Source organism: Meles meles, chromosome 1 (genome assembly GCF_922984935.1).
Source record: "Meles meles chromosome 1, mMelMel3.1 paternal haplotype, whole genome shotgun sequence".
Lineage (NCBI taxonomy): Eukaryota > Metazoa > Chordata > Mammalia > Carnivora > Mustelidae > Meles > Meles meles.
The window spans coordinates 77165308-77236315 of NC_060066.1; the positions used below are offsets into that span (position 1 = coordinate 77165308).

The 71008-nt window shown below is 46.2% G+C and overlaps 1 long non-coding RNA gene across 1 annotated transcript; it reads right to left on the reverse strand.

Moving 5' to 3' along the window:
• Window positions 1–39028: 39028 nt before the first annotated feature.
• LOC123926180 lies at window positions 39029–53721 on the reverse strand. The gene is made up of 3 exons (XR_006815168.1): window positions 53664–53721; window positions 48857–48957; window positions 39029–39067 (listed from the first exon to the last, which is right to left on the reverse strand). It is a non-coding gene; the product is annotated as an uncharacterized LOC123926180 (long non-coding RNA).
• Window positions 53722–71008: the final 17287 nt, after the last annotated feature.

Below are 71008 nucleotides of genomic sequence, written 5' to 3' on the forward strand. Positions count from 1 at the left end.
ATCATTAGACAACCCTGGTTTGGAACGGGAGCTCTGAAATTCACTAGCTGTGTGATCTTGGGGCAAGTTGTTTCCCCTGTCTGAACCTCAGTCAGACATGACACACTGGGTTATTGGGACGATTAAGGGATCGATACAAGACACTTCAAACCGTCCCTTGCTTGGCATAGAATCCCTTAATCAAATCCATTCTCAGTAGCAGTAGTCTCAGCCATTGGATATTTTTATTTTTATTTGTGTTACGCTTAACACTGGAAAATATTCTCTCACACTCATACGGCTCCAGGGAATATGGAGCATCAGGCTAAAGGATGGGGTGGATCTCAAGTCAAAGGAGCCATGGGTATGGCTGAAGGGGTAAGCACAGGAGCTTCTGTGCTCTGGTTGTGAGTGTTGGTGGCTGCTGGGCAAGGGAATCAGACCTGCAGGGGACCCGAGAACTTGGAGTCTGGCCAGTGCACCCTTGCTCCCTTCTTGGGCTTCCTGGGTTTCAGGGGAGCCTTTGGCCCTTGAGGGTATTTGGAGGCTGTGCCCGGAACAGCAGGAGCAGGAGCAGGAGGCCCCCCGGAGACAGGCTGGACCTTGGGCCCAGAGTTGGCCAGCTTCTGCCTGAGGCAATGGTTTTGGGCCTGGAGCCTTTGGAACTCCCTCTCTGCCCACAGGACAGCCTTCTGGCTCTCCTCACTCCTCTTCTCCACCAGGAGGCGCTCCCACTCATGCAAGGAGGAGATTTGCTGCCATTCTCGGTGCAGGTCGGCGGCCATGTTCCTATAGAGGCCCAAGTGCCAGTGGGCAGCATCCGCCTTCCTGCGCACCTTGGCAAGCTCGTTCTTCACTTGCAGGCAGCGTGCCTTCTCCTCCATCATCTTCCTCTCCAGGTGTCTGAGGTGCTCTTCGCACAGCTGCGGCTCTGCCTCAAGCTTCAGGCGAAACTTTGGAATCTCACCGTCCAGGAGGGTGTTCCGAAGGTGAACAGGTACTTGCTCAGCTTGGTGGCTTGTTGGGTTTCTTGGGAGCTCTTCATTCCTCTGACGTGCCTTCTTCAGTGCCCTGGACGGCTTGAATTGGTTCACGGGGCTCCCGCCTGAGGGCACGTGGTCAGGGGAGGAGGAGCCAGTCTCCACCTGCATCCTTGAGCCCCCACCTTCCAGATGATCTCCAAGCAGCTCTAGCACATGCATCCCCTTCAGGAGGATCTGGCTGAGGGTGTGCTGTTGGCTCTGGCCCTCAGCGCTGGCCTGCCGCCGCACTCCTCCTTCAGGAAGCTCTGACCTGCATGCCTGCCCTGCCTCATCCTGCACTCTCTGTCCACAGCTGCCAATCTCCTGAACCAGCGGGTCTGCACTTGCCTGCAGATCACGGCTGTCCTTGAAGCCTTCTGGTGTTTTCCTCACCAGGGCTTCTCCATCTTCCTGGGCTGCTCCACAGATGGGATTTTCAGGAGGCAGCTGGTGAGGGCTCTTCAACAGCCTTTCCCGAACTCCCTTCAGCAGTTGCGTGGTGTTTCCCACTGACCAATACCCGGCATCTTGATTCAGGGCAGCCAGAGCAAGAAGCTGGAACGGGAGAGGACTGGCCTTCGGCTCGGATGATGCGACAGCTCCACGGGTTGTGCGTCCGGTTCGGTCTTCTCCATGCCTTTTCCAGAGACTTCCTCGTTCTGGGCACACTGCCCCTTTCTTCTTCGGAAGCTGAGTGCACTCTTTCCCAGGAACACCACCACTGCAGTGCACACCAGGATCTCCCAGCGAAACCCAGAGACTCGTGGCACATGTGGCCAACGTTCGTCTATCACCAACCCAGCAGCCCACAGCTGCTCCAGGACAGCCCACAGCAGCTCCAGAACTGTGTGGGGAGGCATTTGGATGGCCACCAGCTGGCTCCAAAGAGCCTTATGGCTTGGTCTCCGATCACCAGTGTCTTCTGGGCCACTAGGAAGTGCTTGGAACCCCTACGAGGGTTCCGTCTCCAACGCAAACCAGTGCCTGGCAACAGGAGCTGAAGGGAGGAGGGGTGGGGGAGGTGCACCTGAGTCTCCAAGGCGCATCAGTGCCTGCAACCGGAGCTGACAGCAGGTGGGGTAGGGGAGGGGAATCGCTCTATTGTACACCTGAAACAAAGACAACCCTATCGATCAATTTCTCGGAAGTACAATTTCAACATTAAAAAAAATATATTTAAAAAGCAAACTAGGTATCCAAAGGAGAAAACGAACAAATATCCAAACACTGAGAAAGTGACCTTCTAGATGATCAAAGTTCAAAGATCAAATCCCAATGCATTGAAGTGAAGAAAAATGAACATACAACATATGAAAATGTGTGGGACACAGCACAATCAATGGACAGCACCATGTAGAGCAATCACTGCCTATGTTAGAAAGGAGGAGGAGCATCTGGGAGGCTCAGTCAGTTAGTCCAACTCTTGATTTTGACTCGGGTCATGATTAAACTCGAGGTTGTGAGACTGAACCTGCATTGTGCTGGTGCTGGGCATGGAGGCTGTTTAATAATCTCTCTCTCTCTCTCTCTCTCTCTCTCTGTACCCCTTCCCTGTCTCTCTCTCTCTCTCTCTCTCTCTCTCTCTCTGTCTCAAAACAATAAGCTCTCCACGTCCGAACCTAGAAAAAGACGAGAAAATAAAACTAAAGAAGAAAACCAAAGGAATCCTTCCACCCAGTTTCAAGATCTACAGTTATAGTAATCAAAAATGTGTGGTGTTGGTGAAGGGATAGACAAATGGAACAGTATAAAGATAGATAAGTGGAACAGGATCAAACCCAGAAAGAGACCAACCACCAACATGTCAATGGGATTCTGACAAAGGGGAAAAGCAATTCAATGGAGGAGTGACAGCGTTTTGAAGAAATGGTGCTAGAGCAAGTGGACTTCCAGAGACAAAGAAGAAGAAGGAGAAGAAGAAGAGGGAGGGGCAGAGAGGAGGAGGAGGTGGAGGTGGAGGACGAGGAGGACGAGGACCACAATCGAAGGCTCATCCTCTGTACAAAACTGAACTCGTGGCGCCTGGGTGACTCAGTCGCTGAGGCAGCCAGCTCTTAATTTCGGCTCTTGTCATGCTCTCAGGGTCCCGGGACAAAATCAGGCTCCAAGCTCACTGGGGAGTCTGCTTAAGGACGCTCTTTTCGCTTCTCCCTCCACCCCACGCCCCACTCATGCGCATGCTCACTCTCTCAAAAAGAAAAAAAAATTTGTTAAATTAACTCAAAATTAATCACCGCCTTCTATGTAAAATGATAAATCTTCTAGGGAAAAAAATGTCGAGAATGGACAGCTAGGGAAAGAATCCTCCGACTGGACATCAAATCATGTTCCGTTCAAGAAGAGTTGATTCATTAGACATGATCCAACAATCAGAATTGGAAGTCTGTAATGTGTGAAACACCTTGTGAAGAAGACCCAAAAGGGGAGCTACAAACTGGGAGAAAATAGGTGCAAACCACATACCTGATAAAGGACTCCTGTCGGAAGGAGAGAACCTCAAAAGTAGACCCCCAAAGAAGCAAGCCATCCAGTCTGAAAAGAACAAAAACAAAAAAAATGGGCAAAAGACCGAAACACTTTACCAAAGAGTATACAGATGGAAATCCCATAAAAAGTTACCATCGGGGCAATTCAAATTCAAACTCCAATGAGCTCTCACTGCACACCTATCAGCATGATGCAAACCAAATGCACCCGAGAGGGAGAGAGAGACCCCACTCCCCAATGCAAGGCAGGATGTGGAACGACTGGATCGCTCCTGCATCGCTGTTGGGAATGGAAGTTGATAGAGCTCCCTCTTGAAAACAGTTCACAGTTCCTTTTCTTTTTCAAGGCCTGGATTTAAATTCCAGGGAACAAGCAGTAGAATATGCTTTTCGGGTGCACAGTAGAGTGACCCAACCCTCCACACAGTTTCTCTGAAAACTAGATTTGAACCACCCTAGGACCCCAGTCATTGCACTCTTGGCATTTCTCTGCGAGAAATCCAAACTTACGTTTGCTCAAAAACCTGTACAGGAACGGATCTGTGTCCTGATGGAAGCAGTGGGGCTGCCAAGGGGGTAGAAGTGACTGCAGTGGTTGGATATTGACACTGGACAGCCTTGTAAGAGATGTTCTCGTCTTGCTTCTTTGAAGGCCCCTTCCCATTCATGGTGGTCCTGGGGACAAGGAGAAAAGGAATGTCAACGATTTCAAGAAGTTGAAAGGATTTCAAGAAGTTGAAACCAAGCATTAGAACACCATCTCTTCTACATGAATTCATTCTCATATTCACCCCCAGTCTCCCAAAGCAGACAGGAGGGGTCTGGTCCAACAGGGGTTGCGGGCAGTGGCCCTTCCACAGGCCATCTCCCCTCCAGCCTAGAAGTCCAACGACCAGGTCCCAGGCTTTCAACTCATCTCATTCTCTAGGGGCCTGCTCTAGGAGCCCCAGGGAACTTCTGGGCTCTTTCCCTGCCTTCTAGGAGGCTCTGTGGGGCTGGGTCGAGTGCTCTCAGCCGACTTGGACCACACTGCCAGGTGTCTCCCCCTGCATTTGCCACCCTTCGACACAGGAGGATCAAGTGGGAGGATGTCCTCTCAGAGAGATCCATGGCGATCAGAATAGATGCCCTCTCTCTTCCATTGTTTACCCTCATCTCTCAGGCGTTTCGACCATCTCTTGATTTCCCTGGAATTTCAACCCCAGGAGACGGGGGGTGGGTCAGAAGCCAAACATTTGGCTTCCCACTCCTGTCTTTCTTGAAGGTTTTCCCCGAACCAATGGGCCTAAAACAACATTCATAACCTGATATGGTTTCTGTGGGCCAGCCATCCAGGTGCAACTAGCCAGGTCCCTGTGGCTCAGGATCTCTCACAAGGCTGCAGTCCAGAGGGCCTCTGGATCTTCAGTCATCTGCGGGCTTGTTGGGGGTAAGTCTGCTTTTGAGCTCACTCAGCTGGCTGTGAGCAGCCAGAGGCCCTCCATGGCTGGAAGCAAGAAATAGTCATTCCTTGCCCCATGGGCCTCTCCAGCATAAAGCTCCCAAGGAGCAGCTGGCTTCCCTGGGAACAGATGAGGGAGGGAGGGACGGAGGGCGGGCAAGCCCAAGAGGAGACCAGTCTCTTTGTAAACTCACCTCCGAAGGGACATCCTATCACTTTGGCCACATTCTGTCCTTTACAAGGGAGTCAGTAGTTCTGACTCGAATCAAGAGGTAGAGTATGGAACACAAAACGATGTGTACCCAAGATGGGAATCGTTGGAGACCCTTAAAGGCTGCCCTCCCTACTTGGCTGGGACTTGACCTCAGCTAGCCACCACTATAATCTCGGCATCCTTATATTATTATATATTATGTTAGATTATATGATATGCACTATTATCTTTGCATAGAATCATCACATCCTAGGACGTGAACGAGGGGAACATTTTACCAAGCCCTTCTGGGATCCTTCAGCAGCTTGCCTAGAAGTTCCTTGCCCAAGGGTGCCTGTCAGTTCAGTGTCTGGCTCCTGATTTCGGTTCAGGGCTGATCACGTGATCTGGGAAATCCAGACCAGCGTCTGCTTCAGCACTTGAGTCCCAAGCCTGTCGAGGAATCTCTCTTACTCGGCCCCTCCCCCGCCTGCATGTGTGTGCGTTCCTTTGTGTGTGTGTGTGTGTATGTGTGCGCCGTCACCCTTTCTGTCTCTCCAAAGAAGAAGAACAAGAAGAAGAAGAAGAAGAACAAGAAGAAGAAGAAGAAGAAGAAGAAGAAGAAGAAGAAGAAGAAGAAGAAAAGTAGTAGGCATAGTCGTAGAAGTTATTGGCACAGCAGGTGATCATTAGACAACCCTGGTTTGGAACGGGAGCTCTGAAATTCACTAGCTGTGTGATCTTGGGGCAAGTTGTTTCCCCTGTCTGAACCTCAGTCAGACATGACACACTGGGTTATTGGGACGATTAAGGGATCGATACAAGACACTTCAAACCGTCCCTTGCTTGGCATAGAATCCCTTAATCAAATCCATTCTCAGTAGCAGGAGTCTCAGCCATTGGATATTTTTATTTTTATTTGTGTTATGCTTAACACTGAAAAATATTCTCTCACACTCATACGGCTCCAGGGAATATGGAGCATCAGGCTAAAGAATGGGGTGGATCTCAAGTCAAAGGAGCCATGGGTATGGCTGAAGGGGTAAGCACAGGAGCTTTGGTGCTCTGGTTGTGAGTGTTGGTGGCTGCTGGGCAAGGGAATCAGACCTGCAGGGGACCCGAGAACTTGGAGTCTGGCCAGTGCACCCTTGCTCCCTTCTTGGGCTTCCTGGGTTTCAGGGGAGCCTTTGGCGCTTGAGGGTATTTGGAGGCTGTGCCGGGAACAGCAGGAGCAGGAGCAGGAGGCCCCCCGGAGACAGGCTGGACCTAGGGCCCAGAGTTGGCCAGCTTCTGCCTGAGGCAATGGTTTTGGGCCTGGAGCCTTTGGAACTCCCTCTCTGCCCACAGGACAGCCTTCTGGCTCTCCTCACTTCTCTTCTCCACCAGGAGGCGTTCCCGCTCATGCAAGGAGGAGATTTTCTGCCATTCTCGGTGCAGGTCGGCGGCCATGTTCCTATAGAGGCCCAAGTGCCAGTGGGCAGTATCCGCCTTCCTGCGCACCTTGGCAAGCTCGTTCTTCACTTGCAGGCAGCGTGCCATCTCCTCCATCATCTTCCTCTCCAGGTGTCTGAGGTGCTCTTCGCACAGCTTCGGCTCTGCCTCAAGCTTCAGGCGCAACTTCGGAATCTCACCGTCCAGGAGGGTGATCCGAAGGTGAACAGGTACTTGCTCAGCTTGGTGGCTTGTTGGGTTTCTTGGGAGCTCTTCTTTCCTCTGACGTGCCTTCTTCAGTGACCTGGACGGCTTTAATTGGTTCACGGGGCTCCCGCCTGAGGGCACGTGGTCAGGGGAGGAGGAGCCATCTCCACCTGCCTCCTTGAGCCCCCACCTTCCAGATGATCTCCAAGCAGCTCTAGCACATGCATCCCCTTCAGGAGGATCTGGCTGAGGGTGTGCTGCTGGCACTGGCCCTCAGCGCTGGCCTGCCGCCGCACTCCTCCTTCAGGAAGCTCTGGCCTGCCTGCCTGCCCTGCCTCGTCCTGCACTCTCTGTCCACAGCTGCCAATCTCCTGAACCAGCGGGTCTGCACTTGCCTGCAGATCACGGCTGTCCTTGAAGCCTTCTGGTGTTTTCCTCAGCAGGGCTTCTCCATCTTCCTGGGCTGCTCCACAGATGGGATTTTCATGAGGCAGCTGGTGAGGGCTCTTCAACAGCCTTTCTCGAACTCCCTTCAGCAGTTGCGTGGTGTTTCCCACTGACCAATACCCGGCATCTTGATTCAGGGCAGCCAGAGCAAGAAGCTGGAACGGGAGAGGACTGGCCTTCGGCTCGGATGATGCGACAGCTCCACGGGCTTGTGCATCCGGTTCGGTCTTCTCCATGCCTTTTCCAGAGACTTCCTCGTTCTGGGCACACTGCCCCTTTCTTCTTCGGAAGCTGAGTGCACTCTTTCCCAGGAACACCACCACTGCAGTGCACACCGGGATCTCCCAGCGAAACCCAGAGACTCGTGGCACATGTGGCCAACGTTCGTCTATCACCAACCCAGCAGCCCACAGCTGCTCCAGGACAGCCCACAGCGGCTCCACAACTGTGTGGGGAGGCATTTGAATGGCCCCCAGCTGGCTCCAAAGAGCCTTGTGGCTTGGTCTCCGATCACCAGTGTCTTCTGGGCCACTAGGAAGTGCTTGGAAGCCCTACGAGGGTTCCGTCTCCAACGCAAACCAGTGCCTGGCAACAGGAGCTGAAGGGAGGAGGGGTGGGGGAGGTGCACCTGAGTCTCCAAGGCACATCAGTGCCTGCAACCGCAGCTGACAGCAGGTGGGGTAGGGGAGGGGAATCGCTATCTTATACACCTGAAACAAAGACAACCCTATCGATCAATTTCTCGGAAGTACAATTTCAACATTCAAAAAATATATATTTAAAAAGCAAACTAGGTATCCAAAGGAGAAAGATAACAAATATCCAAACACTGAGAAAGTAACCTTCTAGATGATCAAAGATCAAAGATCAAATCTCAATGCATTGAAGTGAAGGAAAATGAACATACAACATATGAAAATGTGTGGGACACAGCTCAATCAATGGACAGCACCATGCAGAGCAATCACTGCCTATGTTAGAAAGGAGGAGGAGCATCTGGGAGGCTCAGTCAGTTAGTCCAACTCTTGATTTTGACTCGGGTCATGATCAAACTCGGGGTTGTGAGACTGAACCTGCATTGTGCTGGTGCTGGGCATGGAGGCTGCTTAATAATCCGTCTCTATCTCTCTCTCTCTGTACCCCTTCCCTGTCTCTCTCTCTCTCTCTCTCTCTGTCTCTCTGTCTCTCCCTGTCTCAAAACAATAAGCTCTCCACGTCAGAACCTAGAAAAAGATGAGAAAATAAAACTAAAGAAGAAAACCAAAGGAATCCTTCCACCCAGTTTCAAGATCTACAGCTATAGTAATCAAAAATGTGTGGTGTTGGTGAAGGGATAGACAAATGGAACAGTATAAAGATATAAAAGTGGAACAGGATCAAACCCAGAAAGAGACCAACCACCAACATGTCAATGGGATTCTGACAAAGGGGAAAAGCAATTCAATGGAGGAGTGACAGCGTTTTGAAGAAATGGTGCTAGAGCAAGTGGACTTCCAGAGACAAAGAAGAAGAAGGAGAAGAAGAAGAGGGAGGGGCAGAGAGGAGGAGGAGGTGGAGGTGGAGGACGAGGAGGACGAGGACCACAATCGAAGGCTCATCCTCTGTACAAAACTGAACTCGTGGCGCCTGGGTGACTCAGTCGCTGAGGCAGCCAGCTCTTAATTTCGGCTCTTGTCATGCTCTCAGGGTCCCGGGACAAAATCAGGCTCCAAGCTCACTGGGGAGTCTGCTTAAGGACGCTCTTTTCGCTTCTCCCTCCACCCCACGCCCCACTCATGCGCATGCTCACTCTCTCAAAAAGAAAAAAAAAATTTGTTAAATTAACTCAAAATTAATCACCGCCTTCTATGTAAAATGATAAATCTTCTAGGGAAAAAAATGTCCAGAATGGACAGCTAGGTAAAGAATCCTCTGACTGGACATCAAATCATGTTCCGTTCAAGAAGAGTTGATTCATTAGACATGATCCAACAATCAGAATTGGAAGTCTGTAATGTGTGAAACACCTTGTGAAGAAGACCCAAAAGGGAAGCTACAAACTGGGAGAAAATAGGTGCAAACCACATACCTGATAAAGGACTCCTGTCGGAAGGAGAGAACCTCAAAAGTGGACCCCCAAAGAAGCAAGCCATCCAGTCTGAAAAGAACAAAAACAAAAAAATGGGCAAAAGACCGAAACACTTTACCAAAGAGTATACAGATGGAAATCCCATATAATGTTACCATCGGGGCAATTCAAATTCAAACTCCAATGAGCTCTCACTGCACACCTATCACCATGATGCAAACCAAATGCACCCGAGAGGGAGAGAGAGACCCCACTCCCCAATGCAAGGCAGGATGTGGAACGACTGGATCGCTCCTGCATCGCTGTTGGGAATGGAAGATGATAGAGCTCCCTCTTGAAAACAGTTCACAGTTCCTTTTCTTTTTCAAGGCCTGGAGTTAAATTCCAGGGAACAAGCAGTAGAATATGCTTTTCGGGTGCACAGTATAGTGACCCAACCCTCCACACAGTTCCTCTGAAAACTAGACTTGCAACCACCCTAGGACCCCAGTCATTGCACTCTTGGCATTTCTCTGAGAGAAATCCAAACTTACGTTTGCTCAAAAACCTGTACAGGAACGGATCTGTGTCCTGATGGAAGCAGTGGGGCTGCCAAGGGGGTAGAAGTGACTGCAGTGGTTGGATATTGACACTGGACAGCCTTGTAAGAGATGTTCTCGTCTTGCTTCTTTGAAGGCCCCTTCCCATTCATGGTGGTCCTGGGGACAAGGAGAAAAGGAATGTCAACGACTTCAAGAAGTTGAAACGATTTCAAGAAGTTGAAACCAAGCATTAGAACACCATCTCTTCTACATGAATTCATTGTCATATTCACCCCCAGTCTCCCAAAGCAGACAGGAGGGGTCTGGTCCAACAGGGGTTGCGGGCAGTGGCCCTTCCACAGGCCATCTCCCCTCCAGTCTAAAAGTCCAATGACCAGGTCCCAGGCTTTCAACTCATCTCATTCTCTCGGGGCCTTCTCTAGGGGCCCCACGGAACTTCTGGGCTCTTTCTCTGCCTTCTAGGAGGCTCTGTGGGGCTGGGTCGAGTGCTCTCAGCCGACTTGGACCACACTGCCAGGTGTCTCCCCCTGCATTTGCCACCCTTCGACACAGGAGGATCAAGTGGGAGGATGTCCTCTCACAGAGATCCATGGCGATCAGCATAGATGTCCTCTCTCTTCCATTGTTTGCCCTCATCTCTCAGGCGTTTCTACCATCTCTTGATTTCCCTGGAATTTCAACCCCAGGAGAGGGGGGGTGGGTCAGAAGCCAAACATTTGGCGTCACACTCCTGTCTTTCTTGAAGGTTTTCCCTGAACCAATGGGCCTAAAACAACATTCATAACCTGATATGGTTTCTGTGGGCCAGCCATCCAGGTGCAACTAGCCAGGTCCCTGTGGCTCAGGATCTCTCACAAGGCTGCAGTCAAGAGGGCCTCTGGATCTTCAGTCATCTGCGGGCTTGTTGGGGGTAAGTCTGCTTTTGAGCTCACTCAGCTGGCTGTGAGCCGCCAGAGGCCCTCCATGGCTGGGAGCAAGAAATAGTCATTCCTTGCCCCGTGGGCCTCTCCAGCATAAAGCTCCCAAGGAGCAGCTGGCTTCCCTGGGAACAGATGAGGGAGGGAGGGACAGAGGGCGGGCAAGCCCTAGAGGAGACCAGTCTCTTTGTAAACTAACCTCCGAAGTGACATCCTATCACTTTGGCCACATTCTGTCCTTTACAAGGGAGTCAGTAGTTCTGACTCGAATCAAGAGGTAGAGTATGGAACACAAAACGATGTGTACCCAAGATGGGAATCGTTGGAGACCCTTAAAGGCTGCCCTCCCTACTTGGCTGGGACTTGACCTCAGCCAGCCACCACTATAATCTCTGCATCCTTATATTATTATATATTACGTTAGATTATATTATATGCACTATTATCTTTGCATAGAATCATCACATCCTAGGACGTGAACGAGGGGAACATTTTACCAAGCCCTTCTGGTATCCTTCAGCAGCTTGCCTAGAAGTTCCTTGCCCAAGGGTGCCTGTCAGTTCAGTGTCTGGCTCCTGATTTCGGTTCAGGGCTGATCACGTGATCTGGGAAATCCAGACCAGCGTCTGCTTCAGCACTTGAGTCCCAAGCCTGTCGAGGAATCTCTCTAACTCGGCCCCTCCCCCGCCTGCATGTGTGTGCGTTCCTTTGTGTGTGTGTGTGTGTGTGTGTGTGTGTGTGTGTGTATGTGTGCGCCGTCACCCTTTCTGTCTCTCCAAAGAAGAAGAACAAGAAGAAGAAGAAGAAGAACAAGAAGAAGAAGAAGAAGAAGAAGAAGAAGAAGAAGAAGAAGAAGAAGAAGAAGAAGAAGAAGAAGAAAAGTAGTAGGCATAGTCGTAGAAGTTATTGGCACAGCAGGTGATCATTAGACAACCCTGGTTTGGAACGGGAGCTCTGAAATTCACTAGCTGTGTGATCTTGGGGCAAGTTGTTTCCCCAGTCTGAACCTCAGTCAGACATGACACACTGGGTTATTGGGACGATTAAGGGATCGATACAAGACACTTCAAACCGTCCCTTGCTTGGCATAGAATCCCTTAATCAAATCCATTCTCAGTAGCAGGAGTCTCAGCCATTGGATATTTTTATTTTTATTTGTGTTATGCTTAACACTGAAAAATATTCTCTCACACTCATACGGCTCCAGGGAATATGGAGCATCAGGCTAAAGAATGGGGTGGATCTCAAGTCAAAGGAGCCATGGGTATGGCTGAAGGGGTAAGCACAGGAGCTTTTGTGCTCTGGTTGTGAGTGTTGGTGGCTGCTGGGCAAGGGAATCAGACCTGCAGGGGACCCGAGAACTTGGAGTCTGGCCAGTGCACCCTTGCTCCCTTCTTGGGCTTCCTGGGTTTCAGGGGAGCCTTTGGCGCTTGAGGGTATTTGGAGGCTGTGCCCGGAACAGCAGGAGCAGGAGCAGGAGGCCCCCCAGAGACAGGCTGGACCTTGGGCCCAGAGTTGGCCAGCTTCTGCCTGAGGCAATGGTTTTGGGCCTGGAGCCTTTGGAACTCCCTCTCTGCCCACAGGACAGCCTTCTGGCTCTCCTCACTTCTCTTCTCCACCAGGAGGCGTTCCCGCTCATGCAAGGAGGAGATTTTCTGCCATTCTCGGTGCAGGTCGGCGGCCATGTTCCTATAGAGGCCCAAGTGCCAGTGGGCAGCATCCGCCTTCCTGCGCACCTTGGCAAGCTCGTTCTTCACTTGCAGGCAGCGTGCCTTCTCCTCCATCATCTTCCTCTCCAGGTGTCTGAGGTGCTCTTCGCACAGCTTCGGCTCTGCCTCAAGCGTCAGGCGCAACTTCGGAATCTCACCGTCCAGGAGGGTGTTCCGAAGGTGAACAGGTACTTGCTCAGCTTGGTGGCTTGTTGGGTTTCTTGGGAGCTCTTCTTTCCTCTGACGTGCCTTCTTCAGTGCCCTGGACGGCTTTAATTGGTTCACGGGGCTCTCGCCTGAGGGCACGTGGTCAGGGGAGGAGGAGCCATCTCCACCTGCCTCCTTGAGCCCCCACCTTCCAGATGATCTCCAAGCAGCTCTAGCACATGCATCCCCTTCAGGAGGATCTGGCTGAGGGTGTGCTGCTGGCGCTGGCCCTCAGCGCTGGCCTGCCGCCGCACTCCTCCTTCAGGAAGCTCTGGCCTGCCTGCCTGCCCTGCCTCGTCCTGCACTCTCTGTCCACAGCTGCCAATCTCCTGAACCAGCGGGTCTGCACTTGCCTGCAGATCACGGCTGTCCTTGAAGCCTTCTGGTGTTTTCCTCACCAGGGCTTCTCCATCTTCCTGGGCTGCTCCACAGATGGGATTTTCAGGAGGCAGCTGGTGAGGGCTCTTCAACAGCCTTTCCCGAACTCCCTTCAGCAGTTGCGTGGTGTTTCCCACTGACCAATACCCGGCATCTTGATTCAGGGCAGCCAGAGCAAGAAGCTGGAACGGGAGAGGACTGGCCTTCGGCTCGGATGATGCGACAGCTCCACGGGCTTGTGCGTCCGGTTCGGTCTTCTCCATGCCTTTTCCAGAGACTTCCTCGTTCTGGGCACACTGCCCCTTTCTTCTTCGGAAGCTGAGTGCACTCTTTCCCAGGAACACCACCACTGCAGTGCACACCAGGATCTCCCAGCGAAACCCAGAGACTCGTGGCACATGTGGCCAACGTTCGTCTATCACCAACCCAGCAGCCCACAGCTGCTCCAGGACAGCCCACAGCGGCTCCACAACTGTGTGGGGAGGCATTTGGATGGCCCCCAGCTGGCTCCAAAGAGCCTTGTGGCTTGGTCTCCGATCACCAGTGTCTTCTGGGCCACTAGGAAGTGCTTGGAACCCCTACGAGGGTTCCGTCTCCAAGGCAAACCAGTGCCTGGCAACAGGAGCTGAAGGGAGGAGGGGTGGGGGAGGTGCACCTGAGTCTCCAAGGCACATCAGTGCCTGCAACCGCAGCTGACAGCAGGTGGGGTAGGGGAGGGGAATCGCTATCTTATACACCTGAAACAAAGACAACCCTATCGATCAATTTCTCGAAAGTACAATTTCAACATTAAAAAAAATATATATTTAAAAAGCAAACTAGGTATCCAAAGGAGAAAGATAACAAATATCCAAACACTGAGAAAGTCACATTCTAGATGATCAAAGATCAAAGATCAAATCTCAATGCATTGAAGTGAAGGAAAATGAACATACAACATATGAAAATGTGTGGGACACAGCTCAATCAATGGACAGCACCATGCAGAGCAATCACTGCCTATGTTAGAAAGGAGGAGGAGCATCTGGGAGGCTCAGTCAGTTAGTCCAACTCTTGATTTTGACTCGGGTCATGATCAAACTCGGGGTTGTGAGACTGAACCTGCATTGTGCTGCTGCTGGTCATGGAGGCTGCTTAATAATCCGTCTCTATCTCTCTCTCTCTGTACCCCTTCCCTGTCTCTCTCTCTCTCTCTCTCTCTCTCTCTCTTTGTCTGTCTCTCCCTGTCTCAAAACAATAAGCTCTCCACGTCAGAACCTAGAAAAAGATGAGAAAATAAAACTAAAGAAGAAAACCAAAGGAATCCTTCCACCCAATTTCAAGATCTACAGCTATAGTAATCAAAAATGTGTGGTGTTGGTGAAGGGATAGACAAATGGAACAGTATAAAGATAGATAAGTGGAACAGGATCAAACCCAGAAAGAGACCAACCACCAACATGTCAATGGGATTCTGACAAAGGGGAAAAGCAATTCAATGGAGGAGTGACAGCGTTTTGAAGAAATGGTGCTAGAGCAAGTGGACTTCCAGAGACAAAGAAGAAGAAGGAGAAGAAGAAGAGGGAGGGGCAGAGAGGAGGAGGAGGTGGAGGTGGAGGACGAGGAGGACGAGGACCACAATCGAAGGCTCATCCTCTGTACAAAACTGAACTCGTGGCGCCTGGGTGACTCAGTCGCTGAGGCAGCCAGCTCTTAATTTCGGCTCTTGTCATGCTCTCAGGGTCCCGGGACAAAATCAGGCTCCAAGCTCACTGGGGAGTCTGCTTAAGGATGCTCTTTTCGCTTCTCCCTCCACCCCACGCCCCACTCATGCGCATGCTCACTCTCTCAAAAAGAAAAAAAAATTTGTTAAATTAACTCAAAATTAATCACCGCCTTCTATGTAAAATGATAAATCTTCTAGGGAAAAAAATGTCCAGAATGGACAGCTAGGTAAAGAATCCTCCGACTGGACATCAAATCATGTTCCGTTCAAGAAGAGTTGATTCATTAGACATGATCCAACAATCAGAATTGGAAGTCTGTAATGTGTGAAACACCTTGTGAAGAAGACCCAAAAGGGAAGCTACAAACTGGGAGAAAACAGGTGCAAACCACATACCTGATAAAGGACTCCTGTCGGAAGGAGAGAACCTCAAAAGTTGACCCCCAAAGAAGCAAGCCATCCAGTCTGAAAAGAACAAGAACAAAAAAAATGGGCAAAAGACCGAAACACTTTACCAAAGAGTATACAGATGGAAATCCCATAAAAAGTTACCATCGGGGCAATTCAAATTCAAACTCCAATGAGCTCTCACTGCACACCTATCAGCATGATGCAAACCAAATGCACCCGAGAGGGAGAGAGAGACCCCACTCCCCAATGCAAGGCAGGATGTGGCACCACTGGATCGCTCCTGCATCGCTGTTGGGAATGGAAGATAATAGAGCTCCCTCTTGAAAACAGTTCACAGTTCCTTTTCTTTTTCAAGGCCTGGATTTAAATTCCAGGGAACAAGCAGTAGAATATGCTTTTCGGGTGCACAGTAGAGTGACCAACCCTCCACACAGTTTCTCTGAAAACTAGACTTGCAACCACCCTAGGAACCCAGTCATTGCACTCTTGGCATTTCTCTGAGAGAAATCCAAACTTACGTTTGCTCAAAAACCTGTACAGGAACGGATCTGTGTCCTGATGGAAGCAGTGGGGCTGCCAAGGGGGTAGAAGTGACTGCAGTGGTTGGATATTGACACTGGACAGCCTTGTAAGAGATGTTCTCGTCTTGCTTCTTTGAAGGCCCCTTCCCATTCATGGTGGTCCTGGGGACAAGGAGAAAAGGAATGTCAACGACTTCAAGAAGTTGAAACGATTTCAAGAAGTTGAAACCAAGCATTAGAACACCATCTCTTCTACATGAATTCATTCTCATATTCACCCCCAGGCTCCCAAAGCAGACAGGAGGGGTCTGGTCCAACAGGGGTTGCGGGCAGTGGCCCTTCCACAGGCCATCTCCCCTCCAGTCTAGAAGTCCAACGACCAGGTCCCAGGCTTTCAACTCATCTCATTCTCTCGGGGCCTTCTCTAGGGGCCCCAGGGAACTTCTGGGCTCTTTCTCTGCCTTCTAGGAGGCTCTGTGGGGCTGGGTCGAGTGCTCTCAGCCGACTTGGACCACACTGCCAGGTGTCTCCCCCTGCATTTGCCACCCTTCGACACAGGAGGATCAAGTGGGAGGATGTCCTCTCAGAGAGATCCATGGCGATCAGCATAGATGTCCTCTCTCTTCCATTGTTTGCCCTCATCTCTCAGGCGTTTCTACCATCTCTTGATTTCCCTGGAATTTCAACCCCAGGAGAGGGGGGGTGGGTCAGAAGCCAAACATTTGGCGTCACACTCCTGTCTTTCTTGAAGGTTTTCCCCGAACCAATGGGCCTAAAACAACATTCATAACCTGATATGGTTTCTGTGGGCCAGCCATCCAGGTGCAACTAGCCAGGTCCCTGTGGCTCAGGATCTCTCACAAGGCTGCAGTCCAGAGGGCCTCTGGATCTTCAGTCATCTGCGGGCTTGTTGGGGGTAAGTCTGCTTTTGAGCTCACTCAGCTGGCTGTGAGCCGCCAGAGGCCCTCCATGGCTGGAAGCAAGAAATAGTCATTCCTTGCCCCGTGGGCCTCTCCAGCATAAAGCTCCCAAGGAGCAGCTGGCTTCCCTGGGAACAGATGAGGGAGGGAGGGACAGAGGGCGGGCAAGCCCTAGAGGAGACCAGTCTCTTTGTAAACTAACCTCCGAAGTGACATCCTATCACTTTGGCCACATTCTGTCCTTTACAAGGGAGTCAGTAGTTCTGACTCGAATCAAGAGGTAGAGTATGGAACACAAAACGATGTGTACCCAAGATGGGAATCGTTGGAGACCCTTAAAGGCTGCCCTCCCTACTTGGCTGGGACTTGACCTCAGCTAGCCACCACTATAATCTCTGCATCCTTATATTATTATATATTATGTTAGATTATATTATATGCACTATTATCTTTGCATAGAATCATCACATCCTAGGACATGAACGAGGGGAACATTTTACCAAGCCCTTCTGGGATCCTTCAGCAGCTTGCCTAGAAGTGCCTTGCCCAAGGGTGCCTGTCAGTTCAGTGTCTGGCTCCTGATTTCGGTTCAGGGCTGATCACGTGATCTGGGAAATCCAGACCAGCGTCTGGTTCAGCACTTGAGTCCCAAGCCTGTCGAGGAATCTCTCTAACTCGGCCCCTCCCCCGCCTGCATGTGTGTGCGTTCCTTTGTGTGTGTGTGTGTGTGTGTGTGTGTGTGTGTGTGTGTGTGTATGTGTGCGCCGTCACCCTTTCTGTCTCTCCAAAGAAGAAGAACAAGAAGAAGAAGAAGAAGAACAAGAAGAAGAAGAAGAAGAAGAAGAAGAAGAAGAAGAAGAAGAAGAAGAAGAAGAAAAGTAGTAGGCATAGTCGTAGAAGTTATTGGCACAGCAGGTGATCATTAGACAACCCTGGTTTGGAACGGGAGCTCTGAAATTCACTAGCTGTGTGATCTTGGGGCAAGTTGTTTCCCCTGTCTGAACCTCAGTCAGACATGACACACTGGGTTATTGGGACGATTAAGGGATCGATACAAGACACTTCAAACCGTCCCTTGCTTGGCATAGAATCCCTTAATCAAATCCATTCTCAGTAGCAGGAGTCTCAGCCATTGGATATTTTTATTTTTATTTGTGTTATGCTTAACACTGAAAAATATTCTCTCACACTCATACGGCTCCAGGGAATATGGAGCATCAGGCTAAAGAATGGGGTGGATCTCAAGTCAAAGGAGCCATGGGTATGGCTGAAGGGGTAAGCACAGGAGCTTTTGTGCTCTGGTTGTGAGTGTTGGTGGCTGCTGGGCAAGGGAATCAGACCTGCAGGGGACCCGAGAACTTGGAGTCTGGCCAGTGCACCCTTGCTCCCTTCTTGGGCTTCCTGGGTTTCAGGGGAGCCTTTGGCGCTTGAGGGTATTTGGAGGCTGTGCCCGGAACAGCAGGAGCAGGAGCAGGAGGCCCCCCGGAGACAGGCTGGACCTTGGGCCCAGAGTTGGCCAGCTTCTGCCTGAGGCAATGGTTTTGGGCCTGGAGCCTTTGGAACTCCCTCTCTGCCCACAGGACAGCCTTCTGGCTCTCCTCACTTCTCTTCTCCACCAGGAGGCGTTCCCGCTCATGCAAGGAGGAGATTTTCTGCCATTCTCGGTGCAGGTCGGCGGCCATGTTCCTATAGAGGCCCAAGTGCCAGTGGGCAGCATCCGCCTTCCTGCGCACCTTGGCAAGCTCGTTCTTCACTTGCAGGCAGCGTGCCTTCTCCTCCATCATCTTCCTCTCCAGGTGTCTGAGGTGCTCTTCGCACAGCTTCGGCTCTGCCTCAAGCGTCAGGCGCAACTTCGGAATCTCACCGTCCAGGAGGGTGTTCCGAAGGTGAACAGGTACTTGCTCAGCTTGGTGGCTTGTTGGGTTTCTTGGGAGCTCTTCTTTCCTCTGACGTGCCTTCTTCAGTGCCCTGGACGGCTTTAATTGGTTCACGGGGCTCTCGCCTGAGGGCACGTGGTCAGGGGAGGAGGAGCCATCTCCACCTGCCTCCTTGAGCCCCCACCTTCCAGATGATCTCCAAGCAGCTCTAGCACATGCATCCCCTTCAGGAGGATCTGGCTGAGGGTGTGCTGCTGGCGCTGGCCCTCAGCGCTGGCCTGCCGCCGCACTCCTCCTTCAGGAAGCTCTGGCCTGCCTGCCTGCCCTGCCTCGTCCTGCACTCTCTGTCCACAGCTGCCAATCTCCTGAACCAGCGGGTCTGCACTTGCCTGCAGATCACGGCTGTCCTTGAAGCCTTCTGGTGTTTTCCTCACCAGGGCTTCTCCATCTTCCTGGGCTGCTCCACAGATGGGATTTTCAGGAGGCAGCTGGTGAGGGCTCTTCAACAGCCTTTCCCGAACTCCCTTCAGCAGTTGCGTGGTGTTTCCCACTGACCAATACCCGGCATCTTGATTCAGGGCAGCCAGAGCAAGAAGCTGGAACGGGAGAGGACTGGCCTTCGGCTCGGATGATGCGACAGCTCCACGGGCTTGTGCGTCCGGTTCGGTCTTCTCCATGCCTTTTCCAGAGACTTCCTCGTTCTGGGCACACTGCCCCTTTCTTCTTCGGAAGCTGAGTGCACTCTTTCCCAGGAACACCACCACTGCAGTGCACACCAGGATCTCCCAGCGAAACCCAGAGACTCGTGGCACATGTGGCCAACGTTCGTCTATCACCAACCCAGCAGCCCACAGCTGCTCCAGGACAGCCCACAGCGGCTCCACAACTGTGTGGGGAGGCATTTGGATGGCCCCCAGCTGGCTCCAAAGAGCCTTGTGGCTTGGTCTCCGATCACCAGTGTCTTCTGGGCCACTAGGAAGTGCTTGGAACCCCTACAAGGGTTCCGTCTCCAACGCAAACCAGTGCCTGGCAACAGGAGCTGAAGGGAGGAGGGGTGGGGGAGGTGCACCTGAGTCTCCAAGGCACATCAGTGCCTGCAACCGCAGCTGACAGCAGGTGGGGTAGGGGAGGGGAATCGCTATCTTATACACCTGAAACAAAGACAACCCTATCGATCAATTTCTCGAAAGTACAATTTCAACATTAAAAAAAATATATATTTAAAAAGCAAACTAGGTATCCAAAGGAGAAAGATAACAAATATCCAAACACTGAGAAAGTCACATTCTAGATGATCAAAGATCAAAGATCAAATCTCAATGCATTGAAGTGAAGGAAAATGAACATACAACATATGAAAATGTGTGGGACACAGCTCAATCAATGGACAGCACCATGCAGAGCAATCACTGCCTATGTTAGAAAGGAGGAGGAGCATCTGGGAGGCTCAGTCAGTTAGTCCAACTCTTGATTTTGACTCGGGTCATGATCAAACTCGGGGTTGTGAGACTGAACCTGCATTGTGCTGCTGCTGGTCATGGAGGCTGCTTAATAATCCGTCTCTATCTCTCTCTCTCTGTACCCCTTCCCTGTCTCTCTCTCTCTCTCTCTCTCTCTCTCTCTCTTTGTCTCTCTCTCCCTGTCTCAAAACAATAAGCTCTCCACGTCAGAACCTAGAAAAAGATGAGAAAATAAAACTAAAGAAGAAAACCAAAGGAATCCTTCCACCCAATTTCAAGATCTACAGCTATAGTAATCAAAAATGTGTGGTGTTGGTGAAGGGATAGACAAATGGAACAGTATAAAGATAGATAAGTGGAACAGGATCAAACCCAGAAAGAGACCAACCATCAACATGTCAATGGGATTCTGACAAAGGGGAAAAGCAATTCAATGGAGGAGTGACAGCGTTTTGAATAAATGGTGCTAGAGCAAGTGGACTTCCAGAGACAAAGAAGAAGAAGGAGAAGAAGAAGAGGGAGGGGCAGAGAGGAGGAGGAGGTGGAGGTGGAGGACGAGGAGGACGAGGACCACAATCGAAGGCTCATCCTCTGTACAAAACTGAACTCGTGGCGCCTGGGTGACTCAGTCGCTGAGGCAGCCAGCTCTTAATTTCGGCTCTTGTCATGCTCTCAGGGTCCCGGGACAAAATCAGGCTCCAAGCTCACTGGGGAGTCTGCTTAAGGACGCTCTTTTCGCTTCTCCCTCCACCCCACGCCCCACTCATGCGCATGCTCACTCTCTCAAAAAGAAAAAAAATTTTGTTAAATTAACTCAAAATTAATCACCGCCTTCTATGTAAAATGATAAATCTTATAGGGAAAAAATGTCCAGAATGGACAGCTAGGTAAAGAATCCTCCGACTGGACATCAAATCATGTTCCGTTCAAGAAGAGTTGATTCATTAGACATGATCCAACAATCAGAATTGGAAGTCTGTAATGTGTGAAACACCTTGTGAAGAAGACCCAAAAGGGAAGCTACAAACTGGGAGAAAATAGGTGCAAACCACATACCTGATAAAGGACTCCTGTCGGAAGGAGAGAACCTCAAAAGTGGACCCCCAAAGAAGCAAGCCATCCAGTCTGAAAAGAACAAAAACAAAAAAAATGGGCAAAAGACCGAAACACTTTACCAAAGAGTATACAGATGGAAATCCCATAAAAAGTTACCATCGGGGCAATTCAAATTCAAACTCCAATGAGCTGTCACTGCACACCTATCACCATGATGCAAACCAAATGCACCCGAGAGGGAGAGAGAGACCCCACTCCCCAATGCAAGGCAGGATGTGGAACGACTGGATCGCTCCTGCATCGCTGTTGGGAATGGAAGATGATAGAGCTCCCTCTTGAAAACAGTTCACAGTTCCTTTTCTTTTTCAAGGCCTGGATTTAAATTCCAGGGAACAAGCAGTAGAATATGCTTTTCGGGTGCACAGTAGAGTGACCCAACCCTCCACACAGTTCCTCTGAAAACTAGACTTGCAACCACCCTAGGACCCCAGTCATTGCACTCTTGGCATTTCTCTGCGAGAAATCCAAACTTACGTTTGCTCAAAAACCTGTACAGGAACGGATCTGTGTCCTGATGGAAGCAGTGGGGCTGCCAAGGGGGTAGAAGTGACTGCAGTGGTTGGATATTGACACTGGACAGCCTTGTAAGAGATGTTCTCGTCTTGCTTCTTTGAAGGCCCCTTCCCATTCATGGTGGTCCTGGGGACAAGGAGAAAAGGAATGTCAACGATTTCAAGAAGTTGAAAGGATTTCAAGAAGTTGAAACCAAGCATTAGAACACCATCTCTTCTACATGAATTCATTCTCATATTCACCCCCAGTCTCCCAAAGCAGACAGGAGGGGTCTGGTCCAACAGGGGTTGCGGGCAGTGGCCCTTCCACAGGCCATCTCCCCTCCAGTCTAGAAGTCCAACGACCAGGTCCCAGGCTTTCAACTCATCTCATTCTCTCGGGGCCTTCTCTAGGGGCCCCAGGGAACTTCTGGGCTCTTTCTCTGCCTTCTAGGAGGCTCTGTGGGGCTGGGTCGAGTGCTCTCAGCCAACTTGGACCAAACTGCCAGGTGTCTCCTCCTGCATTTGCCACCCTTCGACACAGGAGGATCAAGTGGGAGGATGTCCTCTCAGAGAGATCCATGGCGATCAGAATAGATGTCCTCTCTCTTCCATTGTTTACCCTCATCTCTCAGGCGTTTCGACCATCTCTTGATTTCCCTGGAATTTCAACCCCAGGAGAGGGGGGGTGGGTCAGAAGCCAAACATTTGGCTTCCCACTCCTGTCTTTCTTGAAGGTTTTCCCCGAACCAATGGGCCTAAAACAACATTCATAACCTGATATGGTTTCTGTGGGCCAGCCATCCAGGTGCAACTAGCCAGGTCCCTGTGGCTCAGGATCTCTCACAAGGCTGCAGTCCAGAGGGCCTCTGGATCTTCAGTCATCTGCGGGCTTGTTGGGGGTAAGTCTGCTTTTGAGCTCACTCAGCTGGCTGTGAGCAGCCAGAGGCCCTCCATGGCTGGAAGCAAGAAATAGTCATTCCTTGCCCCATGGGCCTCTCCAGCATAAAGCTCCCAAGGAGCAGCTGGCTTCCCTGGGAACAGATGAGGGAGGGAGGGACGGAGGGCGGGCAAGCCCAAGAGGAGACCAGTCTCTTTGTCAACTCACCTCCGAAGGGACATCCTATCACTTTGGCCACATTCTGTCCTTTACAAGGGAGTCAGTAGTTCTGACTCGAATCAAGAGGTAGAGTATGGAACACAAAACGATGTGTACCCAAGATGGGAATCGTTGGAGACCCTTAAAGGCTGCCTCCCTACTTGGCTGGGACTTGACCTCAGCTAGCCACCACTATAATCTCGGCATCCTTATATTATTATATATTATGTTAGATTATATTATATGCACTATTATCTTTGCATAGAATCATCACATCCTAGGACGTGAACGAGGGGAACATTTTACCAAGCCCTTCTGGGATCCTTCAGCAGCTTCCCTAGAAGTTCCTTGCCCAAGGGTGCCTGTCAGTTCAGTGTCTGGCTCCTGATTTCGGTTCAGGGCTGATCAAGTGATCTGGGAAATCCAGACCAGCGACTGGTTCAGCACTTGAGTCCGAAGCCTGTCGAGGAATCTCTCTAACTCGGCCCCTCCCCCGCCTGCATGTGTGTGCGTTCCTTTGTGTGTGTGTGTGTGTATGTGTGCGCCGTCACCCTTTCTGTCTCTCTCTCTCTCTCGAAGAAGAAGAAGAAGAAGAAGAAGAAGAAGAAGAAGAAGAAGAAGAAGAACAGTAGTAGGCATAGTAGTAGAAGTTATTGGCACAGCAGGTGATCATTAGACAACCCTGGTTTGGAACGGGAGCTCTGAAATTCACTAGCTGTGTGATCTTGGGGCAAGTTGTTTCCCCTGTCTGAACCTCAGTCAGACATGACACACTGGGTTATTGGGACGATTAAGGGATCGATACAAGACACTTCAAACCGTCCCTTGCTTGGCATGCAATCCCTTAATCAAAACCATTCTCAGTAGCAGGAGTCTCAGCCATTGGATATTTTTATTTTTATTTCTGTTACGCTGAACACTGAAAAATATTCTCTCACACTCATACGGCTCCAGGGAATATGGAGCATCAGGCTAAAGGATGGGGTGGATCTCAAGTCAAAGGAGCCATGGGTATGGCTGAAGGGGTAAGCACAGGAGCTTTTGTGCTCTGGTTGTGAGTGTTGGTGGCTGCTGGGCAAGGGAATCAGACCTGCAGGGGACCCGAGAACTTGGAGTCTGGCCAGTGCACCCTTGCTCCCTTCTTGGGCTTCCTGGGTTTCAGGGGAGCCTTTGGCCCTTGAGGGTATTTGGAGGCTGTGCCCGGAACAGCAGGAGCAGGAGCAGGAGGCCCCCCGGAGACAGGCTGGACCTTGGGCCCAGAGTTGGCCAGCTTCTGCCTGAGGCAATGGTTTTGGGCCTGGAGCCTTTGGAACTCCCTCTCTGCCCACAGGACAGCCTTCTGGCTCTCCTCATTCCTCTTCTCAACCAGGAGGCGCTCCCGCTCATGCAAGGAGGCGATTTGCTGCCATTCTTGGTGCAGGTCGGCGGCCATGTTCCTATAGAGGCCCAAGTGCCAGTGGGCAGCATCCGCCTTCCTGCGCACCTTGGCAAGCTCGTTCTTCACTTGCAGGCAGCGTGCCTTCTCCTCCATCATCTTCCTCTCCAGGTGTCTGAGGTGCTCTTCGCACAGCTTCGGCTCTGCCTCAAGCTTCAGGCGCAACTTCGGAATCTCACCGTCCAGGAGGGTGTTCCGAAGGTGAACAGGTCCTTGCTCAGCTTGGTGGCTTGTTGGGTTTCTTGGGAGCTCTTCATTCCTCTGACGTGCCTTCTTCAGTGACCTGGACGGCTTTAATTGGTTCACGGGGCTCCCGCCTGAGGGCACGTGGTCAGGGGAGGAGGAGCCAGTCTCCACCTGCCTCCTTGAGCCCCCACCTTCCAGATGATCTCCAAGCAGCTCTAGCACATGCATCCCCTTCAGGAGGATCTGGCTGAGGGTGTGCTGTTGGCTCTGGCCCTCAGCGCTGGCCTGCCGCCGCACTCCTCCTTCAGGAAGCTCTGGCCTGCCTGCCTGCCCTGCCTCGTCCTGCACTCTCTGTCCACAGCTGCCAATCTCCTGAACCAGCGGGTCTGCACTTGCCTGCAGATCATGGCTGTCCTTGAAGCCTTCTGGTGTTTTCCTCACCAGGGCTTCTCCATCTTCCTGGGCTGCTCCACAGATGGGATTTTCAGGAGGCAGCTGGTGAGGGCTCTTCAACAGCCTTTCCCGAACTCCCTTCAGCAGTTGCGTGGTGTTTCCCACTGACCAACACCCGGCATCTTGATTCAGGGCAGCCAGAGCAAGAAGCTGGAACGGGAGAGGACTGGCCTTCGGCTCGGATGATGCGACAGCTCCACGGGCTTGTGCGTCCGGTTCGGTCTTCTCCATGCCTTTTCCAGAGACTTCCTCGTTCTGGGCACACTGCCACTTTCTTCTTCGGAAGCTGAGTGCACTCTTTCCCAGGAACACCACCACTGCAGTGCACACCAGGATCTCCCAGCGAAACCCAGAGACTCGTGGCACATGTGGCCAACGTTCATCTATCACCAACCCAGCAGCCCACAGCTGCTCCAGGACAGCCCACAGCGGCTCCAGAACTGTGTGGGAAGGCATTTGGATGGCCACCAGCTGGCTCCAAAGAGCCTTGTGGCTTGGTCTCCGATCACCAGTGTCTTCTGGGCCACTAGGAAGTGCTTGGAACCCCTACGAGGGTTCCGTCTCCAACGCAAACCAGTGCCTGGCAACAGGAGCTGAAGGGAGCAGGGGTGGGGGAGGTGCACCTGAGTCTCCAAGGCACATCAGTGCCTGCAACCGGAGCTGACAGCAGGTGGGGTAGGGGAGGGGAATCGCTCTATTGTACACCTGAAACAAAGACAACCCTATCGATCAATTTCTCGGAAGTACAATTTCAACATTAAAAAAAATATATTTAAAAAGCAAACTAGGTATCCAAAGGAGAAAACGAACAAATATCCAAACACTGAGAATGTAACCTTCTAGATGATCAAAGATCAAAGATCAAATCTCAATGCATTGAAGTGAAGGAAAATGAACATACAACATATGAAAATGTGTGGGACACAGCACAATCAATGGACAGCATCATGTAGAGCAATCACTGCCTATGTTAGAAAGGAGGAGGAGCATCTGGGAGGCTCAGTCAGTTAGTCCAACTCTTGATTTTGACTCGGGTCATGATTAAACTCGAGGTTGTGAGACTGAACCTGCATTGTGCTGGTGCTGGGCATGGAGGCTGTTTAATAATCTCTCTCTCTCTCTCTCTCTCTCTCTCTCTGTACCCCTTCCCTGTCTCTCTCTCACTCTCTCTCTCTCTCTCTGTCTCAAAACAATAAGCTCTCCACGTCAGAACCTAGAAAAAGATGAGAAAATAAAACTAAAGAAGAAAACCAAAGGAATCCTTCCACCCAGTTTCAAGATCTACAGCTATAGTAATCAAATATGTGTGGTGTTGGTGAAGGGATAGACAAATGGAACAGTGTAAAGATAGATAAGTGGAACAGGATCTAACCCAGAAAGAGACCAACCATCAACATGTCAATGGGATTCTGACAAAGGGGAAAAGCAATTCAATGGAGGAGTGACAGCGTTTTGAAGAAATGGTGCTAGAGCAAGTGGACTTCCAGAGACAAAGAAGAAGAAGGAGAAGAAGAAGAGGGAGGGGCAGAGAGGAGGAGGAGGTGGAGGTGGAGGACGAGGAGGACGAGGACCACAATCGAAGGCTCATCCTCTGTACAAAACTGAACTCGTGGCGCCTGGGTGACTCAGTCGCTGAGGCAGCCAGCTCTTAATTTCGGCTCTTGTCATGCTCTCAGGGTCCCGGGACAAAATCAGGCTCCAAGCTCACTGGGGAGTCTGCTTAAGGACGCTCTTTTCGCTTCTCCCTCCACACCACGCCCCACTCATGCGCATGCTCACTCTCTCAAAAAGAAAAAAAAAATTTGTTAAATTAACTCAAAATTAATCATCGCCTTCTATGTAAAATGATAAATCTTCTAGGGAAAAAAATGTCCAGAATGGACAGCTAGGGAAAGAATCCTCCGACTGGACATCAAATCATGTTCCGTTCAAGAAGAGGTGATTCATTAGACATGATCCAACAATCAGAATTGGAAGTCTGTAATGTGTGAAACACCTTGTGAAGAAGACCCAAAAGGGAAGCTACAAACTGGGAGAAAATAGGTGCAAACCACATACCTGATAAAGGACTCCTGTCGGAAGGAGAGAACCTCAAAAGTGGACCCCCAAAGAAGCAAGCCATCCAGTCTGAAAAGAACAAAAACAAAAAAAATGGGCAAAAGACCGAAACCCTTTACCAAAGAGTATACAGATGGAAATCCCATAAAAAGTCACCATCGGGGCAATTCAAATTCAAACTCCAATGAGCTCTCACTGCACACCTATCACCATGATGCAAACCAAATGCACCCGAGAGGGAGAGAGAGACCCCACTCCCCAATGCAAGGCAGGATGTGGAACGACTGGATCGCTCCTGCATCGCTGTTGGGAATGGAAGATGATAGAGCTCCCTCTTGAAAACAGTTCACAGTTCCTTTTCTTTTTCAAGGCCTGGAGTTAAATTCCAGGGAACAAGCAGTAGAATATGCTTTTCGGGTGCACAGGATAGTGACCCAGCCCTCCACACAGTTTCTCTGAAAACTAGACTTGCAACCACCCTAGGACCCCAGTCATTGCACTCTTGGCATTTCTCTGAGAGAAATCCAAACTTACGTTTGCTCAAAAACCTGTACAGGAACGGATCTGTGTCCTGATGGAAGCAGTGGGGCTGCCAAGGGGGTAGAAGTGACTGCAGTGGTTGGATATTGACACTGGACAGCCTTGTAAGAGATGTTCTCGTCTTGCTTCTTTGAAGGCCCCTTCCCATTCATGGTGGTCCTGGGGACAAGGAGAAAAGGAATGTCAACGATTTCAAGAAGTTGAAAGGATTTCAAGAAGTTGAAACCAAGCATTAGAACACCATCTCTTCTACATGAATTCATTCTCATATTCACCCCCAGTCTCCCAAAGCAGACAGGAGGGGTCTGGTCCAACAGGGGTTGCGGGCAGTGGCCCTTCCACAGGCCATCTCCCCTCCAGTCTAGAAGTCCAACGACCAGGTCCCAGGCTTTCAACTCATCTCATTCTCTCGGGGCCTTCTCTAGGGGCCCCAGGGAACTTCTGGGCTCTTTCTCTGCCTTCTAGGAGGCTCTGTGGGGCTGGGTCGAGTGCTCTCAGCCGACTTGGACCAAACTGCCAGGTGTCTCCTCCTGCATTTGCCACCCTTCGACACAGGAGGATCAAGTGGGAGGATGTCCTCTCAGAGAGATCCATGGCGATCAGAATAGATGTCCTCTCTCTTCCATTGTTTACCCTCATCTCTCAGGCATTTCTACCATCTCTTGATTTCCCTGGAATTTCAACCCCAGGAGAGGGGGGGTGGGTCAGAAGCCAAACATTTGGCTTCCCACTCCTGTCTTTCTTGAAGGTTTTCCCCGAACCAATGGGCCTAAAACAACATTCATAACCTGATATGGTTTCTGTGGGCCAGCCATCCAGGTGCAACTAGCCAGGTCCCTGTGGCTCAGATCTCTCACAAGGCTGCAGTCCAGAGGGCCTCTGGATCTTCAGTCATCTGCGGGCTTGTTGGGGGTAAGTCTGCTTTTGAGCTCACTCAGCTGGCTGTGAGCAGCCAGAGGCCCTCCATTGCTGGAAGCAAGAAATAGTCATTCCTTGCCCCATGGGCCTCTCCAGCATAAAGCTCCCAAGGAGCAGCTGGCTTCCCTGGGAACAGATGAGGGAGGGAGGGACGGAGGGCGGGCAAGCCCAAGAGGAGACCAGTCTCTTTGTCAACTCACCTCCGAAGGGACATCCTATCACTTTGGCCACATTCTGTCCTTTACAAGGGAGTCAGTAGTTCTGACTCGAATCAAGAGGTAGAGTATGGAACACAAAACGATGTGTACCCAAGATGGGAATCGTTGGAGACCCTTAAAGGCTGCCTCCCTACTTGGCTGGGACTTGACCTCAGCTAGCCACCACTATAATCTCGGCATCCTTATATTATTATATATTATGTTAGATTATATTATATGCACTATTATCTTTGCATAGAATCATCACATCCTAGGACGTGAACGAGGGGAACATTTTACCAAGCCTTTCTGGGATCCTTCAGCAGCTTCCCTAGAAGTTCCTTGCCCAAGGGTGCCTGTCAGTTCAGTGTCTGGCTCCTGATTTCGGTTCAGGGCTGATCACGTGATCTGGGAAATCCAGACCAGCGACTGGTTCAGCACTTGAGTCCGAAGCCTGTCGAGGAATCTCTCTAACTCGGCCCCTCCCCCGCCTGCATGTGTGTGCGTTCCTTTGTGTGTGTGTGTGTGTATGTGTGCGCCGTCACCCTTTCTGTGTCTCTCTCTCTCTCTCTCTCGAAGAAGAAGAAGAAGAAGAAGAAGAAGAAGAACAGTAGTAGGCATAGTAGTAGAAGTTATTGGCACAGCAGGTGATCATTAGACAACCCTGGTTTGGAACGGGAGCTCTGAAATTCACTAGCTGTGTGATCTTGGGGCAAGTTGTTTCCCCTGTCTGAACCTCAGTCAGACATGACACACTGGGTTATTGGGACGATTAAGGGATCGATACAAGACACTTCAAACCGTCCCTTGCTTGGCATGCAATCCCTTAATCAAAACCATTCTCAGTAGCAGGAGTCTCAGCCATTGGATATTTTTATTTTTATTTCTGTTACGCTGAACACTGAAAAATATTCTCTCACACTCATACGGCTCCAGGGATTATGGAGCATCAGGCTAAAGGATGGGGTGGATCTCAAGTCAAAGGAGCCATGGGTATGGCTGAAGGGGTAAGCACAGGAGCTTCTGTGCTCTGGTTGTGAGTGTTGGTGGCTGCTGGGCAAGGGAATCAGACCTGCAGGGACCCGAGAACTTGGAGTCTGGCCAGTGCACCCTTGCTCCCTTCTTGGGCTTCCTGGGTTTCAGGGGAGCCTTTGGCCCTTGAGGGTATTTGGAGGCTGTGCCCGGAACAGCAGGAGCAGGAGCAGGAGGCCCCCCGGAGACAGGCTGGACCTTGGGCCCAGAGTTGGCCAGCTTCTGCCTGAGGCAATGGTTTTGGGCCTGGAGCCTTTGGAACTCCCTCTCTGCCCACAGGACAGCCTTCTGGCTCTCCTCATTCCTCTTCTCCACCAGGAGGCGCTCCCGCTCATGCAAGGAGGCGATTTTCTGCCATTCTCGGTGCAGGTCGGCTGCCATGTTCCTATAGAGGCCCAAGTGCCAGTGGGCAGCATCCGCCTTCCTGCGCACCTTGGCAAGCTCGTTCTTCACTTGCAGGCAGCGTGCCTTCTCCTCCATCATCTTCCTCTCCAGGTGTCTGAGGTGCTCTTCGCACAGCTTCGGCTCTGCCTCAAGCTTCAGGCGCAACTTCGGAATCTCACCGTCCAGGAGGGTGTTCCGAAGGTGAACAGGTCCTTGCTCAGCTTGGTGGCTTGTTGGGTTTCTTGGGAGCTCTTCATTCCTCTGACGTGCCTTCTTCAGTGCCCTGGACGGCTTGAATTGGTTCACGGGGCTCCCGCCTGAGGGCACGTGGTCAGGGGAGGAGGAGCCAGTCTCCACCTGCCTCCTTGAGCCCCCACCTTCCAGATGATCTCCAAGCAGCTCTAGCACATGCATCCCCTTCAGGAGGATCTGGCTGAGGGTGTGCTGTTGGCTCTGGCCCTCAGCGCTGGCCTGCCGCCGCACTCCTCCTTCAGGAAGCTCTGGCCTGCCTGCCTGCCCTGACTCGTCCTGCACTCTCTGTCCACAGCTGCCAATCTCCTGAACCAGCGGGTCTGCACTTGCCTGCAGATCACGGCTGTCCTTGAAGCCTTCTGGTGTTTTCCTCACCAGGGCTTCTCCATCTTCCTGGGCTGCTCCACAGATGGGATTTTCAGGAGGCAGCTGGTGAGGGCTCTTCAACAGCCTTTCCCGAACTCCCTTCAGCAGTTGCGTGGTGTTTCCCACTGACCAACACCCGGCATCTTGATTCAGGGCAGCCAGAGCAAGAAGCTGGAACGGGAGAGGACTGGCCTTCGGCTCGGATGATGCGACAGCTCCACGGGCTTGTGCGTCCGGTTCGGTCTTCTCCATGCCTTTTCCAGAGACTTCCTCGTTCTGGGCACACTGCCACTTTCTTCTTCGGAAGCTGAGTGCACTCTTTCCCAGGAACACCACCACTGCAGTGCACACCAGGATCTCCCAGCGAAACCCAGAGACTCGTGGCACATGTGGCCAACGTTCATCTACACCAACCCAGCAGCCCACAGCTGCTCCAGGACAGCCCACAGCGGCTCCAGAACTGTGTGGGAAGGCATTTGGATGGCCACCAGCTGGCTCCAAAGAGCCTTGTGGCTTGGTCTCCGATCACCAGTGTCTTCTGGGCCACGAGGAAGTGCTTGGAACCCCTACGAGGGTTCCGTCTCCAACACAAACCAGTGCCTGGCAACAGGAGCTGAAGGGAGGAGGGGTGGGGGAGGTGCACCTGAGTCTCCAAGGCACATCAGTGCCTGGAACCAGAGCTGACAGCAGGTGGGGTAGGGGAGGGGAATCGCTCTATTGTACACCTGAAACAAAGACAACCCTATCGATCAATTTCTCGGAAGTACAATTTCAACATTAAAAAAAATATATTTAAAAAGCAAACTAGGTATCCAAAGGAGAAAACGAACAAATATCCAAACACTGAGAAAGTGACCTTCTAGATGATCAAAGATCAAAGATCAAATCTCAATGCATTGAAGTGAAGGAAAATGAACATACAACATATGAAAATGTGTGGGACACAGCACAATCAATGGACAGCACCATGTAGAGCAATCACTGCCTATGTTAGAAAGGAGGAGGAGCATCTGGGAGGCTCAGTCAGTTAGTCCAACTCTTGATTTTGACTCGGGTCATGATTAAACTCGAGGTTGTGAGACTGAACCTGCATTGTGCTGGTGCTGGGCATGGAGGCTGTTTAATAATCTCTCTCTCTCTCTCTCTCTCTCTCTCTCTGTACCCCTTCCCTGTCTCTCTCTATCTCTCTCTCTCTCTCTCTCTGTCTCAAAACAATAAGCTCTCCACGTCAGAACCTAGAAAAAGATGAGAAAATAAAACTAAAGAAGAAAACCAAAGGAATCCTTCCACCCAGTTTCAAGATCTACAGCTATAGTAATCAAAAATGTGTGGTGTTGGTGAAGGGATAGACAAATGGAACAGTATAAAGATAGATAAGTGGAACAGGATCAAACCCAGAAAGAGACCAACCATCAACATGTCAATGAGATTCTGACAAAGGGGAAAGGCAATTCAATGGAGGAGTGACAGCGTTTTGAATAAATGGTGCTAGAGCAAGTGGACTTCCAGAGACAAAGAAGAAGAAGGAGAAGAAGAAGAGGGAGGGGCAGAGAGGAGGAGGAGGTGGAGGTGGAGGACGAGGAGGACGAGGACCACAATCGAAGGCTCATCCTCTGTACAAAACTGAACTCGTGGCGCCTGGGTGACTCAGTCGCTGAGGCAGCCAGCTCTTAATTTCGGCTCTTGTCATGCTCTCAGGGTCCCGGGACAAAATCAGGCTCCAAGCTCACTGGGGAGTCTGCTTAAGGACGCTCTTTTCGCTTCTCCCTCCACCCCACGCCCCACTCATGCGCATGCTCACTCTCTCAAAAAGAAAAAAAAAATTTGTTAAATTAACTCAAAATTAATCATCGCCTTCTATGTAAAATGATAAATCTTCTAGGGAAAAAAATGTCCAGAATGGACAGCTAGGGAAAGAATCCTCCGACTGGACATCAAATCATGTTCCGTTCAAGAAGAGTTGATTCATTAGACATGATCCAACAATCAGAATTGGAAGTCTGTAATGTGTGAAACACCTTGTGAAGAAGACCCAAAAGGGAAGCTACAAACTGGGAGAAAATAGGTGCAAACCACATACCTGATAAAGGACTCCTGTCGGAAGGAGAGAACCTCAAAAGTTGACCCCCAAAGAAGCAAGCCATCCAGTCTGAAAAGAACAAAAACAAAAAAAATGGGCAAAAGACCGAAACCCTTTACCAAAGAGTATACAGATGGAAATCCCATAAAAAGTCACCATCGGGGCAATTCAAATTCAAACTCCAATGAGCTCTCACTGCACACCTATCACCATGATGCAAACCAAATGCACCCGAGAGGGAGAGAGAGACCCCACTCCCCAATGCAAGGCAGGATGTGGAACGACTGGATCGCTCCTGCATCGCTGTTGGGAATGGAAGATGATAGAGCTCCCTCTTGAAAACAGTTCACAGTTCCTTTTCTTTTTCAAGGCCTGGAGTTAAATTCCAGGGAACAAGCAGTAGAATATGCTTTTCGGGTGCACAGGATAGTGACCCAGCCCTCCACACAGTTTCTCTGAAAACTAGACTTGCAACCACCCTAGGACCCCAGTCATTGCACTCTTGGCATTTCTCTGAGAGAAATCCAAACTTACGTTTGCTCAAAAACCTGTACAGGAACGGATCTGTGTCCTGATGGAAGCAGTGGGGCTGCCAAGGGGGTAGAAGTGACTGCAGTGGTTGGATATTGACACTGGACAGCCTTGTAAGAGATGTTCTCGTCTTGCTTCTTTGAAGGCCCCTTCCCATTCATGGTGGTCCTGGGGACAAGGAGAAAAGGAATGTCAACGATTTCAAGAAGTTGAAAGGATTTCAAGAAGTTGAAACCAAGCATTAGAACACCATCTCTTCTACATGAATTCATTCTCATATTCACCCCCAGTCTCCCAAAGCAGACAGGAGGGGTCTGGTCCAACAGGGGTTGCGGGCAGTGGCCCTTCCACAGGCCATCTCCCCTCCAGTCTAGAAGTCCAACGACCAGGTCCCAGGCTTTCAACTCATCTCATTCTCTCGGGGCCTTCTCTAGGGGCCCCAGGGAACTTCTGGGCTCTTTCTCTGCCTTCTAGGAGGCTCTGTGGGGCTGGGTCGAGTGCTCTCAGCCGACTTGGACCAAACTGCCAGGTGTCTCCTCCTGCATTTGCCACCCTTCGACACAGGAGGATCAAGTGGGAGGATGTCCTCTCAGAGAGATCCATGGCGATCAGAATAGATGTCCTCTCTCTTCCATTGTTTACCCTCATCTCTCAGGCATTTCTACCATCTCTTGATTTCCCTGGAATTTCAACCCCAGGAGAGGGGGGGTGGGTCAGAAGCCAAACATTTGGCTTCCCACTCCTGTCTTTCTTGAAGGTTTTCCCCGAACCAATGGGCCTAAAACAACATTCATAACCTGATATGGTTTCTGTGGGCCAGCCATCCAGGTGCAACTAGCCAGGTCCCTGTGGCTCAGATCTCTCACAAGGCTGCAGTCCAGAGGGCCTCTGGATCTTCAGTCATCTGCGGGCTTGTTGGGGGTAAGTCTGCTTTTGAGCTCACTCAGCTGGCTGTGAGCAGCCAGAGGCCCTCCATGGCTGGAAGCAAGAAATAGTCATTCCTTGCCCCATGGGCCTCTCCAGCATAAAGCTCCCAAGGAGCAGCTGGCTTCCCTGGGAACAGATGAGGGAGGGAGGGACGGAGGGCGGGCAAGCCCAAGAGGAGACCAGTCTCTTTGTCAACTCACCTCCGAAGGGACATCCTATCACTTTGGCCACATTCTGTCCTTTACAAGGGAGTCAGTAGTTCTGACTCGAATCAAGAGGTAGAGTATGGAACACAAAACGATGTGTACCCAAGATGGGAATCGTTGGAGACCCTTAAAGGCTGCCTCCCTACTTGGCTGGGACTTGACCTCAGCTAGCCACCACTATAATCTCGGCATCCTTATATTATTATATATTATGTTAGATTATATTATATGCACTATTATCTTTGCATAGAATCATCACATCCTAGGACGTGAACGAGGGGAACATTTTACCAAGCCCTTCTGGGATCCTTCAGCAGCTTCCCTAGAAGTTCCTTGCCCAAGGGTGCCTGTCAGTTCAGTGTCTGGCTCCTGATTTCGGTTCAGGGCTGATCACGTGATCTGGGAAATCCAGACCAGCGTCTGGTTCAGCACTTGAGTCCGAAGCCTGTCCAGGAATCTCTCTAACTCGGCCCCTCCCCCGCCTGCATGTGTGTGCGTTCCTTTGTGTGTGTGTGTGTGTATGTGTGCGCCGTCACCCTTTTTGTCTCTCCAAAGAAGGAAGAAGACGAAGACGAAGAAGAAGAAGAAGAAGAAGAAGAAGAAGAAGAAGAAGAAGAAGAAGAAGAAGAAGAAAGAAGAAGAAGAAGAAGAAGAAGAACAGTATTAGGCATAGTAGTAGAAGTTATTGGCACAGCAGGTGATCATTAGACAACCCTGGTTTGGAACGGGAGCTCTGAAATTCACTAGCTGTGTGATCTTGGGGCAAGTTGTTTCCCCTGTCTGAACCTCAGTCAGACATGACACACTGGGTTATTGGGACGATTAAGGGATCGATACAAGACACTTCAAACCGTCCCTTGCTTGGCATGCAATCCCTTAATCAAAACCATTCTCAGTAGCAGGAGTCTCAGCCATTGGATATTTTTATTTTTATTTCTGTTACGCTGAACACTGAAAAATATTCTCTCACACTCATACGGCTCCAGGGATTATGGAGCATCAGGCTAAAGGATGGGGTGGATCTCAAGTCAAAGGAGCCATGGGTATGGCTGAAGGGGTAAGCACAGGAGCTTTTGTGCTCTGGTTGTGAGTGTTGGTGGCTGCTGGGCAAGGGAATCAGACCTGCAGGGGACCCGAGAACTTGGGAGTCTGGCCAGTGCACCCTTGCTCCCTTCTTGGGCTTCCTGGGTTTCAGGGGAGCCTTTGGCGCTTGAGGGTATTTGGAGGCTGTGCCCGGAACAGCAGGAGCAGGAGCAGGAGGCCCCCCGGAGACAGGCTGGACCTTGGGCCCAGAGTTGGCCAGCTTCTGCCTGAGGCAATGGTTTTGGGCCTGGAGCCTTTGGAACTCCCTCTCTGCCCACAGGACAGCCTTCTGGCTCTCCTCATTCCTCTTCTCCACCAGGAGGCGCTCCCGCTCATGCAAGGAGGCGATTTTCTGCCATTCTCGGTGCAGGTCGGCGGCCATGTTCCTATAGAGGCCCAAGTGCCAGTGGGCAGCATCCGCCTTCCTGCGCACCTTGGCAAGCTCGTTCTTCACTTGCAGGCAGCGTGCCTTCTCCTCCATCATCTTCCTCTCCAGGTGTCTGAGGTGCTCTTCGCACAGCTTCGGCTCTGCCTCAAGCTTCAGGCGCAACTTCGGAATCTCACCGTCCAGGAGGGTGTTCCGAAGGTGAACAGGTCCTTGTTCAGCTTGGTGGCTTGTTGGGTTTCTTGGGAGCTCTTCATTCCTCTGACGTGCCTTCTTCAGTGCCCTGGACGGCTTTAATTGGTTCACGGGGCTCCCGCCTGAGGGCACGTGGTCAGGGGAGGAGGAGCCAGTCTCCACCTGCCTCCTTGAGCCCCCACCTTCCAGATGATCTCCAAGCAGCTCTAGCACATGCATCCCCTTCAGGAGGATCTGGCTGAGGGTGTGCTGGTGGCTCTGGCCCTCAGCGCTGGCCTGCCGCCGCACTCCTCCTTCAGGAAGCTCTGGCCTGCCTGCCTGCCCTGCCTCGTCCTGCACTCTCTGTCCACAGCTGCCAATCTCCTGAACCAGCGGGTCTGCACTTGCCTGCAGATCACGGCTGTCCTTGAAGCCTTCTGGTGTTTTCCTCACCAGGGCTTCTCCATCTTCCTGGGCTGCTCCACAGATGGGATTTTCAGGAGGCAGCTGGTGAGGGCTCTTCAACAGCCTTTCCCGAACTCCCTTCAGCAGTTGCGTGGTGTTTCCCACTGACCAATACCCGGCATCTTGATTCAGGGCAGCCAGAGCAAGAAGCTGGAACGGGAGAGGACTGGCCTTCGGCTCGGATGATGCGACAGCTCCACGGGCTTGTGCTTCCGGTTCGGTCTTCTCCATGCCTTTTCCAGAGACTTCCTCGTTCTGGGCACACTGTCCCTTTCTTCTTCGGAAGCTGAGTGCACTCTTTCCCAGGAACACCACCACTGCAGTGCACACCAGGATCTCCCAGCGAAACCCAGAGACTCGTGGCACATGTGGCCAACGTTCGTCTATCACCAACCCAGCAGCCCACAGCTGCTCCAGGACAGCCCACAGCGGCTCCACAACTGTGTGGGGAGGCATTTGGATGGCCACCAGCTGGCTCCAAAGAGCCTTGTGGCTTGGTCTCCGATCACCAGTGTCTTCTGGGCCACGAGGAAGTGCTTGGAACCCCTACGAGGGTTCCGTCTCCAACGCAAACCAGTGCCTGGCAACAGGAGCTGAAGGGAGGAGGGGTGGACTCAGGTGCACCTGAGTCTCCAAGGCACATCAGTGCCTGCAACCGGAGCTGACAGCAGGTGGGGTAGGGGAGGGGAATCGCCATATTGTACACCTGAAACAATGACAACCCTATCGATCAATTTCTCGGAAGTACAATTTCAACATTAAAAAAAAAAATATTTAAAAAGCAAACTAGGTATCCAAAGGAGAAAACGAACAAATATCCAAACACTGAGAAAGTAACCTTCTGGATGATCAAAGATCAAAGATCAAATCTCAATGCATTGAAGTGAAGGAAAATGAACATACAACATATGAAAATGTGTGGGACACAGCACAATCAATGGACAGCACCATGTAGAGCAATCACTGCCTATGTTAGAAAGGAGGAGGAGCATCTGGGAGGCTCAGTCAGTTAGTCCAACTCTTGATTTTGACTCGGGTCATGATTAAACTCGAGGTTGTGAGACTGAACCTGCATTGTGCTGGTGCTGGGCATGGAGGCTGTTTAATAATCTCTCTCTCTCTCTCTCTCTCTCTCTCTCTCTCTGTACCCCTTCCCTGTCTCTCTCTCACTCTCTCTCTCTCTCTCTCTCTCTGTCTCAAAACAATAAGCTCTCCACGTCAGAACCTAGAAAAAGATGAGAAAATAAAACTAAAGAAGAAAACCAAAGGAATCCTTCCACCCAGTTTCAAGATCTACAGCTATAGTAATCAAAAATGTGTGGTGTTGGTGAAGGGATAGACAAATGGAACAGTATAAAGATAGATAAGTGGAACAGGATCAAACCCAGAAAGAGACCAACCACCAACATGTCAATGGGATTCTGACAAAGGGGAAAAGCAATTCAATGGAGGAGTGACAGCGTTTTGAAGAAATGGTGCTAGAGCAAGTGGACTTCCAGAGACAAAGAAGAAGAAGGAGAAGAAGAAGAGGGAGGGGCAGAGAGGAGGAGGAGGTGGAGGTGGAGGACGAGGAGGACGAGGACCACAATCGAAGGCTCATCCTCTGTACAAAACTGAACTCGTGGCGCCTGGGTGACTCAGTCGCTGAGGCAGCCAGCTCTTAATTTCGGCTCTTGTCATGCTCTCAGGGTCCCGGGACAAAATCAGGCTCCAAGCTCACTGGGGAGTCTGCTTAAGGACGCTCTTTTCGCTTCTCCCTCCACCCCACGCCCCACTCATGTGCATGCTCACTCTCTCAAAAAGAAAAAAAAATTTGTTAAATTAACTCAAAATTAATCACCGCCTTCTATGTAAAATGATAAATCTTCTAGGGAAAAAAATGTCCAGAATGGACAGCTAGGGAAAGAATCCTCCGACTGGACATCAAATCATGTTCCGTTCAAGAAGAGTTGATTCATTAGACATGATCCAAGAATCAGAATTGGAAGTCTGTAATGTGTGAAACACCTTGTGAAGAAGACCCAAAAGGGAAGCTACAAACTGGGAGAAAACAGGTGCAAACCACATACCTTATAAAGGACTCCTGTCGGAAGGAGAGAACCTCAAAAGTGGACCCCCAAAGAAGCAAGCCATCCAGTCTGAAAAGAACAAAAACAAAAAAAATGGGCAAAAGACCGAAACCCTTTACCAAAGAGTATACAGATGGAAATCCCATAAAAAGTTACCATCGGGGCAATTCAAATTCAAACTCCAATGAGCTGTCACTGCACACCTATCACCATGATGCAAACCAAATGCACCCGAGAGGGAGAGAGAGACCCCACTCCCCAATGCAAGGCAGGATGTGGAACGACTGGATCGCTCCTGCATCGCTGTTGGGAATGGAAGATGATAGAGCTCCCTCTTGAAAACTGTTCACAGTTCCTTTTCTTTTTCAAGGCCTGGATTTAAATTCCAGGGAACAAGCAGTAGAATATGCTTTTCGGGTGCACAGTACAGTGACCCAACCCTCCACACAGTTCCTCTGAAAACTAGACTTGCAACCACCCTAGGACCCCAGTCATTGCACTCTTGGCATTTCTCTGAGAGAAATCCAAACTTACGTTTGCTCCAAAACCTGTACAGGAACGGATCTGTGTCCTGATGGAAGCAGTGGGGCTGCCAAGGGGGTAGAAGTGACTGCAGTGGTTGGATATTGACACTGGACAGCCTTGTAAGAGATGCTCTCATCTTGCTTCTTTGAAGGCCCCTTCCCATTCATGGTGGTCCTGGGGACAAGGAGAAAAGGAATGTCAACGATTTCAAGAAGTTGAAAGGATTTCAAGAAGTTGAAACCAAGCATCAGAACACCATCTCTTCTACATGAATTCATTCTCATATTCACCCCCAGTCTCCCAAAGCAGACAGGAGGGGTCTGTTCCAACAGGGGTTGTGGGCATTGGCCCTTCCACAGGCCATCTCCCCTCCAGTCTAGAAGTCCAACGACCAGGTCCCAGGCTTTCAACTCATCTCATTCTCTAGGGGCCTTCTCTAGGGGCCCCAGGGAACTTCTGGGCTCTTTCTCTGCCTTCTAGGAGGCTCTGTGGGGCTGGGTCGAGTGCTCTCAGCCGACTTGGACCACACTGCCAGGTGTCTCCCCCTGCATTTGCCACCCTTCGACACAGGAGGATCAAGTGGGAGGATGTCCTCTCAGAGAGATCCATGGCGATCAGAATAGATGTCCTCTCTCTTCCATTGTTTACCCTCATCTCTCAGGCGTTTCTACCATCTCTTGATTTCCCTGGAATTTCAACCCCAGGAGAGGGGGGGTGGGTCAGAAGCCAAACATTTGGCTTCCCACTCCTGTCTTTCTTGAAGGTTTTCCCCGAACCAATGGGCCTAAAACAACATTCATAACCTGATATGGTTTCTGTGGGCCAGCCATCCAGGTGCAACTAGCCAGGTCCCTGTGGCTCAGGATCTCTCACAAGGCTGCAGTCCAGAGGGCCTCTGGATCTTCAGTCATCTGCGGGCTTGTTGGGGGTAAGTCTTCTTTTGAGCTCACTCAGCTGGCTGTGAGCCGCCAGAGGCCCTCCATGGCTGGAAGCAAGAAATAGTCATTCCTTGCCCCATGGGCCTCTCCAGCATAAAGCTCCCAAGGAGCAGCTGGCTTCCCTGGGAACAGATGAGGGAGGGAGGGACGGAGGGCGGGCAAGCCCAAGAGGAGACCAGTCTCTTTGTAAACTCACCTCCGAAGGGACATCCTATCACTTTGGCCACATTCTGTCCTTTACAAGGGAGTCAGTAGTTCTGACTCGAATCAAGAGGTAGAGTATGGAACACAAAACGATGTGTACCCAAGAGGGGAATCGTTGGAGACCCTTAAAGGCTGCCCTCCCTACTTGGCTGGGACTTGACCTCAGCTAGCCACCACTATAATCTCTGCATCCTTATATTATTATATATTATGTTAGATTATATTATATGCACTATTATCTTTGCATAGAATCATCACATCCTAGACATGAACGAGGGGAACATTTTACCAACCCCTTGTGGGATCCTTCAGCAGCTTGCCTAGAAGTTCCTTGCCCAAGGGTGCCTGTCAGTTCAGTGTCTGGCTCCTGATTTCAGATCAGGGCTGATCACGTGATCTGGGAAATCCAGACCAGCGTCTGGTTCAGCACTTGAGTCCCAAGCCTGTCGAGGAATCTCTCTAACTCGGCCCCTCCCCCGCCTGCATGTGTATGCGTTCCTTTGTGTGTGTGTTTGCCGTCACCCTTTCTGTCTCTCCGAAGAAGAAGAAGAAAAAGAAGAAGAAGAAGAACAAGAAGAAGAAGAAAAAGAAGAAGAAGAAGAAGAAGAAGAAGAAGAAGAAGAAGAAGAAGAAGAAAAAGAAGAAGAAGAAGAAGAAGAAGAAGAAAAGAAGAAGAAGAAGAAGAAGAAGAAGAAGAAGAAGAAGAAGAAGAAGAAGAAGAAGAAGAAGAAGAAGAAGAAGAAGAAGAAGAAGAAGAAGAAGAAGAAGGAGAAGAAGAAGAAGAAGGAAGAAAGAAGGAGGAAGGAGGAAGGAGGAGAAAGAATAAGAAGAAGGAGAAGGAGAAGAAGAAGAAGAAGAAGGAGAAGGAGAAGGAGAAGGAGAAGGAGAAGGAGAAGAAGAAGAAGAAGAAGAAGAAGAAGAAGAAGAAGAAGAAGAAGAACAGTAGTAGGCATTGTAGTAGAAGTTATTGGCACAGCAGGTGACCATTAGACAACCCTGGTTTGGAACGGGAGCTCTGAAATTCACTAGCTGTGTGATCTTGGGGCAAGTTGTTTCCCCTGTCTGAACCTCAGTCAGACATGACACACTGGGTTATTGGGACGATTAAGGGATCGATAAAAGACACTTCAAACCGTCCCTTGCTTGGCATAGAATCCCTTAATCAAATCCATTCTCAGGAGCAGTAGTCTCAGCCATTGGATATTTTTATTTTTATTTGTGTTACGCTGAACACTGAAAAATATTCTCTCACACTCATACGGCTCCAGGGAATATGGAGCATCAGGCTAAAGGATGGGGTGGATCTCAAGTCAAAGGAGCCATGGGTATGGCTGAAGGGGTAAGCACAGGAGCTTTTGTGCTCTGGTTATGAGTGTTGGTGGCTGCTGGGCAAGGGAATCAGACCTGCAGGGGACCCGAGAACTTGGGAGTCTGGCCAGTGCACCCTTGCTCCCTTCTTGGGCTTCCTGGGTTTCAGGGGAGCCTTTGGCCCTTGAGGGTATTTGGAGGCTGTGCCCGGAACAGCAGGAGCAGGAGCAGGAGGCCCCCCGGAGACAGGCTGGACCTTGGGCCCAGAGTTGGCCAGCTTCTGCCTGAGGCAATGGTTTTGGGCCTGGAGCCTTTGGAACTCCCTCTCTGCCCACAGGACAGCCTTCTGGCTCTCCTCACTCCTCTTCTCCACCAGGAGGCGCTCCCGCTCATGCAAGGAGGCGATTTTCTGCCATTCTCGGTGCAGGTCGGCGGCCATGTTCCTATAGAGGCCCAAGTGCCAGTGGGCAGCATCCACCTTCCTGCGCACCTTGGCAAGCTCGTTCTTCACTTGCAGGCAGCTTGCCTTCTCCTCCATCATCTTTCTCTCCAGGTGTCTGAGGTGCTCTTCGCACAGCTGCGGCTCTGCCTCAAGCTTCAGGCGAAACTTCGGAATCTCACCGTCCAGGAGGGTGTTCCGTAGGTGAACAGGTCCTTGGCTCAGCTTGGTGGCTTGTTGGGTTTCTTGGGAGCTCTTCATTCCTCTGACGTGCCTTCTTCAGTGCCCTGGACGGCTTTAATTGGTTCACGGGGCTCCCGCCTGAGGGCACGTGGTCAGGGGAGGAGGAGCCAGTCTCCACCTGCCTCCTTGAGCCCCCACCTTCCAGATGATCTCCAAGCAGCTCTAGCACATGCATCCCCTTCAGGAGGATCTGGCTGAGGGTGTGCTGCTGGCGCTGGCCCTCAGCGCTGGCCTGCCGCCGCACTCCTCCTTCAGGAAGCTCTGGCCTGCCTGCCTGCCCTGCCTCGTCCTGCACTCTCTGTCCACAGCTGCCAATCTCCTGAACCAGCGGGTCTGCACTTGCCTGCAGATCACGGCTGTCCTTGAAGCCTTCTGGTGTTTTCCTCACCAGGGCTTCTCCATCTTCCTGGGCTGCTCCACACATGGGATTTTCAGGAGGCAGCTGGTGAGGGCTCTTCAACAGCCTTTCCCGAACTCCCTTCAGCAGTTGCGTGGTGTTTCCCACTGACCAATACCCGGCATCTTGATTCAGGGCAGCCAGAGCAAGAAGCTGGAACGGGAGAGGACTGGCCTTCGGCTCGGATGATGCGACAGCTCCACGGGCTTGTGCGTCCGGTTCGGTCTTCTCCATGCCTTTTCCAGAGACTTCCTCGTTCTGGGCACACTGCCACTTTCTTCTTCGGAAGCTGAGTGCACTCTTTCCCAGGAACACCACCACTGCAGTGCACACCAGGATCTCCCAGCGAAACCCAGAGACTCGTGGCACATGTGGCCAACGTTCGTCTATCACCAACCCAGCAGCCCACAGCTGCTCCAGGACAGCCCACAGCGGCTCCAGAACTGTGTGGGGAGGCATTTGGATGGCCACTAGCTGGCTCCAAAGAGCCTTGTGGCTTGGTCTCCGATCACCAGTGTCTTCTGGGCCACTAGGAAGTGCTTGGAACCCCTACGAGGGTTCCGTCTCCAACGCAAACCAGTGCCTGGCAACAGGAGCTGAAGGGAGGAGGGGTGGGGGAGGTGCACCTGAGTCTCCAAGGCACATCAGTGCCTGCAACCGGAGCTGACAGCAGGTGGGGTAGGGGAGGGGAATCGCTATATTGTACACCTGAAACGAAGACAACCCTATCGATCAATTTCTCGGTTGTACAATTTCAACATTAAAAAAAAAAATATTTAAAAAGCAAACTAGGTATCCAAAGGAGAAAGATAACAAATATCCAAACACTGAGAAAGTCACATTCTAGATGATCAAAGATCAAAGATCAAATCTCAATGCATTGAAGTGAAGGAAAATGAACATACAACATATGAAAATGTGTGGGACACAGCTCAATCAATGGACAGCACCATGTAGAGCAATCACTGCCTATGTTAGAAAGGAGGAGGAGCATCTGGGAGGCTCAGTCAGTTAGTCCAACTCTTGATTTTGACTCGGGTCATGATCAAACTCGGGGTTGTGAGACTGAACCTGCATTGTGCTGGTGCTGGGCATGGAGGCTGCTTAATAATCCGTCTCTATCTCTCTCTCTCTGTACCCCTTCCCTGTCTCTCTCTCTCTCAGTTTCTCCCTGTCTCAAAACAATAAGCTCTCCACATCAGAACCTAGAAAAAGATGAGAAAATAAAACTAAAGAAGAAAACCAAAGGAATTCTTCCACCCAATTTCAAGATCTACAGCTACAGTAATCTAGAGTGTGTGGTGTTGGTGAATGTATAGACAAATGGAACAGTATAAAGATAGATAAGTGGAACAGGATCAAACCCAGAAAGAGACCGACCACCAACATGTCAATGGGATTCTGACAAAGGGGAAAAGCAGTTCAATGGAGGAGTGACAGCATTTTGAATAAATGGTGCTAGAGCAAGTGGACTTCCAGGGACAAAGAAGAAGGAGGAGAAGAAGATGGAGGTGCAGAGAGGAGGAGGAGGTGGAGGTGGAGGACGAAGAGGACGAGGACCACAATCGAAGTCTCATCCTCTGTACAAAACTGAACTCGTGGCGCCTGGGTGACTCAGTCGCTGAGGCAGCCAGCTCTTAATTTCGGCTCTTGTCATGCTCTCAGGGTCCCGGGACAAAATCAGGCTCCAAGCTCACTGGGGAGCCTACTTAAGGATGCTCTTTTCCCTTCTCCCTCCACCCCAAGCCCCGCTCATGTCATGCTCACTCTCTCAAAATGAAAAAAAAAATAATTTTTTTAATTAACTCAATATTTATCACCGCCTTACATGTACAATGATAAATCTTATAGGGAAACAATTTCCAGAATGGACAGCTAGGGAAAGAGTCCTCCGACTGGACATCAAATCATTTTCCATACAGGAAAAGTTGATTTATTAGACATGATCCAAGAATCAGAATTGGAAGTCTGTCCTGTATGAAACACCTTGTTAAGAAGACTTTAAAAGGTAAGCTACAAACTCGAGAAAATAGGTGCAAACCACAGACCTGATAAAGCACTCCTTTCTCAAGTAGAGAACCTCAAAAGTTGACCCCCAAATAAGCAAGCCATCCAGTCAGAAAAAAAAAAAAAACAACAAATTGTGCAAAAGACCGAAACACTTTACCAAAGAGCATATAGACGGAAATCACATGAAAAGTTGCCATCGAGGAAATTAAAATTCAAACTCCAATGAGCTCTCACTGCACACCTATCACCATCATGCAAAACAAATGCATCTGAGAGGGAGAGAGAGACCCCACTACCCCATGCAAGGCAGCATGTGGAATGACTGGATCGCTCCTGCATCGCTGTTGGGAATGGAAGATGATAGAGCTCCCTCTTGAAAACAGTTCACAGTTCCTTTTCTTGTTCAAGGCCTGGATTTAAATTCCAGTGAACAAGCAGCAGAATATGCATTTTGGGTGCACAGTATAGTGACCCAACACTTCCACTCAGTTTCTTTTTAAAAAGCAAACTAGGGGGGCGCCTGCGTGGCTCTGTGGGTTAAAGCCTCTGCCTTCAGCTCAGGTCATGATCCCAGGGTTCTTGGGTCCAGCCCGCATCGGGCTTTCTGCTTAGTGGGAGCCTGCTTCCTCCTCTCTCTCTGCCTGCCTCTCTGTCTGGTGTGATTTCTCTCTGTCACGTAAATAAAATATTAAAAAAAAAATTTTTTTAAAAAGCCAACTAGGTATCCAAATGAGAAATATAACAAATATCCAAACACTGAGAAAGTAACATTCTAGATGATCAAAGATCAAAGCTAGAATCTCAATGCACTGAAGTGAAGGAAAATGGACATACAACATATGAAAATTTGTGGGACACAGCTAAATCATTGAACAGCACAATGTAGAGCACTCAGTGCATATGTTTGAAAGGAGGAGGAGCATATGGGTGTCTAGTTCAGTTAGTCGAACTCTTGATTTTGACTCGGGTCATGATCAGACTCGGGGTTGTGAGACTGAAGCTGCATTGTGCTGGTGCTGGGCATGGAGGTTGCTTAACAATCTCTCTCTCTCTCTCTCTCTCTCTCTCTCTCTGTACCCCTTCCCTGTCTCTCTCTCTCTCTCTCTCTCTCTCTCTGCACCCCTTCCCTGTCTCTCTCTCTTTCTCAGTCTCTCCCTGTCTAAAAACAAAAGGCGTCTCAAAAAAATAAGCTCTCTGCTTCAGAACCTAGAAAAAGAAGAGAAATAAAACTGAAGAAGAAAACCAAATGATTCCTTCTACCGAATTTCAAGATCTATAGCTAGATTAATCAAAAGTGTGTGGTGCTGGTGAAGGGATAGACAAATGCAACAGAATAAAAATAGTTAAGTAAAACAGAATCAAGGACCCAGAAATAGACCGACCCCAATTTGTCCAATGGGGATTTGACAAAGGTAAAAAGCAGTCAATGGTGGAGTGACAAGTCATTTTTATGACTATTATATGCTGATATCTGTATTAACATCGTCACGTTTGTATAATTACTCTGGCTTTAATATAATTCCCTAGATTATATACTGAGCAGAGAGCTATACTTCAGTGGCAGGCATTGGATCTCTGTTTACCAAATTGGTTTAGCTTTTATTTCCCTTGGGCATGAACCTACACTACTTTTCTAATTTTCTCTTGCAATAAGGAGTGGTCATGGAACTGACTTGCATCTAAGGACATGCACACAAATGTAAGGGAAAACATGGAGTGTACAGGCCCATTTAAAACAAACAATCCAAAAACTCCAACACTCCTTCAAAATGACTGTTAAGAGCCCTGCACTGAAGGAAAGTGAGCCTGTCTTCCAGGACAAAAAACCCTGGTGCCTCCAACATCCTCCACCAGTGACTGGTTTTACCTGAGAGAAAATGTACCTTCTAGAATGGGACTGTACTGAGGTTTAAATTTGTTAGAGCATCTATTGCTAACCAATACAGTTTTCCTTCTCAGTGTTCTCAGCAAAAAGTTAATTATCCCATCCTGGTGGATTTCTACCTTTCTGAAAGGAAATATGTCAACACCTGGATTGCTTGATGAATAAGGTAAAAAGATAGTTAAAACTATTAGGCCATAAGAAATAAAGGCCATAACATGATACTTTTATGCTAGGTAGCATAATATCTTACACACAGAATGAAGGAAAGAGTCAGTAAGGAAAGGAATAAACAAATAGTTCATACATAGATTTTCCCTTCTTTGCTCTACTGGGAAGACATAGTTCCTGGAAGTACGTAGCCTAAATGAGAAAGGAATCACCAGATTTCTGAAGTTCTATGATTGTATGTAAAACCTCTCGATAGTCCACCTACTTGAGCTTCAGTAGACTGCAGGACAAAACACAACATATTCCCTTCTTGACTCACATATACATTTGGGCTTGGGGTTAGAAGAAAGGAAAGAGAAGCATCCAAGAGGAAAGTCCTCTAACTCAACATCTTTTCATTTTTACCTATAATTTTTGGATGATGTGTTTTAGCACACTAGATGATATGTGGTATGTTTTCACGGTGCTAAAGAATCAAGAAAAAAATCACCTACAATTTATCACTATTATCATCTATTTACTAACAATATAATTACTCCTTTATTCATTCACTGAGCAAATATTTATGGAGCACCCACATGTGATGGGCACTCCACGTATCCTGTTCCTATAGTACTTTTATTTTGATGGGGGGCCAGAATCAATATGGGAAGTAAAGAGAGAAATAATAAATAAATAAAATAGCATGATAATTTAGAGAGTGATAAGTTCATGAAGATAATTTCAAAAATTAAAAACACAGTTTATGGTAATAGGATAAGATTCTCAAAGAGTGTCACTGAAGACATGAGTCATGAATACTGCGACTCTTGTCATTTCATTCAGTGCTGTCCCTCCAGCACCTAGAAAACTCCCTGGTATATACTAGGAATTAATAAATAATAGCTGAATGAGAATTGCAAGAGCAAAGATTCATCCCAGAGTGTTTAAGGAAGAGACAGAAAACCACAGGGGCCACAGTGTAATGAGCTGGGTACAACATTATTTGCCAACTCACAGAGGAAGTCAGGGGCCCTATTATGTGGGGCCTTGTGGGCCATGGTAAGAGATCTGGACCATAGTAAGGAAGAGGTTCCAGACTTTTCTTTGAGTGTAATGGGATGCCAGGAGATGATTATAAGCAGGAGAATGCTTTGCGCTTACATTTGTTTTAAAAGGTCTCCAGCTGTTTCCTGGAGGCTGTGTCATAGGGATGGTGGACAAAAGCAGGAGCAAGGAAGGAGAAGTTGTAACTGGGAAGAAGGTGGGGATCTTGGAAGTGACAAAAGTGGTCTGATTAGCGATCTATTTTGGTAGAATTCACAGGGCACCCAGAATGGTGAGGAAAAACTGGGAGAATCTAGTTCAGTTTCATCCCACTCTAACTGGGGAAAAAAAAAAAAAAAAAAAAAAAACAGAACATTGAAGTAGCTTAGTCAAATACCTATGTTTATTCATAATTCCCTCTTTTTCTCCTCTCCCACATTTTGCATTAGAAATTCTTCAAGCTTTACTTCTCAGTCCCATTATCACTGCATTCTTCTTTGTTACTTATCTTCTCAGGAAACTGGTGCTCTCTTGAAATGATTCCCACGATTGTATACACTGAGCTTTACACATATATTTTCAAACTCTTGCTGGGTGTTCCCCTGTGGATGTCTTATAACGATCCTGACAAAAACCCTTTATCTTCTCCCACCCTGCTCCTTCTGAATAATCATCCCTGTCAACCAGACAGAAATCTCACAGTAACCTGATCTTGCTCTTCACTCCTCATCTCCCACATCCAACAGTTTTCAGTTTTCTTCCCTTCTGCCCTGTCAGAGTTCTACTCATTCTACAATGCCTTACATGAGGCCCTTTCCCTCATAATGCAGCCCCAAATACTCCAATTAGAACTTGCCACGGGGCGCCTGGGTGGCTCAGTGGGTTAAGCTGCTGCCTTCGGCTCAGGTCATGATCTCAGGGTCCTGGGATCGAGTCCCACATCGGGCTCCCTGCTCAGCAGGGAGACTGCTTCCCTCTCTCTTTGCCTGCCTCTCTGTCTACTTGTGATCTCTGTCTATCAAATAAATAAATAAAATCTATAAAAAAAATTAAAAAGAACTTGCCATGTCTTCCTCCACTATCCCAGGTAAATACTTACCCGTATTTCTAATTTTTGCCTGTTTCGTAGCCATTCACATTAAAATTAGCAAATATATCACCATAAACCCATACTCCACAAAATTCCCACAACTGCAGTTCTATATATATTAGGTACTTGAAATGTTAAAAATACATAAGCATCCTATAATGTAGACATTTACTATAAGCCAGATTGATTAACAGAATCAAGATGCTTCCAACTGGTGGCCAAAGAGAATAACTTAGTAATTAACAAAATAATTACCATGGTGGGTGATTCCATTTTCTAATAATGCTTGTCCAAAGTGTACATCTTCCTCAGGCCTGTGAATCTCTCCAATTTCCAAGAGCCATGACACAAATTCACTGCAATAGAAATCCAGTGAAATAGTTAAAGAGTTTTCCCACACCTGCCTCCCCAAGAAGTCTATTTCTACCATGCTTTCATCAAGCAGCTTTGGAAGGAGCCTCAATATAAAGAAATATTTGCAGTGCATTTAAGCTTGCATTTTTTCACATATGCGAAGCCCCAAATTATTTAAATTTTACTCTATCCTAGAAAACTCATTTCCATTCATTCATGCTTACCTAAACCCTATTATATAATACCTATTCAACTTACGGAGACCTCTAATAAACACCAAGGGAAATTCTTAGAGTAGTTTTAACTGTAAAGAGAATACAACAAGATCCTAAAGATAGCAAACAGACAAAATAAACAGAATAATAATGACTGAATATAAGAGATAGACTGGAATATGGCTTTCTAGGCACAGAAAACCAGTGTGTTTGAACTCTAAGAAGGCAAACCCCAAAAAACTGCACACCCCATATGGTAGATGGAATTCTAAATGTGTTCTCTTACCCCATTATCAAGAATCCCATCCCTTGGTTTTGTAACCAAATCCTAATCTGGGTAGTGGTATGGATGAATTTTGTATAGGAAACTAAAATTCCAAGTCAGTTGACCTCAAAATATGTAAATTATTCAAGTGAGCTTGACCCAGTCAGTTGAGCACTTTGAAGCAGAGAGTTTTCTCAGGCTGGTGGCACAAGAGTAAGAGACAAATTAAAAGCACAAGAAAGATTCAGTGAGCCACTGCTCACTGCTGCCTTAGAAGATAGAGGGGCCATGTACCAAGGAACACAGGCAGCTTCTGAGAGTGGTCCTGGCCAACAGCCAGCACAGAAGTAGGACTTATTCTTACAATCACGGGGGACTGAATTCTGTCAACAACCTGAATGTGCTTGCAAGTGAATTTTTCTTCAGACCCTTAAGATAAGGCTCAGCACTTGATGTTGGTCTTGATTTTGACCTGTGAGACCCTAAGCAGACAGCCCAGCATTGCTCCCCCTCAACTTCTTTCTGACGTATAGAATTATGAGCTAATGAATAGGTGTTCTTTCAAGGCACTAGGTGTGTTGTTATTTATTTATTCTGCAGCAATATAAAATTAGTACACACCAATAGTTTTACTATACTGTTTTCAAATTTTGAAGTTATTTAGTGGGGCACATGGGTGGCTCAGTTGGTTGTTTTGGCTCAGGTCATGATCTCGGGGTCCTGGGATCAGTCACACCTCCTGCTCTCTGCTCAGCAGGGAGTCTGTTGCTCCCACTCCCTCTGCCCCTCCCGATGCTTGTGCTCTCTCTCTCTCTCCTCTCAGATAATAAATAAAACCTTTAAAAATACATAAACAAATAAATAAATACGTTTTTTGTTTTTTTTTATAAATACGGTTTTTAATAAATGCATTCTTGAATTTAAATGTCAGCTGGGGGGTGGGGATGGAGGGACCTGGGTGGCCTAGTCGCTTAAGCATCTGCCTTTGGCTCAGGTCATGTTCCTGGAGTCTGGAAATCGAGCCCCACATTGGGTTCCCTGCTCACTGAGACATCTGTTTCTCCCTTTGGCCCTCCCGCCTGTTGTGCTCTCTCTCTCTGATTCTCCCTCTCTCTCAAATAAATAAATAAAATCTTAAAAAAAGGAATATTCCAGCACAAAACCACCCATCATAACTGTCTACCACATCCATCTGCTGTGGCTGTGAAAGGCCAGGGAGGATGAACAAACCACATCTTTCACCATTTTGGGGTGTGGGGTGGAGCCCCACATCACAGATAAGTAGGATGATATTTTATAACACAGGAAAGCACCAGCTTGGTACTGTTTTTTGGGCCATGTGGTATCAGTAAAAGAACACTAAGTAGAGAAACATTTTACAATAAAATACTTTATTGTGCTCATGTTATAAAAATATAACATTTGAAATTTACATAAAGTAATGGATACATTTTAGAATGGTTTCAACTTTGCACAGAGATCAGAGAAGACAAGCTATACAAGGTGTCAGGAAATTACTTTTCCATTTATTTCAAAACCAAAAGCAACACCTATGGCTAAAGTCAAATAACCGAGGGGCATGGAATTCTAAAAATGGATATCTAGTCTAAAAAGTACATTTTAAGGCAGAAGAAGTTGTTAAAGCCATCCAAAAGAAAGAAAATTTTAAAAAGAAGTAAAACTTCAGTTTTTTCTTCAATAGCACAAAAATAATAATACCAATTCCATGATGTCTGGGTAGCTCTGTCAGTTAAGCATCTCCCTTTGGCTCAGGTCATGATCTCAGGGTCCTGGGATCAAGCACCAAATCGGGCTCTGCACTCAGCATGGAGTCTGCTTGTCCCTTTCCCTCTGCTCCCCTCTCTCTCTCTCTCTCTCTCTAATAAGTAAAATCTTGGGGAAAAAAAAGCATATCAACTCCACAGTGCCGTCACAGGATTAAATGAGCTGATGTATGTCAGGAGCTCAGCACAGTGTATGGCACATTTTGAGCACTTATGAAATGTCAGTGGTTGACAAATGGGTTGAGCTGGTTGGTATGTAGCGAAAGCATCATTCTCTGTTCTGATGTCAGCAGATTCCTGAATATGCCAAATTAAAATGAGGAAAAGAACACACCGTAAGAACTTCTATTAATTAGGAGCATAGGGGAAGGAAAGAGAAGGGATAAGAAAGGAAGTTACTGGCTGGCTTTATCATGGGACCTACAGAAATCACAAGATCCCATCAACACTCTGCGAAAGGATCCTGATCCAGTCAAAAACAATCTCAAACTTGGTCTATAATTAGTAACTAGTAACTAAGCTAGTGTGCTGTTATGGAAAAAGCCACAATGAACAAACTAAAATTTACCAAGTCTCTCCTGTGTTATCAGGCACTGTGGAGAACGCTCACATATCATTGTAACTAACTAGCACTTTGGCCGTGTAAGATCATGTTAACTCTTTTTTTTTTTAAGTATTATTATTATTTTTATTACCATATAATGTATCATTTGCCCCAGGGGTACAGGTCTGTGAATCATCAGGCTTACACATTTCACAGCGCTCATTAGAGCACAAACCCTCCCCAATGTCCATCACCCAGCCACCCTCTCCACACTCCACCCACGTGTTAACTCTTTAGTTAACAAGACTCCAGCTCCTTTAATTAGGAAAACTTGACCCTGGGTCAGCCTTGGAGCTCTGTTTCCCTGGAACCTGATGGAGGCAGGGCATCTGCTGGGTTACCAGGCAGCATTGATCATGGCCAAAATGACTCCTGATGGCTATACGGAATATGAATACATTCTTGGTGAGAAGCTATAGCTTGAAGTGACTCCTATAAAGAGGCATGTTCCTCTGACAACCCCGGAAGTTATGCCCCAGAGGTGGGTTTCTCTCCCACAAGAGCCGTCAGCTGAGGGCCTACCAACAGCAACAGCAGCTTACTGGCAGCTGAGTGCTCTGCTGTGAGGACCCCAGCCCCTGAAGGAGGGGCCCCATGCTGCCCTGCAGGCCAGGGTTTCCTGGCTTATATTCTTCTACCTGGGTTGGCAGCCGGTGTGGCCTATGGTTATTTTATGGTATCTGCATAACTTATCGAGAAGACATTCTGGTAGGCATTACAGGTAAGCACTATGATCATCTTCATGTTTAGAGAGGAAAAAGACATTTAAACTTCCCACATCGCTCAACTAGCCAGAGGTAGGACCAGATTTGCATGGAGACACTCTGACTGCGAAGTGTGGGCTTTGAACTACCACTCCAGTCTGCTTCTACAGAGTTGACATTGGCATTCACTGGTTGTATGAAGGCGGGCCTGGTAAACTCCCTGAGAGCTGGTTTCTGAATCTTTAAAAAATATAAAGATTATAAATGCAGAGTATGCATCTGAGGATTAGAAATATATGGAAACAGCCAACACGGGGCATAGCTTAAGGCAGCCGCCCTTCCCTTTGGTTCTGCACCCTTCACCCGGCAGGGACTTCCACGTGCTGCTGCCCGCAGACCCCAGTGGACCGACAGTGGGTCTATGCTCAAAACCCAGGCAACCTCTCTGCCTGTTGCTCTGTGCCAGGCCCCTTGCAGGACCCTCTTTTTCAGATTCCTCATCGATGGTCCTTCAACCTGAGCCCAGTTGTCAAAGTGCTGATGAGTCTCGGGTTTGGACTCTGTGTCTTACATTCTTTGGTTCTCTGACTTGTAGGCCCTGTACTCACATCCTTGCTAGACTTCCTCCCCCTTCAGTGAACCTGCTTCCTGCCAGCCCTGCCTGACCCCAGTGTCTGCTTCCCCCTCAGAACACCATACATCTGAAATTGTTGACGTCAGGGATGGATGGATAGAGGTCTAAAATCTTCCATGATTGCGGGCTCTAGGTCCATTCCTTCACCTCACTATCATCCAGGAAATGTTGACAGTAAAAAGATATTCAAAAATGCCCAGAGGAATGTTTTTTTTTTTTTTTAAGATTTTATTTATCCATTTGACAGACAGAGATGATAAGTACGCAGAGAGAGAGATGGAAGCAGGCTAACCGCCGAGCAGAGAGCCCGATGCGGGGCTCAATCCCAGGACCCTGAGATCATAACCTGAGCTGAAGGCAGAGGCTTTAACCCACTGAGCCACCCAGGTGCCCCGGAATATTTTTTTTAAAGAAGAAAAGCAAATCATTGAAGGAAGGGTAGTTGATACATGACATAGTGAAAATATGAAAGAAATCCATGCACCCAGACTATGGACCTTACCTTCCAAGGAAGCATTTAAGGAATGTGGTCAGTTTTCTTTTTCTGTCTTTGGTCATATTTCCTTGTTTGCACATCATCTTGTAGAGTTTCTCACCCTGTTCTGAGATCACTACCCAGGTGTCTTGCTCCATTCCTAATTTTAAACCTATCGAAAAGGAAACCAAGGACAGGTAACTGAAAAAGTCTCCTCACTCACTCTTGCCTGCATGAGACCAAAATTTATTGCACATCAAGCATGGGCAGGGGGTTGCAGATACAGAGCTCTCTACCACAGGGCACCTGGGTAGCTCAGTCAGTTAAGTGCCTGCCTTTGGCTCAGGTTATGGTCTCAGTGTCCTGGGATGGAGTCCTGAATCGAGCTCCCTGCTTAGCAGGGAGTCTGCTTCTCTCTCTCCCTCTGCCCCTCCCAATGTGCATTAGTTCTCTCTCTCTCACACACACACACATAAATAAAACCATAAAAAAAAATACCTGAATTTGGAGCATAGGGGAAGAGAAGGGGTCAAAAGGAAGTTAATGGGTGGCTTTATCATCGGACCTACATAAATCACAAGATTTCTGTGATTTTTATTTTCAGTCTTCTAACTACAAAATTTTTTACTAGAATTTTTATTTTTTACAATGGAGGAGGAATTACCATTTGTCAGTAACAGAATAATTTTTATTTTTTTAAATCTTTTTTTTTAAGATTTTATTTATTTATTTGACAGAGAGAGAGATCACAAGTAGGCAGAGAGGCAGGCAGAGAGAGAGGAGGAAGCAGTCTCCCTGCAGAGCAGAGAGCCCGATGCGGGGTTCGATCCCAGGACCCTGAGATCATGACCTGACCCGAAGGCAGCGGCTTAATCCACTGAGCCACCCAGGCGCCCCCAGAATAATTTTTATTAAGAATAGAGCCTGTTAACATAAACAAATTAACAGAACATTCTTGTCTGCTTGCTTTGCTTTCGTTTTTCCCTTCCTTCTTTCCCTCCTTCCTTTTTCACTTCAGATTTATCTATACGCATAGCCATTCTGAAAAAATAAAGGTTCAACTTGATGAAACATTTATTTTACCTTTGAAATGATTTGCTATGCTATCTGAATTGATTGCTAGATTCAACAAAACTTAAAAGAATCAGCTATGTATTCATAATCTTTGTTTTAAATTTTTCTCACAGGCTCTCCATCCCAGGTCAATCAAAGGAGTTAAGTATTTGAAATGCTTTGGAAGTTCTCAAACAAATGTGTACTATGAATATTTTAATAGAAGTAGAAGTTTTGCATGTTCTTCAAGGGAAAATTTCTGAAGTTGGAAGAAACGGTTCTTTGTGTCCTGAAATTTTATCAGCAATGAGGTATTTTGCTCCTAAGTCTCTGGGAAAAAGGAATAACACTGCTTTTTGTCTTATCAGTTATTTGGTAAAGAAATTAGTAGTAACACAAGCATTTCTGTTTCCTAGCTGAATTACCTAGTAATACATGTCAGATAGGTATCAATGGCTTTAATGCCTTGTTCCCGCCTACAAAAAATCACTAAGTGAGAAATCCTGATAAATTGGTGGGGAAAAAAGATCAAATTGTACATGTCTACACACCCTCCTCCACGAATGTGTCACCTTACAGGGCCCGTATCACAAACAAGCATCAGTTTTTCAGACTCAGGATCCTCCCTTCCACAATCAGACCGAGATTAGCTGAGTGAAGCCAGCACTGCCTCTTAAAAGATCCCACAGTCCCACTAGTGCTACTCCTCTTTTAATCATACTCCAGGTAAAGAAAATCACAAGAACCACACGCAACCTGCAGTGATAAAATATTGAACTTATTTTAAAATGAACATAATGTATTCTTCCTATAGAATAACCGAGGAAACACAAGTTCATGTGCCAGGCTGATGCTCTTGACCCTGCATACCGAAGTCCTGGGCCAGTCACCCCTGTAAGCTGGGTCTTCCTTCCTTCCCTTCCTCCCTGGATTATTTGATCCTGGCCTTGCTCTCTCCACACCCTGCTGACTCTTCCTTCAATATTTCATCAGGCCATTCCTTACTTCAAAAGCCTTTGGTAGCTCACCACTGAACCAAGTGAAACCATGGAAGCTTGCTTTTGTGCTTCTCCTTAAACTGACCCCCCACCCTATCGAACAATGCCATTTTCGACTGCGTTCTTCTGTGGCCAGGCCACCCTTTGCAGCTTTTCTCCTTGTCCTGTCAATACTTACTTACAGTACTTACTTACAATACTTACTTACAATACTTACTTACTTACAGAACTTACTATTCTGCAGGCTGATGCTCCCATCAAGCAACCCAGCTCTGCTCTCTGCCACAAGCAACTCCTTCTTCCCTTTACAGTATACCCAAATCCTTCATGAAGCCTTGCCTAACCATTACAACCTGTGCATTCAGACTTCCCTTGGAAAATAAATGATTAAACTCAGAACTACACAAGTCAAGGCGCCTGGGTAGCAGTGAGTTAAACCACTGCCTTCAGGTCGTGATCTCAGAGTCCTGGGATCGAGCCCCGCACGGGCTCTCTGCTCTGCAGAAAGCCTGCTTCCCTCTCTCTCTCTTTGCCTGCCTCTCTGCCTACTTGTGATCTCTGTCAAATAAATAAAATCTTAAAAAAAAAAAAGAGCTAGACAAGTCAGCATGAGATTGCATGTGGTCATTGCTTCGTGAACAGAAAGCAAGACTGTAACTGACTGTTAACACTCTGCCAAGTCAAGTAATAGGTTAATTGCTGCAGCAATATAGTATTTTGAAAGAATAGGTTATATCACCTAATAATTTAAATTGGAAAGACAGGGGATGCCTGGGCGTTGGTTAGGTGTCTGCCTTCGGCTCAGGTCATGATCCCAGGGTTCTGGGATCCAGCCCCACATCAGGCTCCCTGCCCAGCTGGGAGTCTGCTTCTCCTTCTGCCACTCACCCTGCTCATTTCCTCTCTCTCCCCTCTCTCTCAAATAGATAAAAGGTATCTCCAAAAAGATACGATTTTGTGAAGCAAATCTAGCATTATAGTAAACACTATTTAGTTTTTATTTAAATTCCAGTTAACATGTAGTATAATGTTAGTTTCAGGTGTACAATATAGTGATTCAACACTTTCATACAATACCCAGTGCCTCATTGCAAGTGCCTCCTTCATCCCCATCACTGATTTTACCCATCCCTTCACCTTCCTCCCCTTTGATAACCATCAGTTTGTTTCTAGTTCACCTCTTTCTTTCACCTATGATTATTTACGTGAACGCTATTTCTTGAAGGCAGGAATATTCTGTGCTTAGAATTTTGGATATATTCTCAAAGCAACCCTATGAATGAGAGGGTACTGTCCTCTTCGTTTTATGGATAAAAATACTTAAAGAGGATTCGTCATTGGTCCAAAGTTGTTTGCTCAGCATCAAAACCAGGAATCCTATCTCGCTTTGTCTACTTCTTAGCCTATATACCCATTTCTTGGTAAAAAAAAAAAAAATCTATTTGCTCTCTCAAATAGATAAAATCTTTATAAATAAATAAATTGAAAGGATAATGTTCCTTTTTAAAGTTTATGTGCTAGCCACTTTCTATCACTAATTTTAAAAATCATAAATAATTTTAAACATATGTGTAAACATGAATGTATACATACATACAACAGGCCTCAAAATGTATAAAGATCACAATGATATCCGTTACCAAATTACCACTTCTTTCAAAATAAGAATTAGTGATATAAAAATGGCTTCATAATTTCAATCAAGCACATTTTTAATAACTTCATTCTAAAATATAAATTTGAATTCAACTTATTTATTAAGAACAGAGGGGGAGGGGGCTATGGACATTGGGGAGGGGAGGCGAACCATAAGAGACTATGGACTCTGAAAAACAACCTGAGGGTTTTGAAGGGTCAGGGGTGGGAGGTTGGGGGAACAGGTGGTGGGTGATGGGGAGGGCACGTTTTGCATGGAGCACTGGGTGTTGTGCAAAAAGAATGAATACTGTTACGCTGGAAAAAAAAAAAAAAAAAAAAAAGAATTACACTGAGAAGGGGAATAGATTTGGGAAATAAAACAGAGTTCACTTTAAAAAAAAAAAAAAAAAAAGAACAGTAACATAGAGAGCATGGAAGGGGTGTGTGGGTGGCTCAATTGGTTAAGCATCTGCCTTCAGCTCAGGTCATGATCCGAGTCCTGGGATCCAGCCCCATTAGCCCACGGCAGGCTCCCTGCTCAGTAGGGAGTCTGTGTCTCCCTCTGCCCCTCTCCTCCATGCTCTCTCTCTCTTTCTCTAATAAATTAAATCCTAAAACAAAACACAGAAAAGCCCAACAGTGCTTTTCCTTAGTAGAAATTTAAAAATATTTTTTAATGAAAGAATAATTTATTAATGCCATATGCAGGAATTTGCAAACTTCAATGGATCTAAAATATAATTCTACAGGAAGTGTTAAAAAGGAATGGATTTAAAATTGTCATTCATTAAATGTAGAATATCCAAACTGAACTGTCTCCGGGCACCGATGTTTTTCCCAAAAAGAGAAAAATCCAAGGGGCAGCCCTGAACAACTCACTAATTACTTTGAAGTTATACAGTTTGCAAATTCCTCACTCTTAACTCAGCATAGTTTTACATAGAGAGATGAGGTTTTTCAAAAACTGATACTACTATAACTCTCAGTGGAAATACTGGTATCTTTTCTATAGTGTGAGTTTTAATGAGATGAAAGCTAGCCACGTACTGTATACTCAAGCTAGGAAATAGAAGAAACTGCCAAAAAATTTATTCAAAACATCAAGAAACTGATATCTAAACAATGTATTTAACCCTTATCCTGATGATCAATGGTGTGAATGCATAAATTTCTAGGAGAAATTTTAAAAAATTACAATTTACTCACATTATGAATAATTAATGCTGAAAAAAATTACTTTTTGGAATAAATCTTTGATTCTATCAAATAAGATTTTCTGGCATCCAAAATCATTTGACATTATTTATGGCAAAAAAAAAAAATTTTAAAGGTTGTAACAGATTTTTCCTTTTAAAACTAGAAGTGACCCCACTGACCTTTTTTCTTTTTTTTTTCTTTTTTTTTTTTTAAAGATTTTATTCATTTATTTGACAGAGAGAGAGAGATCACAAGTAGGCAGAGAGGCAGGCAGAGAGAGAGGAGGAAGCAGGCTCCCCGCAGAGCAGAGAGCCCGATGCGGGGCTTGATCCCAGGACCCTGAGATCATGACCTGAGCTGAAGGCAGCGGCTTAATCCACTGAGCCACCCAGGCGCCCCCCACTGACCTTTTTCAATTCCCAGGAACACTCCTTTAAATTAATAACATTGAAAATTTAACTGTATCAAGAAGGAACTAATATTTCTTGGTAGTCTTTTCAACATTGTAAAGTTATGCTACTTTTTTATTAAGAAAGTATTCAATAGCGCTTATACTGCAGTAGCATGGTTGTAAAGGTAATTATGGTTTGTCTATTTTATCGATGATTAAGTAACAATAAATATATCTTATGTGGATGATAAGACATGAAGACAAAGATGACTACAATTCAAAAAATGATTCTACTTAACTGAAAAGAGGATACAAAACTATAGAGGTTCATGTTTTTAAGCATTTCATTTTATTTTTTTTTTAAGATTTATTTATTTATTTATTTGACAGACAGAGATCACAAGCAGGCATAGAGGGAGGCAGAGAGAGAGGAAGGGAAGCAGGCTCCCTGCTGAGCAGAGAGCCAGATGCTGGGCTGGATCCCAGGACCCTGAGATCATGACCTGAGCCAAAGGCAGAGGCTTTAACCTACTGAGCCACCCAGGTGCCCCAGCATTTTAAAAATCTATGCATAAAAAGAAAATGGAAATATTTAAAAATTCTCATTTACTTCTTTTTAGGTGATGAAATTACCTAGTATTTGCAATTTATTTCTCTATTATTTCCAAATTTTCTCTAATAAGCAAAATTTAATTTAAAAAACTCAATGAGTTTAATATCTTTATTTTATTTTTTTTATCTTTAAATGGTCTAAAATATTTATATTGAAAATGACAGCTGAAATATTTCCTTAAGAAAATCAATTCACACTAAAGAACACCTTAAAGAATAAAAAATTTCCATCTTATTCAATTCACATTTGACCATTGTATTGAAATTTGTGGTTTGCCTAACTCCACTACAGACCACATTTTCTAAAGGTTACCATTTTGCCCTCTCTCCAACTACACAAATAAATTAGTTCTTAAGAAAGAATATAAATGACCTGTTGTTACTTTCCGAATGAATGTCTAAGCGTATACTATGAAAATTACCAAGGAAGTTAACTGCAGAAAGTTCAAAAGCTTTCTTAGGTAGGTCTTAAGTTGGATACTTTTTATGCATCATGTTCAAACTAATATCTCAGAAAGAATCTTCAAGGAATAATTAAATTAGAATTAACCAAAATGCGAGTTGGGTCTAGACAATGGAGGAATAGAAATTTGGAGACAAACTCATTGGCAACCATCTTCCTTCAACATAAGCAGTAATGGATAACATGGATATATTAAAACAAACAAATTTTCACATTTCTACATGTCATATCATTATTGCATTATTTTTTTGTATTCTAAGATATAAATGATGTAATTCAATTTATAAAACATTATAAGTAAGAGTGTAATCAAGTTTATTTTTCAAAAGATTTAAATAGTTACACACTGGCTAAAAGCTTAGTCTCATTCCAAACGCAATTATTTCTTCTGCAAGTTTTGAGCTAAATCATTGTGATCAGTGTCTGATGGAGTCCTTTACTTAGAAAAGTATTTTACTTATACCTACAGTATGCAAAAATACCTAGTATTTTTATAATATATTCAAATAGGCGGGGGAACATTTAAACTTGTCATCAAAAGTTTTAAGCATGGGGGCGCCTGGGGGCTCAGTGGGTTAAAGCCTCTGCCTTCAGCTCAGGTCATGATCCCAGGGTCCTGGGATGGAGCCCCGTGTTAGGCTCTCTGCTCGGCAGGGAGCCTGCTTCCTCCTCTCTCAAATATTCCAGAACTTTGGTATAGTGTGTCTAAGACTGGTCTTTAATCTTTAAATGTAACACAAAGTTAAAATATCAAGGTTTATAGATGAACATTTATAATAATGAATTATGTGGCTAAATGTGTTTGTAGTTGAATCACTGAACATTCAGGGGAGATTATTTTAAAAACAGGTTTTTTTAATTAAAGAGGAAAGATTCTAAGAAATGATTCAGGAGGATTCCAGAATACCTAGTCACTCAAAAGATTTCAATTAACTTGAACTATTCCATTTGACTCATTGACAAAAGTCTGCCTAATAATTTAATATACTGAAATAATTATTCATTTGTTCCATTTGTTGTACAGACACATCTGACAAAGTGAAGGCATAAATATTCACCAACTTCAGCGTCCCTCTCCTCCCCACCCCTGCAGTTAGATATCAGCCCTGAAGCAGGAGGAGTAGGTACAGGGAGGGGTCACAAGGTGCTGTCCCAGTCTTGAGTTCCTTCCTTGAAAGAGAATCTATATTCCTAGCTCATCTGTCTAAAGCCTCATCAGAACTTAGTAGTCCTTCATCCCTACTGAAAGAAACTAATTAAATAGATTAGTTAACCTCATTAGGGTTTGTCGGCCCAGGCCTTCACCATCTTGCACTCCTATGTTCATTATGAAAGTCACCTCTAAATGTCCTTTGCTAATAACCCTAAATAAATGCTACCAATTAGGGATTCAGGCCATATAGTATGCAAGTTGGCATCATAGAAAGCCAGGATAGAGAATAATGCCGAGAAGTTTAGTATGTAGATAATTGCTTATTCTCCCAAGTAGGACATATTATTGTGGTCTCTTGCAAAAGAGAGTTTCTTGTAAGTTGATACATCATACTTCAATCATTTTTAAAAAAGTTTTATTCACAGGCAAAGAATCGTGGTGTGGAATCTAACACTGGGTCCTATTTTCCAAAGCATTAATTTACTTTGTGATCTTGTGAGTTCTGTATAGGCTTTTAAATTTCTCTTGACCCATAGATAGTAACACTCAGTATGAAATTCCACTAAGTGTCTGATCAATATTGTTAACACTTGGCTTAAAAAGAGAGCTCTTCGGTCCCTTCAGAAGGTGGTTCTATTAAAGTATATCAACTGAAAAGCTTCTGCTTTGAAAATAATTTTGCTCTATGTTTTAATGGAGAATATTTGATATCCCAATTTTCTGATTTCCCTTCTAATTAATTGTTTTAGTGGTTATCAGATACACATTGCAGGAACGTTCATAATGGCAGAAAAACTAAAACAAACAAATAGAAACCTAAAGTCCACTGATAAGAGAGTGAGTAATTAAGTTGTTATCAATATAGTTGTGATAATATTCAACCAATGGAATATTATGCAACAGTTAAATGAATAAACTATTCCTATACATATGGATAAATAATTTACAAACTATATTGTATACAAAATATAAATTGCAGAAAGCAAAATACATTATCACACTTATAGAGCTCATTAACAAGCCAAACTAAGCCATATCATGCTTTATGTATTAACTATTATACATTATTTTTTTTAAATACTAGTTTCTCCTGAGATTAATAGCATTAGTAAATTCCAGAGCTGAGATTCCTAATCAGCACTCTTGTCTTTTGTGAATGTAAATCTAGAATTCAATTCATCAAGTCCCCAGGTTTTGCAGTTAAAATACTGTGGAAATTTGGAAAAGGTTCAGTTTACTCATACTCACTAAACAATCTTTAGAGCTTCAATAGTACTTGGTTAAGGGGATGAAGTATCCTAAAATGAAGGGACTAGATGGTATTAGTCTTACTACTTCAATTTGGGAAGTGAATAGACAATCATTTTTATGCAGTATTTCCATTTCTAGTCACTATGCATTTTGTCCATATTATATACCCATTAAGGATATTTGCTCAAAAACTAGGATTTTAGGGGCACCTGGATGGTTCAGTCAGTTAAGCGTCCAACTCTTGATGTTGGCTCAGGTCATGATCTCAGGGTCCTGGGACTAAGCCCCATGTCAGGCTCTGCACTTCAACGGGGAGAGTCTGCTTCTCTCCCTCTCCCTTTGCCCCTCCTGCTGCTCACTATCTCTCTCTCTCAAAAAAAAAAAAAAAAAAAAACCTTCAGGATTTTAATTTTACAAAATCTTTTCTGTTTACCAATTTAACAAGGAAAGTCATAAGACCATAAATGATATCATCACTGTACATGGCTAATCTTGCAAAAGCTTTGCACTTGAAAGCAGGCATGTATGAGATCAATTGTAATAAAAAAAAACTCATTCTCAAATGGATGCCTTTAATAACTGCACCTAGATGGATGTCTTAATTGACTTCATAGGTAAAATCCTTTCATGATGTATATCAAATCATCATGTAGTACAATTAAAATATATTACAATGTTACTTGTCAACTAGTCCTCAATAAAGCTGGATAAAAACAATTGTACCTAAACAACTTGAAGCACGTTATAATATCTTAATGAGTTATATACAAGTAAAATTAACAGCCTTTTCTACATCTTCCTGAAACGTATTTCTATGAGTCCCAATCTTGCTGCAAAATACAAAGAATTTAGAAGAGCATAGTAAAAAAAATAGTCAAAATGATTCATTTTCATATGTGGTAAAAAGCATCTTTTTAAAAAAAAAAAGCTCATTAAGGCAGGGATTAACAACAACTATCTTTTTTTGAAAGATTTATTATTTCTTTATTTATTTTAAAGAGAGAGAGCATGTGTGAGATTGGGAAAGGGCAGAGTCAGAGAGAGAGAAACTCAAGCTGACACAAATTTGATGCAGAGCCTGATATGGGGCTCAATCTCACAAACCTGAGATCATAACCGGAGTTGAAACCAGGAGTTAGACACTTAACCAACTGCACCACCCAGGCACCCCATAACTATCTTTTGACTTTAACCCTAACCTGTTCCCTTTCAGCAAGACACATGGGTAGTTCTATTCTTTCTCAGCATCACTGTATTTTTGAACTCATGTCTCCTGCTAGGGCATTCTGATACTATAATCCAAGAGGCAGAACTCCCATGTCATCAATACAGCTGCCAGCTCAGAGAACTTGCTCTTGACATCTTGTTCATTGACTTAGGAAATCCCATTTCAAAAGATGAAGAATGGCGTTCCCTTAATCTTGCCTCAGAAATCAGTCAGTTTTTGAGTTTCTCATTTTCATGTTACCAAAAATCTTTGGTTACACTGTCCTCATTTCTGAACCTAGAATAAACACTCATGCAAACCCAGCATCCTCAACCCATCTGTTTCACCTTTAAATTTCAGGAAGCCTTTTAGTACCTTTCAACTGAAAATAATGTATCCTAGATATGGTTAGGAAGAAGTAAAGAAAGGCTCAGGAAATTTCCCAATTAAGTTCAGCTTTATTATTTTGCTTAAATAACTGTAAAACATTTCACCAGAAGTTCAAGGAAACATCCTATATATTAAGTACCTCCTGAAGAAAAAATTATATCTCTACTTTAAAAAAAAAAACATGCATCAGTAACACTGCTACATTAAATTACTTAAACTAATGATAACTAAGCTATACCAGGAACTTGCATGGGTTTCATTCATTCACTTATTCATTCATTTATTCACTTATTCAACAAATACCTCTTGAGTGTCTATTACATGGTACATGGCAGGTCCAGTCTCTGGGGAAATAGCACAGAATAAGTAGCAAGACCAGTATTCTCATTGATTTTACCGTCTAATCCAGCAAAGGTGGCAACAAATAAATAAATAATGAAGAAACTATTAGCAAGAATGTTCTAGGTATTGATATAAAATTGCCGGGAGGCTATACTAGATGGGGAAATCAAGGAAAATATTTCCAAGGAAGGGGAGGAAATGACTGGGAAACAGCACTGGGAAACACGGAAGACATATTCACCTTTCCTACAGAGCCTGAGGCATGTTGGGTAGCAACAGAAAATTTTTTTTTCCTCCAAAAGCTTCCTGGGAAGGTAGTGTTATTGAACGACAGTCACATTTCAGTCAGGTTTTACAAGAAGGTAACGAGAAGAATCAGAAAACAGGCTAAGAGTATGTGAATTTTACTGAGGAGATCCTGAGTTCCCGGGAGCACAGAGGAAAAGGTTGAAACTGTGAGACTGATAATTTCTTTTTTCTTAAAAAATATTTTCCAAGGTTAATAAGTTATTTCTGAAGTAGTACCTGTTTATCACCTTACCTGTCTTTCCTTTTGCAATACACCAGAAGATTATCAAAAAGAAAAAACACCCGTTCTTGAATATTTCCAGAAGAAATTTTCAGCAAGACGCCACACATTAGCATCTCAGTGCAGATGTCAGTGATCTTGGATCCCTAGGTTAAAAAGAAGAAAAAGAGAGAGAGAGATATGATGTCTGATTACTTAACAGAAACTTTTGTGTGTAATTCTTTTTCTCATTAAAAGTCTGTTTTTATTTCAAGATACAATATACGGACAGAATAAAAGTTGAAACACCATAAATATTTATACACTGGATGGAGGTCTCTTTTCCTCCCAGACTCCTCCTCATCAGTCTCAGCAGATACAACTGTGGTTAGGAGACTCTGGGTCTTCTTTTAGCTTTCTTACACATGCAGGCATACATAAGCATGGATGATACATGTTACCGATGCTCTTTTATAAGGAGATGATTTCAAACTGATGCATAAAATTCATGTCTCTAACACTTCTCTCCCCCTCCTCTCTTCCCCTGGTGTGGGAAAAGAGCTCCACGGATATATCACAAAGTACATTAAATTCTCTAAATTTTTAACGGGTCTCAACTCATTTATCCACTCCTTGGATGGAGAGAAGAAAAAAGAAGAAATTAAAGAAAAAAAAAACTATTTAAAGAGAGCAACCTTCCATACAGCTTTAACCCAAGGTAAAAGTTAGCATAGGTACACTTGTTCCTTAAATAAGCCTTCACTGAGTGCATGCTGAGCTCAGATGACTAGTGACAAAACTAAGTCTTCACACAAGAACTAACCACTGAGAGGACACACAGATGGAAAGAACCTGAATCATGAACAGAGGAAAGCTGCCCAATGAAGCAGAGTACAAGCATTGGATGGTTGTGTGAGCTGATTAAAAGTCTGTCCTTTGAGCCATTATAAAAGTGGAAGTGCATTTGTTTCTACATCCTAAACTATCACAACTAATGCACTGAGTTAGACAAAACAAAAAACAAAAAAAAAATTTTTCAGTAGATGGCTGATAAGCATGCTCTGTTTTCAATATGTCTGGTCCTTAAATCTAGGGATAAATATCTGATTCTTTTTCAACTCATGCTTTTATTTTTGTTTTTGATATTTAAAAATCAGACCACGGATTGTAAATTTCATATTTCCACAGTAATCATTGATACGGTTTATCTGATTATAAAAATTTAAATTACAGTGATAACTCATACATGTCAGTAAGAAATTTCCCAAATGGGAAGTTAAGAGAATGTGATTGTGCTGAGTATCTGCATTACAAACACATTTTATTTATTTTTTATTTTTTACTAACTTTATTTTTTTAAAGATCTTATTTATTTGTCAGAGAGAGAGAGAGACAGAGAGAGCACAAACAGGGGGAGCAACAGGCAGAGGGAGAAGCAGACTCAATCCCAGGACCCTGGGATCATGATCTGAGCCGAAGGCAGGGGCTTAAATGAGTGAGACACCCAGGCATCCCTACACACATATTTTATTTTTTGTTTTTATATTTAACTTAAATTTAAAAAAAAAATAATTTTAATTCCAGGAGAGTTACCAAACAGTGTTATAGTAGTTTCAATTGTATAATATAGTGACTCAGCAAGTCCATACCTTATTCAGTGCCCATCACGATAAGTGTATTCTTAATCCCCCTCACCTCTTTCACACTTCCCCCGGACTCACCTCCCCTCTGGTGACCATCCATTACAAAATACTTTAGATTTAAGACATTTCCCTTTTTCTCGTCTTTCATCATAAAGGTGGACATATAAATAGAGATCCATCAAAAATTTATACAATTTCATATCCTTCCTCATGTGATAATTAAGTAAAAACTGTCATCAAATTCGAATATAAATCCCAATTTCAGTGGCAATGATTTCTTACTTAAGTACTATCCCTACCTCAGAAAAAAATTACGATAGAATACTATTAAAAATGGAAATAAGGAAACATCACATTGATTCTTGCACAAGGACCTATACAATGTTATGAAAGCGGTTTTATTGATAACAATTTTACGAAACGTACAAAATACGTCACGTTACATTATTTCTCATGGTAGCCCAAAAAAGTAAAGCAAAGAAGCTAAGTTTTTATCTAATTAAATGGGAGCTGCAAGGGAGGAGCAAGATGGGGGAGGAGTAAAAGACTTAAATATCATCAGGTCCCAGGGGTTCAGCTAGAGAGTCATCAAACCATTCTGAATACCTACAAATTCAACCGGAGATCAAGGAGAAGACGACCAGTAATTCTAAGAAGAGAAAACAGACCACTTCCAAAAGGTAGAACATGCAGAGAAGTGAATCTGAGGCAACAGATGGGAAGACAGACTGGGGGGAAAGGGCCAGCTCCCAGCAAGAGAGGGAGCAGCGGAGCACAAAAAAGGAACTTTTAGAAATCCACTCCACTGAGGGATGTCATTGTAGAGGCTAAGGGGTAGGGGGGTGGGGGTGGGGAGATCACTCGTGGGGATAGTATGGTCTCAGCACACACGGGGTCAAAAAAAAGACCAGGGGTGTCTGAGTGTGGCAAAGCTCCCAGGTATAGAGCAGGGAAAGCCGGCTGCAGAGACAGAGCCAAGGAGGGAGAACTAAGCTCAGGGTTACCTTAAACCATGATCCAAGGCATAGTTGGGCCACTACTCTCCCAGCAGGAACCCCACAAGGGGCAGATCAGGGGAGAACCCCCCTTCCTCCTCCAAGAGGAGCTGCGTAGGAGCACAGTGCCGGAATCAGCTGGGTTTGGAGACTCCAAATGGGGCCATTCCACAGAGATAGAAAAACTCAGTCACAGGATGGGTGAGCTTGGAGTGCAGCCAGAGACCAGGGAGACAGAGGGATTAACTGCTTTTCTCTGAGGGTACACTGAGCAGTAGGGCCCCCAAGCACTCAGCTCCTCCAGGGCCAGAAATTGAGAGGCCACCATCTTCATTCTGGTTCTCCAAAGCTATACAGAAAGTGTTCAGGAAACAAAAGCTCCCAAAAGCAAACACGAGCAGATTACTTAGCCTGGCCCCTGGCAAGGGTGGTGCAGTTCCACCTCAGGCAAGGACATCTGAGAATCATGGCAACAGGCCCCTCCCCAGTAGATGTGCAAGAACATCTAGCCAAGAATAAGTCCCCTACTCAATAAGAACTGCAGAACTCCAGAGCTAGGGGAAAGCAACCCATAGAATTCATGACTTTTTTACCATGATTCTTTAATCTTTGAAAGTTAACTTTTTAAATTTTGTTTTTTCCTTATTCTATTTGTAAAAATTTCCTCCATCTTATTTTAACTTTTTTAACTATTTTATCTTATCAATACCTTTTTAAAAATCTTTTTAAATTTTCATTGTTATACTCATATTCTATCCCTTCATTGTATTTAACTTTATTTTTTGGATATATACAGGATTTTTTTTCTTTAAAATTTTGGAACACAGATTCTTCTAATAGATCAAAATATACCCTAAATCTAGCACATGTCTTTGTTCTAGTCTCCAGCCTGATTACATTCTTTCCTCTTTTTTCCTCCTTTTTTAAAGAATTTATCATTTCCTGTTTTAGAATCTTTTTAAATTTTCAGCTTTACAGTCATATTTCATCCTTTCATCATGTTTACGTTATTTTGTCTGTTCTATTCACCAGTCTAATATATATAATTTTTTCTATTTTCTTTTTTTCCTCCTTTGTTTTCCTCCCAGTTTTGGGTCTCTTCTGACTTGGTTAGTATATAATTTTCTGGGATCACTGCCACCCTTTGTTCGAGAGAACATCTTTTTTATCTGGAAAAAATGACAAGGTGGAAAAACTCACCACAAAAAAAAAAAAAAGAGAGAGAGAGAGAGAGAGAACAAGAGGCAGTACCGGTGCCTAGGGATCTAATCGATACAAACATTAATAATATCTCAGAACTACAGTTCAGAATGATGATTATCAAGGTGCTAGTTTGGCTTGAAAAAAGCATGGAAGACCCTAGAGAATCCCTTTCTGGAGAAAAAAATCCCTTTCTGGAGGAATACAAGAATGAAAATCTAAGTTGAAATCGAAAAAAGATTTTAATGAGTTGTAATAAAAAAATGGAGGCTCTTACTTCTAGGATAAATGAGGCAAAAGAGAGAATTAAGTGATTTAGAAGACCAAATGATGGAGAATAAAGAAGCTGAGAAAGAGACAAACAACTACTGAACCACAAGGGCAGAATTTGAGAGATAAATGATACCGTAAGATGAAATAATATTGGGATAATTGGGATCCCAGAAGAAGAAAAAAAGAGAGAGGCAGAAGGTATTTTGGAACAAATTATAGCAGAGAATTAATTTCCCTAACTGGGTAAAGGGAATAAGCACCAAAATCCAGGAGGCACAGAGAACCCCCCTCAAAATCAATAAAAATAGGGGGGAAGGGAGTCGGGAGAGGGGGGTGGTGTTATGGACATTGGGGAGGGTATGTGCTATGGGGAGTGCTGTGAAGTGTGTAAACCTGTTGAATCACAGACCCGTACCCCTGGGGATAAAAATATATGTTTATAAAAAAATAAAAATAAATTTAAAAAATCAATAAAAATAGGCCCACACCCTATCATCTAATAGTAAATCTTACAATTCCCAGTGACAAAGAGAAAATCCTGAAAGCAGCCCAGGACAAGAGGTCTGTAAACTCCAACAGTAAAAATATTAGATTGGAAGCAGACCAAGCTACAGAGATCATGCCAAAAGGACTGGCATGATATAATCAGAGTAATATAATGAGGAAAATATGCAATGAAGAATACTATATCCAGTTAGGCTGTCACTGAAAATAGAAGGAGAGATAAAAAGCTTCCAGGACAAAGACTAAAAGAATTTGCAATCACCAAACCAGCCCTACAGGAAATACTGAAAGGGGTCTTCTAATCAAAGACAGAGCCTAAAAGTAACAGACCAGAAAGGAACAAAGACAACATACAGTAACCGTAACCTTACAGGCAATAGTAGGGCACTAAATGTAGAGCTTTCAATAGTTACTCTGAATGTAAGTAGGCTAAATGCCCCAGTCAAAAGACACAGGGTATCAGAATGGATTTAAAAAAAAGAAAAGAACAAGAATGAAAAGACCCATCGATATGCTGTCTGCAAGAAACTCATTTGAGACCTAAAGACACCTCCAGATTTAAAGTCAGGGGGTGTAAAACAAGTTACCATGCTAATGGACATCAAAAGAAAGCTGGCATAGCAATCCCTACATCAGATAAATTAGATTTTAAGCCAAAGACTATAGTAAGAGATGAGGAAGGACACTATATCATACTTACAAGGTCTGTCCAAAAAGATCTAACAATTTTAAATATCTATGCCCCTAACATGGGAGCAGCCAATTATATACACCAATTAATAACAAAATCAAAGAAACATATCGATAATAATACAATAATAGTAGGCAACTTTAACAACCCCTCACTGAAATAAACAGATCATCTAAGGAAAAGATCAACAAGGAAATGAAGCCTTTAAATGACACATTGGACCCTATGGAAATCACAGTTATATTTAGAACATTCCATCCCAGAATAACAGATTACACATACTTCTCTAGTGCACATGGAACATTCTGTAGAATAGATCACATCCTGGACCACAAATCAGGTCTCAACTGGCATCAAAAGATTGGGATCATTCCCCACATATTTTCAGGCCACAATTCTTTGAAACTAGAACTCAACTACAAGAGGAAAGTTGGAAAAAAAAAACTCAAATACATAGAGGCTAAAGAGAATAATGCTAAAGAATGAATGGGTCAACCAGGAAATTAAAGAATTTAAAAAAATCATGGAAATAAATGAAAATGAAAACACAACTGTTCTAAATCTTTGGGAAACAGCAAAGGGAGTCCTGATAGGAAAGTATATAGTAATACAACCCTTCTCAAGAAACAAGAAAGGTCTCAAGGACACAACCTAACCCTCCACCTAAAGGAGCTGGAGAAAGAACAGTAAAGAAAGCCTAAACCCAGCAGGAGAAGAGAAATCATAAAGATCTGAGCAGAAATCAATGAAATGGAAACAAACAAACAAAAAAAAAAACAAAAACAAACAACAACAAAAAAACAAAACAGTAGAACAAGTCAACAAAACTAGGAGCTGGTTCTTTGAAAGAACTAATAAGATTG